Raw genomic sequence first — 71,895 nt, 5'->3', positions numbered from 1 at the left:
GCAAACCACTAGGCTGATTCTTGGAAAAAGCAGATGCCTAAAAAAAGAGAAATTTGTTTCTTCAAGTACTGCCAAGGCAGCTATGAAATTTCAGTGGACCTTGCTGGTAATAGGTACTCAACTGTTGTTTTCTCCTAATTCAGCCCAATAATTCCAATTGCAGTTGTGGAATTGTACTGTAGATTCGGACTTGACTTGATTTAGGTTAAACTTCTTGCAGACTCAGAACAAGAAAAGGATTGGCATGGGAGAGTATTAGTCTGGCATTTCTGGCTATATAATATAAATAGTGATATGAAATTCGAATCTTTGGGAAAGAGGGCCCGTTGTATTCTATCATGATGTAAATTGACATACATATATTTTATTTGCCTTTCCAAAGTTACTCTAGGCTGCAGTCATCAGACATTATGGTCGGTAGGTGATTGGCCTATGCTGCAGGTTTTAAAGGCAGTCTTTGTAGTGAGCAGCTTTTTGCATAGGTTCCAGTGCATGGTCCTCCATCGCTGGTGCCTAAGGACAGGAGAAGGTGCTGCTTTTGTAGTGGAGGCATCTGTTTCAGTGATAAGGAGCTAGGGCAGGAAGAGTAGGCTAGGGTGTAGGTAGAAGTGACTAGATCAAGTCTTAAATTTTTGAAAGGCTAGTGTTCTGGCTAAGATCTAAACAAAATGCATTTCTTCCTTGAAATGGTTTGATAGTGGAGCAGTGACTTTAGAGAAGCGATGTGTGATCTGCTAATAACTACAAACCCCTGGATGTCTTTGATGGACTTGAAGGCTTGCCATTCACGGGTATCGGATACCTTACTGGGTATCACCAAAAACGTCTGATAAGATATGACTCAGAAATTTGATTTGCAAATATGTATTTCTTAGGTTTCACCCTTCTTCCAGATGGCCCAGCATGACCTAACCAGGGGCTTCCATGCCTAACCTTTGTTTTTAAAATGTCCACCTACACACTGAGTAAATAAGTATTCCTATTAAATATAATTTCTCTGCCTATCTTCCCTCTTTCTTAACCTAAATCCTTCATATAAGCTTCCCTTGTATCTACTTTGGGGCCTCTTTTTCTTACCTAGCTCTAGGCAATTGATGTAATAATTTCTCACTTCTTGCCTCTGTTCTGTACAATGGATTAAACCAAATTTGTAAAATCCCATTTACATTTATTTGCTTGTTTATATATTTACATATTTTTAAGGCAGACCTCTAAGTAAATCATGCAGCTGGGTCTTTGGGACAATAGGCACTTCAGGATTTTGCAAACTTTTCAGAAAATTAATATATCATTTCTATGAAACTTTTTATATATTTGTACAAAGCAGAAAGCAATTATAAAACATTCTATAACATCATTTTGGGAGGAAAATTTTGTTACAAACTAAAATTAAAGCAGCTTTAAACCTCGCTCATACTTAAATCACAGTACTTTGTTTCAAAGACATGGGGATTCATTTCAGAAGAGACTATTTTCTTGGGGGAAAAAGGAGAAGATTACATCTCCAATTTCAGTACTTCCTAAAGTCCATTTTCTTAGTTAAATCACCTTTATAACCTAGCTAAAAATTGGTAACCATATTATTTCAATGATGAAATTTGAGACTTCTTCTAACTAAATGTTTTATGCTTTTCTGTAGAGGATCTCTGTCGAGAAGGCCTTACAGACCAGGAATAATTTGTGCTCGATGCAGCAGATTTGACAGATGCACAGATCTTCTATGCAGTAAGATAAAGAAAATAACTTAAACATAAAAAAATCCGTAACACATTGGATGACAAGAAAAATGAAGTGTTGAACACTAGTTTTTCATTGTCATGTTAATATTGTTCTTTTGATCAGAGTGGTGTTATTATATTAACAAAGGAGGGTTGAAACTGTATCATCTTTAGAATTTTCTAGACCTCATGGCCTTTTTTGCTCTCTCTTACCCCTGTTCCTGCCCTAGAGACCTACCACAGTGTCTGAAAGAAGGAATGGGAAGGAACAGTTCTCTCCTAAAGAAGCATGCCAGTTAATTCCTGAAATAGCAGCCTGTTTGAGAATGACTGCTCTAAAGGATAGGATATTCTAAAATATTTATAAAGAGAAAAGAAGTAAAGTAGCACACATTTAACAGCCTTTTCTTTTAGTTTTTTTTCCTCCAAAATATTCAAAAAATAAAAGAAAATATGTTTGGTTTAATTTCTTTTAGTTTTTCCAAACATAAGCGCATGTAATCCGAAAGTACAACCACACCTGGAACATATGATGCTTAGAAGAATGTGTTAGGGGACAAATTGAGACAGTGAGGGCACACTGTGATTTTGTGATAAAGAAGTTAATGGACAATTTCATCATAATGCCACTGCTGATGTGAATCTACCCTAACATTCTTGCCCTTGCTTCACTTGAATCAAGATGCAAAATTTTGCTCTTCCTCTTCCCATTTTCTTTCTCCTCCTAAAAAAATTCAATCCTAAAATCAGTAAGTAGGTCAGAACGAGGTAGGCATCCACACAGAGGTCCACAAGATGTGACATATTAGAGCCTAAGCGAATGACAAGGGATTTATACATAGTGCAGTAGACATGAGGAGGCAGCCTAAGCAGGGTGAGGACAGTGTCCACATGGGGGTATGGTCTTATATAGGAGGTTAGAGCCTCTATCAAGTGAAATGGGTATCCATGAATGAGGTCAGACTTGGAATATCAGAGACATACCAGGATGAGGGGATCTCCATACCAAGAGCTCTCAGTATGTGGTATCTGAGCCCTAAGTATGAGGAGAAGGGCATCAACATGGTTTGGGAGTGAGAAGCCCACCTTATAGTATCAGAGACTGAGCAGGTAAGGACTACATCCATAGAGGGATGGTTCAGCACTGGCTGCTGGAGCCCAAGCAGACTGTGGAAAGGATTCACATATAGGGATGGCCTGGTAAGAGGTATTAAAATCTATACAGATAAGGGGGCATCCATGTTTAGAAGCAATTTCACATGAGGAATCAGAGTCCAAACTAGGTGAGGAAAGCTTTGATGTGGGGGAGGTGGCCTGGCATTGGAGGGATCAGAGCCCTAGTGGATAAGGAAGGAATCTACATTGGAGAAGCTCAAAGCTGGGTTTCATAGTCTGAGCAGGATGGGAGGGGATCCAGGTGGAGGATCAGCCTATAGGTTGCCAGATTAAATACAGGATGCCCAGTTAAATTTGGACTTCAAGTAAACAACAACAACAAAAAACTTTTAATATAAGTATATTCCAAATATTTCATGGGATATACTTGTCTAAGAAATTCTTTGTTGTTTTCTGCAATTTGAATTCAACTAGGCATCCTATATATTTTTTAAATTTTATTGAAATTACAGTTATTTAACATACAGTGTAATATTAGTTTCAGGTGTACAATGTAGTGATTCAGTGCTTCATTCAACACCCAGTGCTCATCACAACCAGTGCATTCCTTAATCCCCATCACCTGTTTAACCCGTCCCCCACACACCTCCCTTCTGGTAACCATCAGTTTGTTCTCTGTAGCTAAGAGTCTGTTTCTTGCTTTGCTTCTCTCTCTTGTTTCCCCTTTGCTCATCTGTTTTCTTAAATTCCACATATGAGTGAAGTCATATGGTATGAGTGAAATCATATGGTATTTGTCTTTCTCTGACTTATTTCACTTAGCATACTCTCTAATTCCATCCATGTCGTTGCAAATGGCAACACCCTATATTTTTATTTGTTGAATCTGGCAACTCTACAGCCTGGTGTGGGGTTTTTAAAGTCCAAGCAGGATGAGGAAGGCACCCATGTAGGGGAGAGAGTAGAGGCAGTAATGAAAAGTAGAAACATACCGGGGATTGATCAAAGAAACAAATAGATTAAGGATAATGGAAGCCAGTTTTCTCACTATCAGAGAATACAGTATAAATATGTAAAAGAAGAAAACAAACATGGATCTTGTTATTAATTGAAATCAGAGGTATTGGAACTTAAGGGTTTTGATAAATATAAATAACATAGATGTAAATATTTGTATATGTATGTATCTATATACATATACTCCTTAGCTCTGAGATGATTTTGGAGCAGTGGCCTCCCACCCCCAAAGGAATGAGCACAACTAGCACCCACATCTTGGTTTCCAAATTCTAGCCTGCAGTAAAAGAAATGAGGGCTCATTGGAGAAAGGTCCCAGGGCTGGGACAGGGAAAATATAAGATAAACCCAGACTATTTTTTTATACCCAAAATCAAAGAAGTGCTCAAAGAGTGATGGGGACAGGGCGCCTGGGTAGCGCAGTCTTTAGGCGTCTGCCTTTGGCTCAGGGCGTGATCCCGGCGTTCCGGGATCGAGTCCCACATCGGGCTCCTCCGCTGGGAGCCTGCTTCTTCCTCTCCCACTCCCCCTGCTTGTGTTCCCTCTCTTGCTGGCTGTCTATCTCTGTCAAATAAATAAATAAATAATCTTAAAAAAAAAAAAAGAGTGATGGGGACATGTAGCAAAATGGACACACAGGACACAGAAGACATCTTAAAGGACTCTCAGTGATCAAATCTGGGACAATTTGAGTACTGAAATAAAAATAGTAATTGATTATAATGCATTGGACACAACAGGAATCTGATTCATGCTGATATAAATTAGTAAATGAATAAATTAGAAGTTTGATGAGGAACAGTGTATTACATAGTTCCAAAGTTACTCCCCATAAAAATATTTAATTACTAATAGGAAAAGAGTGATTGCACAATGGAGCAGACTGGCAGACACCACCCTAATAAAGCGATCCATGTGAACATCATCAGCAATGGGCAAAATCAAAACCAAACCCTTCACCACCTGAGTGGATGCAGTGAGAATAACACAGCATCGCTTCTGTGATACTCTTGCCGAAGATGCACAACCAAGGCCAATCACAGGAAGTGTCAAATAAGCCCAAATTTTTTGTTTTTAAAAAATTAAAGATTTGTCTGCTAGATAACCAGCCTGTTATCTTCAAAATATGTCAAGATCATGAATGTCAAAGACTGAAGCACTGTCCCAGACAGAAAACAATTAAGGGACAAAGGATACTATTAGCACAGCTGGCAAAAAATGGAATGAGGTCCAAAGATTAGAAGTCAGTAAAGTAACAATGTTAATTTCCTGATTTTGTTGGTCGTATTACAGTCACATAGAAAAATATCCTTGTTTGTAGGAAATACTAAGTACTCCCAGATGATAAAGTATCAGATTGGCCACTGCATTAAAATGGTTCAAAATAAAAGTTATTTGTACTGTATTGCAACTTTTTTCTAAATAAGGAATTTTTTTGAATTAAAAAAAATTTTTGTTAATGCAAAATCTAAGGAAAGCAAATCAATTTGAAGTTTGTTTGTTTGTTTGTTTAATAGTCCAAAGGAGAGATGAGGTTCATCCTGGAGTATTTGTAAGAGGAATAGAGATGATGAGACAAATTTGATTAATATTTATGGAGCAAAATTAGCAAGTCTTAGAGACTAATTTGATATGGTGATGAGAAAGGGAGTCTTATATAAATATCAGATTTGGTGCAATTGATTGAGATATGAATTATGTGAAGAGGGGAAGCTATGGAAAATAGATGATGGGTTTTGATCATTATTAACTTTAAATACCTGTTTAATATCTGAGTAGATAAGACTGATAAGCTTAGGGTACAGATCAGGGCTCTATTTCAAAATCATAAGCATATAGGCAAGTCTAAAAATATAAAAAAGGAAGAACTCATCCGGGTACAACACACAGAGAAAGACGATTAGTATACTAAAAATAGGATCCTGGGGGGGGGAAATGAGAAATACTGAAAGAGAATGAGGGAAACAGTGGAAGAGGGACAAGGAGAGGAGGATACCCCAGTGTTCCCTTTCATTAAAGTGTGCTTATTGAATTGGCATATGGGAGAACATTAAATCTGGGTTTCAAAGTCTGAGCCGGGTTGCGGGGGGGGGGGGGGGGGCAGGGAGTCCAAGTGGAGGATCAGCCTGTAGGTTGTCAGATCAAATACAGGGTGCCCAGTTAAATTTGAATTTCAGGTAAGCAAAAATATTTTTAGTATATCTCAAATATACTAATAAAGAACTGAAAATCACATTGAAAACAGCACAAGGAACCAAAAACACTGGAAAACACAGCAAGGGATATGGAGGTCAAGTCTAAGAAATGCAAGCAAGAAATTTAAAAGATTAAAGAGAAAATTATAAATAAGCACTGATAAATCAGATTCGATATGTGAATAATTGGAGCCCTTGAGGAACAGAACAAAAATAATAGAACAGAAAACAAAGCAGTAGATAGATATACAAATATTTAAAGAAATAATTTAAAAATCCCAGAAATAGAAATTCTTAAATCTAAACATTGAATACCTTCTATGGAATGTAAACTGGAAAAAAATAAGAGGTTCCTCAAAAAATTAAAAATGGACCACATGATCCAGTAATTTCACTTCTGGGTATTTATTTGAAGAAAATAAGAAAACACTAACTCAAAAAGTATATGCACTCACATGTTCATTGCAGCATTATTTACAATAGCCAAAATATGGAAAGAATCTAAGGATCCACTAATGGATGAATGGGTAAAGAAAATGTGTTATATCTATCTATCTATCTACACACACACACACACACACACACACACACACACACACAATGGAATACTATTCAGCCATATAAAAGAATGAAATTTTGCCATTTGTGACAACATGAATGGACCTTGAGGGCATTTTGCTAAATGAAATGTCAGAGAAAGAAAGATACCATATGATCTCACCTATATGTAAAACCAAAAAACCAACAAACACAAAAATCAAGTTTAATAGAGTGGTGGTTGCCAGAGGTGGAGGTGGGCAGTGGGCAAAGTGGGTAACGAGGGTCAAAGGTAGAAACTTCAACTTCTAGTTATAAAATAAATAAGTCATGGGGGTGTAATGTACAGCATAGTGACTATAGTTAATAACACTGTATTGCATATTTGAAAGTTACTAAGAGTAGAACTTAAAAGTTCTCATCATAAGAAGAAACATTTGTAACTATGCATGATGACATGTTCACGAGATTTACTGTGGTGACCATTTCACAATAAATGCAAATATCAAATCATTACGTCGTAACCCAAAACTAATATTATGTTATATGTCAACTGTATATATTGAAAATTGAAAATAAATAAATAAATAAAATAAAAACAATCACATAAAGATAAAAAAGAAAGAAAATGCATAATATGTGCCAGGAAAAAGTGATGCACAATAGTCTCCTTTTAGACCCTGACTAGTAAATTAGAGGAAAATAAGGACTCCTTTAAGCATCCAAACCAAAATGTAAAATAATTCATTAAAGTTTAATAGTCTGGGTTGAGTCAGGAAAACAGCCACTTTAAATATTCTTTTTTTTTTTTCACTTTAAATATTCTGACAATACAGTGTTTAACATAGAAAATAGAGCTTACGTGAATGGTGTAAACTCTAGGGGAGCAAAGATCACGGAAGTTGCTATGAAAAGGCAGAGAAACTGTAGTTAAAAGGTCAAAGAAGCAGAAACAGAAGCCTTCTTAGCCTGAAGCACCAAAATAGGTGGTTCCCAAAAGCTTACAGGAAAGTTGCTGCTAATTCTCAAGAATCTTTGGGAAAGCTCCCACCGAACTGTCTCCGTGTTTGACCGCAAAGCAGGTAGTTTTCCGCTCTACCAAGCAGCCACTGTGAATCTCACACCTGTTCATGTGTCTGGCAAACAACCACCCCTGAAGAATAACGGTTTCCACTTCTCTTCCAAATTTCACTTGCATTCTTGTCATGGGCAAACTCTCACTTGAAGCTCTGCAGAGGAAGGAATTCACAGAAAGGTAGTTAGTTCCCGATTTCAGGTCTGCAACACAGGGTCGACTTCATACCAGTGTGGTAGAATGCTGCGTTGGCAATTGACAATCCTGCGCATTTTGGCTGGTGTCAACCTTTTCTACAATAACAGTCAATGCCAAGAGACAGTGGAATAATCCCTATATTGTCCTTAATGTTGTACATAAATTCAGCTAAACCTATTATTCAAGTACAAGCAGATAGAAAAATCTTGCGGGAGCACGAAGGAATTTGTGGTAGAAAGTTCTCACAAGCACTTTCTCAATAAAACCCTAGAAGATGGCTTTCACCAAAAGGAAGAGATGAATGGAAAATGAAAAGCTGCACTGGAAAAACTATCTATAAGCATTGAGACTTCATCAATAGACAAAGACTAAATTCTGAAGGCTATAATTATAAAACAAAATGTAAGTATAATAAATGTTGGCAATATACAAATGATATAACTAATAAAACTTGGGAGAAGAAGAGGGAAATAGAAAAATGTGCTTAATTTCCTCATCTTTTATAGCAGGGGGCCAAAAGATACTATTTAAACCTGATAAACAATAGAGATGTAAGTAGATTTAAATGTATTTAAATATTCAATCAAGTGCAAAAGTAAAAGAAGAATGTTATCAATGGAAAATAGTGATGACAAATGAAGGAAAATACAAATAAGAAATATGCTAATTTGGGGCGCCTGGGTGGCACAGCGGTTAAGTGTCTGCCTTCGGCTCAGGGCGTGATCCCGGTGTTGTGGGATCGAGCCCCACATCAGGCTCCTCTGCTATGAGCCTGCTTCTCCCTCTCCCACTCCCCCTGCTTGTGTTCCCTCTCTCGCTGGCTGTCTCTATCTCTGTCGAATAAATAAATAAAATCTTAAAAAAAAAAGAAATATGCTGATTACATCATTGCTCAAACTGAGTGATCAATAGATACACATACACAGAATGAAGTAGAGAAAATATAGACTATGTGGTAAAAGATTTTTTTTAAAGGAGTGCTTAAATAGAAATCATTGCATAAAATATGAAGTAAAATAAGACCTAGCACAAAAGGCTAAAATAGCCTCAAAGATCCAATAGGTCAGTTCATCTCTAGGATTGTCTGAAAAGTGATTTCTAAATTTTCTTGTAAGGATAGTGTCAATTGCAAGACAAAGCCTCTGGTTGCCATTGGGTTCTCTGTGTGGGAGAACTCATTGATCCTCTCACTCTCCTTCCTAATGGAATCTGGGAATGATTTTCTGATCTCCTCTGCCCCAGTCAGCAGAAGAAAGGAAATTTATTTCCTGAAAAGTATTACGATAGCATTGGGCTAGATAGCAGGAACAATGAATACCAGGCTATAGAGTTAACTTTGCCATCTAGGAAATGAAGAGCAACTAAAATCTCCAGAAAATAAGAATTAAATGAGGAAAGTGAGTAGATTCAGAAGATTAATTTGGAATGATTGGGGGAAGAAAGAGAGATGCAAGTAAGATATAAAATCCTAGAATGGTGAACCTGGAAAAATCTTTAGAGGACAGAGGTGAAGTGATTCATACAAGGTGATGATGATTTATAGACAGAACTAGTAATAGAGTCCACATGTCCTCATTCCTATACTTCTGTGTTCTCTCTAGCAGACTAAGCTGACTTTTACTAAAAGAGAATACGTTGTATTTTATGATGGGCTACTGGTTGGAGGAGGCACATCAAAGATGGCAGCATGATGCCTGAGGACTAAGAGAATAATGTCATTACTTTTAGAAAAAGTATCTTATTTCTAGAGAAAGAAGAAATTTTATGTAATTCTTTATTGACTTTCTTTTTCTTTTTAGGTAATGCAGATCGTGACCAATCCGTATGTATGTATTGTTGTCCTTTATTTCTTGGACAATTTAACTACTTTATGCAAAATCCAGCTTTCAATTTTGCTTCTTTATTTACAGATTACCGATTTTGGTATCCCAGATGGGAAGTTCCCCGGCCAATTGTGTGTGATCCACTGTGCTTATTTATTTTCTTTCTGAGAATGCTATGTTTTTCAATATGTATCACGGTTGTTTTGCTAATACAGTCTCGGTTTCCAAATATATTATTGGAAGAAGAGATGGTATTTACCCCTGAAGTAACTGAGGTAGAGCCAGAAAAGTTACAGGAAAAGGAAGAGGAGATAAAGGAAGAAGACAGGGAAAAGGAAGAGGAGGAAGCGGAGGAAGAGGAAGGAGATAAAGAAAAGGACGAGGGGGAGGAAGGGGGTGAGGAGGAGGAAGGGGAGGGAGGGGGTGAAGAGGAGGAAGGGGAAGGGGAGGCAGTGGAGGGCTAAGATTTACCACCATCATAGGACAAAAGTATAAGACATAAATAAATAAATAAGCACAAAAAATAGAACACTGAGCTTTCACAAAAAAGAATATGTACAAACCACGACTGCAATACCTTTTATTCTCTTCTCTTTCTTATACATATTCAACAAATTTAAATTTGAAAAACACAGAAACAAACCAAAAACATGTATTTTATAGTAAGTGTTGTAAGGCAAGCTCTTGGACACTAAGAGTAGGTAAAAATGTGATGATAGAAATACTAAAAAAGATTTGGCCAGTCTAATAAGTTTTAAGATTTTACTGTGTTATCCTTAAAAAGGAAAGAATTGCCATTTTCTAAATATGTTCCTATCTGTGTTTTAAATATTTCTTAAATGGGTTAATAAGTTTCTCAAGTATTAAGATTATACATGTAAGGTGCTTAGGATCATTCCAACTCAAGATAACCATTTAATAATCTTTGGTTTTGTTATTTTTATCATTACTATTATACTTGTTATTTTTTATTTTATTTAAAATCAGTTAATTACTATTCTAATTGTTATTGATAGTGGTGATGATGGTGGTGATGATATTGACCATGTGATATCAAGGCTTAAATATCATTATGTACGTTTGTATTGTGTATGTTTGAAATAGTTTAAGTGGTACTTGCACATGCTGTTAGCAGACAAATTTTTATTTCTACTTCATGTTTAATATTTCACTAAAGCCTTGTTGTAATTCTTTTTTAGGCTGTATAGTTTGTTGCCACTAAGGGCAAATAAATGTCAAAAGTTTAATTATTTGTGATTGAGCAATTTGGCTGCTTCCAAATTTATGTGATAAAATAAAATAAAAATTTAAAAAGTTATTTACTTGTAGTTATTTAATATGTACAGTAAAAGTTCATAAATTAATAATATAAATTAACCACTTCTATTTATAGTGCTAATAAATGATCTGAATAAAAATACCCAACATAGCACACATCAAATGGTATAAACTCCATATTTATTAACTTTATTATATTAAAAGCCTATTCTTAAATGTAGCAAGATGAGAATTATGCAAAAACAACCCTGCATATATCCAATTTCTGTGTCATTAGCCTCTTTTCTAACTAGCTTCCTGAGAAAAAGCCTTAGGTAGAGAAAAGGGCTGGTTCTCTACAGTGCTTTTATTTATTAGTATTTTCTGATACTTATATACTACTTCATAACTTCCAAAGTGCTTTCATGTAATTCTTTAATTCCCAAAACCACTCTGTGGAGTTGGTATTGCTTCCATTTTTAAAATGAGAAGACTGACTTTGGATTTGTGAAGTGTTACAACCTAGGACAAAACAAATTAATTTCTGGACACTTATGCATTTATAAGTATAAATTCTTCATGATACCACATTCCGTTCCCACTATGACTAACTTATATATCTGTATATCTAATGTACTTTACTCTTTACTCTTCAACATATTCTCCAGGTAATTTCATGGAATATGATCGCTATAAGCCAGTGGTTCTCAACTGGGGGCAATTTTGCCACCTCCCTTCCAGGGACATTTGGCAAAATCTGGAAACATTATTGAAGTTGTGACCAGGAAGGTGCTACTGGTATCTAGCGGGAAGAGGCCAGGAATGCTGGTAACAATCTTGCAATGCCTAGGACAGCCCCCACAACAAAGAATTATCCTGTCCAAAATATCACCAGTGCCAAGGTTGAGAAATTCTGCCGTTGGCTTATTTCCACCCTGGACATGTGTAAATTATGGATGTATTGTACATATTATTGTATTTCCTTAATTTCTCATTTTTCTAAAAAATTGTTCTCATTTTTTTCCCTACCCTTCTTCCCTCACCTTTTTATATCCACAAGTTACCATGGGAACAGTCATTTTGTTTTTGTGATTCTGTCTCCTTATTTTGGAGATGGTCTGCTCACCACAGGTGGGTGCAATCATAGTTTTTGGCTTAGAGATCCAGACAGACATTCAAGACAGGTTCTCCTTGATGGCAAAAGTTTTAATATGAAAAGCTCTGAGGCTGTTTAGCAGATTGCATGGAAAGAAAGAATGAATACAAACAGAGAAGCAGTGAAAAGACTGTTATCCCTGACGCCTAGTTTTATCCCAACCTTTCACATATATCAGTTCTTTTTCCAGAATATAACCTATTTCCATCCAGTAAGTTTGCCTTAGGTTATTTTGAGTTGAATTCTGTAACTGACTCAATTGACAAGACATTCTTAATCTAAAGATATTTTCATTAAAATGTCCATTATTGGGCACGTGGGTGGCTTAGTCAGTTAAGTGTCTGCCTTTGGCTCAGGTCATGATTCCAGGGTCCTGAGATGGAGTCCCACATCAGGCTCCCTGCTCAGTGGGGAGCCTGCTTCTCCCTCTCCCTCTGCCTGTCACTCCCCCCTGCTTGTGTGCGCTCTCTGTCTTTCAAATAAATAAATAAAATCTTTTAAAAAATAAATAATAGATAAATAATAAATGAACAAATATAATGTCCATTATTCTGAAGCAGCATTAACAATAATGGCACTAAAATTCAATACGTAGAGATCCTTCATAGCATCATGTGGTCAAAGGAATAGAGTGTCTTTTTAAGTTTTATTTCCTAAGTGTTGGTTCTTGGTATCATCTCCATCTCTCCCAGAACCACACACCCTATGTGCTTAGAATACTTACTTTTATCTTTATTACACAAGTTACAGGTTGACTCTCTGCATACGGGATCATTAGTGTGAATCCCAGAGGTGTCAGGGAAAATTACTCTTTTTCAGTTTCCGTGGCACTGAGTTTCAGGAATATACTTTGACCAGGATGTTCTGACCCAAATGGTCTCGAGTGGTGAATGAGCATTTGGTTCATTCCTGAAAGTACTGTATATTCTATTCTGCGTTGTGAAACTCTAAGACTGTTGAAATGTTCCTGGCCCTAGTAAGGTAATCTCGAACAAGTGTCTCTACTACATTACGTGTAGTATATACTTGCCCTTAGTTTAGCTAAGGGCTTGAGAAAGTGCCAAAGAGTCCGTACACTTAGTCAATAAATATTAACAAAATATTAGGGATCCAATGCTGTCTTGAGTCCTTCATTTAAATGGTCAAGGATCAAGTATGTTATTCCTTAAAACCAGATACAGGTAAAGATTGTTGGGTTTTCTATAGGTTCCTCAACTCCCCATAGCAATGAACTATAGCGCTGGATGGTAACAGACACTACACAACGGGAGTCTAGGGAAGAACAAGAATGAACACAGAATGTTCACGAGGAACAACACACAGCAATGGGGAAGGAACCAGATAGAGTCATAAGGGTTCGGTGACTCTAGAGGGGGTAGGAGGACTTGAAATTATTTAGCATAGCCATAAACCCCTTCCACAACATTCAACATAATGTTGCTGGGAAACCAGGTTGGCCAGAAGTGGTGGGCTGGGGCAGAGTGGAGGGCATTGGACCTTTTCTTTCCCTTCCTAGCAAAAGGAATTGCCAAAAACACATGCCTACTCAAATTCAAAGTACCGCCTGAGTGAGGGAAATTGATTATGGGCAGTGTTAGACAAGATCTCTAAAAATATTTAAAAATCTGAGGAATATTATTGGTATTCCTGTTATTAAACAGATTTGATAGATGTCATCATTGGAGTGAGACATCTGATGGGATGCTAGCTTGTGTAGTGTTCTATTCCTGTGGATCAGGTACTCAGGAAACCCACGAATGGCAGTGTTAGCTGAGACTCTGAGGGCAGGAAAGTCACACCCATACCCAGAGAAGGTGTCAGAATAGGTGTCTATTTCAGTGAGAATGAACCACTGGCTTTTCCAGGGTGGAAGGAGTCCAACATAGTCAACTTGTCACCAAGTGCCAGTTGGTCTCCTCAAACAATAGTGCCATGTTAGGGACCCAGAATTCATCTCCATTGTTGGTGGATTCTATATACGGAGGTATCTGGACCAACACTGATAAATGAAAGTCTATGCAACTGTATCTATACGTGGCATCCATGCATTCCATTTGTCTGCCCATCATGCTAATTCTGGGTAGGCAAAGGAGAAAGTCTAGCTAATGTCAACTGATGAATTATTTCATCTACTTTGTCATTTGATGCAACTGGTGGGCAATAATCTGTAAAAAAAAAAAAAAAAAAAAAATTCTGCGTGCCATTCCCTCTTCCTTATTTCCATTCACATGCCTCTGCGCCAGACCCTCTTATTTCTGACCTTTAAATCCTTTTTCTTCCAAACTTCTAACCTATGGCTAGACATTTGCTACAGTTCATGCATCCATATTGATTCCCATCTCAAGCCACTTGCACTTCCATACAAAGTGGATAGTCAGGTGTACCACTCAAAGCTCCACCCTGAAGATTTTCTCTTACTGCTGCCTTTCAAGGCTATAATGCAGTCATTGTCCATTTCCTGCTTGCACCCACATTTTGGGCCAACTGATTGATAAATTAACATTTGGCTTTTAAAAATTACCTTTACCTAGAGGTACAGGACCCCCCCTCAATATAGTCACAAGTGTGAACTGAGATGGGGTGCTGGTGTGACAGTGGTGGGTGAGATAGAGGTCTAGGTTGTCTGCTCATGTGGCTTACTCATGCCCTGTGGTTCCACTTGGATTTGATCCCATGATGATGCTTTGGTTCTATGCCAACTCAGATCATGTGTCCAACAGTTTCCTAAATGTGTGGATGTTCCCCCTTTCAAATATATATTCATTCAAGTAAATGTTCATAGGTTCCTTTTGGAAAATACTTGGAAAATCTTTAAAGTGCATACTAGTGGCCTCCTAGGAACTCAGCCACCTCCTCAGTGGTTTCCCATGTAAAAACTGGCTCAGTTCCAGTAACTAAGCAAGCCATCATGATTTCTTATCACTTGCTTCATTGGATCACTACTGAAAGCAGCTGTGCCAGTCAGATCCTCCTGAAGCCAATGTCAAAACAGAATTAGAAGCATAAGGGGTTTATTAGTTGATGCTTGTAAAACTTGAGGTATCAAAGCATGCAGTGTGGGAAAGAGGGAAAAAAAGAGTAACTGGCAGCCATATGATCAAGGTCAATATCAACAGTGGTAGGCCATGTTAATAGCATGTATCCTTGACGCGATATGGTGAAAGTGGAATTTTACCTCTGTGGTCTTCTTCCTCAAAATAATGGAATCCCAGTCAAATCATGAGAAAAACATCAGACAAATCCCAATTAAGGGACATTCTATAAAATACCAGTACTTCTAAAAACTTTCAGAACTTTCCTTATTTCAAAAAAACAAATCAAAACTTTCCTTAATTCATCAAAAATAAGGAAAACCTGAGAAACCATCAGAACCAAGAAGAGTCTAAACCCAGACGCAAGACTACTAAATATAAGATGGTGTCCTGAATAATGGGATCCTGGGACATAAAAAGGGACAAAAAAAGCTAAGAAAATCTTAACAAGTATGTGCGTTAGCTAAGGAACACGTACCAATATTGGTTCATTAATTGTGACAAATGTACGGTAAGATGTTATTAATAGGGGAAAGTGGGTGTGAGGTATATGGGAACTCTGTACTGTCTTCACAATTTCTCTGTAAATCTAAAATTGTTCTAAAATAATTTTTAGCAAAATTTTAAAAATTATGGGACATGAAAATTACATAAAATTCAAATTTCAGTGTCCATAAATAAAGTTTTATTACAATACAGAAACATGCACAAAGGGCTGGGAGAGAGCATTAGTAGATAGGGAAAGCCCTCAGACTGTAATGCAGATCTGACACCTGTAAAATTCAGTCAGAAAAAGGCTCAGACCACAGTGCAACTCAGAAAAATCTCAGCCCACACAAGGCGGGTACTGTGGTGCAAAAATCCCCAATAGAGATCGTTCGTGCTGGGAGAAGTATGTGTTGGGCAGTGTTGTCAGAATTTCAAATAAAATTAAGCCAGAGGGGAAAAACGAAGAAATAAAATCAAACCAGAGGATACAAAATAGGAAATCTCATGCATGTCCCCTCAGGAGCACAAAACTTAAGGACTGAGAGACTGATTTCCCCAAAATGGCTGATTTACAGAAAACTGATATTATTGGAATTTTTTTTTAATGATACAGAGTTGGTCAGGGTTTGCCTCATATCAACCTTGGGAAGTTTTGCTTATAGTTGCCAGAAGAAAAATGACCTCAGTCTGTTGGTCTTGGAAAATAAGCTGAATTGAGTTTTGATCGTATGACCGGATGGGTTTTGTCTGCTCAGGGAATTTTCAAAACTGGTCTCTTGTTTTTTATTTTAACAAACTCTAAGTGGACTTTCTCCTCTTTACATTCTCTGCCCATAAATACAGACTACCCCAACCCCTCAACAGACTCGCCCGCCGTGGCTGGCTACCGTTTGCACGTTCCGAATTGCAACTCCTTCGTGAATTCCCAGATCACCCAGTCTTTCTGGCTGCCTCGGTTCGCCTCTATCGCTGGCGGCTGCCGTCCTGCGTCGCGGACTGCGGTTACCCAGGAAAGCGGAGCCGCGGCGGGGACGCCGTAGCAAACCCCCCGGCGCTGCAGCTAACCGCGCTCTTCGGGACGGTTTCTGTCCTGAGAGATCTGAGAGCGGAGCCTGTGCGTGGCCACCGTGGGTAAAAAAGGATTTGCCTACGGTGGCTAACACTTCCCATGGGTCAAAGCAGATACTCAGCATACCTCGCAGCTTTTAAGATTTCAAAAGAAGAGATAACGGGGAACTAATTGTAAAAAAAAAAAAAAAAAAGTGGGGAGGCAATTCTGATTAGAGTGTGAGATTAAAATCTCCTCCATGAGGGAAATAATTCCTGGAGTATGATATGAAAATTCCAATTGACAGGCAGGCTAGGAGGGTCTGAAGCTGTGTGATGAGCTCACAGTATAATGACCTGAAGATCAGTCACAGAACTTTCCTGGGCTTCTGGGTACTAGGCTCAATGTGCAATGTAACTCAGATCCTAGGGCACGAACCGGAAATCAATATGGAGGGGACAGAAGGACGCAGTGGCACGAGTGAAAGGTGTTAGGCTAGCAAATTCTGGTAGGAGGATACCAGAGCTCATCGATGGTGAGAATGGTGGGAGCGAGTAGGAACACCGGGGCTGCCACTGAGCAAGGAGGATGGGCTCTTTCCGTGGGAGCCTTGGAGTCATCAAAGCTGGAAGGCATGCATGAGCTTAACGACTCGGACCCTGAGGGACACAGCAGGAAATTGTACTTCTGGCAGAAGACTGAAGGAGGGCTACAGGAAAGAACATTGCACTTCTTGAATTAATGATACTTAATCCAGTTATTCGCCATTTTCCCCTTGAAAGGCAATCATATGCATTCTCTTAGGTTGAATGCTTTGGTTGAGACTTTATTAACAAGAGACTCCAATAATTTTAAGATCAAAGATTCCAGTAAGAACCTCGGCATTGTCAGAGAAGCATTTAAATAAAACACAAGCAGCTCATCAAAATGACCTGATTAAATGGAAGTGATATATGCAGATACCTGTTTGTAAATAAGGGGAAGCCATCTCTCTGGAGCCAAGACTGTCGCTAGAAGATGATTTACTTCTAACACTGAAGGCTCGTTCCCCACTATATGAGTTTCTGTTTTCGGAAAGAAAACACAAGGTGAAACTTGATTTGTGGATGGCAATGCTAGACTGATGGAGGAGATTTGTTTTTGAAAGAATGCCAGCTAACAGAAGATTTCTAGTAAAAGAAAAAAAGGTGTGTAATTGGGACACCTGGGTAGCTCATTTGGTTAAGCATCTGCCTTCGGCTCAGGTCATGATCTCAGGGTCCTGGGATCAAGCCCCTTGTCGGGCTCCCTGCTCAGCGGGGAGCCTGCTTCTCCCTCTCCCTTTGCCTGCCACTCGCCCTGTTTGTGCTCCCCCTCCTTGCCTCTATGAAATAAATAAAATCTTAAAAAAAAATGTGCGTAATCAACAGTACAGACAGTTGTATACAGTATATCTAACACAAACCTTTTACTGAGATAAGTAGATGGGATAGATAGATAGATAGATAGATAGATGGATAGATAGATAGATACATAGATGAGTAATGATTCAGTCGATGACCAGTGGTCTAACCATTTGTTTTGGCAAGTGGGACACAGGGAACCAGACTTAAAAATACCATCATTTAGGGGCACCTGGGTGGCACAGCGGTTAGGCGTCTGCCTTCGGCTCAGGGCATGATCCCGGCATTATGGGATCGAGCCCCACATCAGGCTCCTCCGCTATGAGCCTGCTTCTTCCTCTCCCACTCCCCCTGCTTGTGTTCCTCTCTCGCTGGCTGTCTCTAACTCTGTCAAATAAATAAATAAAATCTTAAAAAAAAAATACCATCATTTGGATGCTGGACTTAAAGAAAAGCCCATGAGCTTTTTATCTTAAAATATGGATTAGTCAAAAAAGTATATGGATGAGTCATGTTGATGTCCATCAGTCACACTCAGAGAAGAGAAGTGCTAGTGATTGAGAAAACAAGGTACGGTGATTTGTGCAAGCTGTGACAGGGTTAGGCCCTTGAGATGAGTGTGCATGAGGTTGTAAGCCAGGTCTCAATAGACCCATTTCCAGAAATTGCTCTTGTTTCATGTCCAGCTTGTAATTTACTAAAGACATGTTTACATTTTAGTCCATAAACCGGTCCCAAAGTTACATGGCTCATCACCCATGAGAGTAATAAGTTACAACTAGGTTTTCTCTGCTATTGACAGTTTTGGGGGGTTTAGTTTTGTGACCGAGGCCTTGACAAATACAAAAAAGGCTAAAAGACAAGACTATCCACATACACAGATCCAAACTTAGATATCAACAGACCAGGGAATAATAGCATTTTACAGCACAAACAGTGTAAGATACGAAGGAGCAAGAAATGTAATATGAAGTGATCCTCTCAATAATTCCTATCAACCACAAAGCAAAGGAATAAATGAAAATTAAAATGGGCACTTTAAGTCATTGTAGCCTCCTCGATCTTCATCACTGACATGGTGACCTTTAGCAGGTGTTCTTTATTTTATATGATTGATTTACTAACCTTCCTTTCATATCCACAAATCTTATTTTTTTTTTCCGGAAGAAGAATTGAAAGCCCTTGCACATCACAGAACAGGAATTGCACAACACAGAAAGCCTCTTTCACTGAAGGCTGTAAATAGGCACCACGTAATCTCCACGGAATGAGGAAATGTCGCAGGCCACTGCACCCCCTCACTGATGAACCACGCCCTGTCCCTTTAAAACCCTCTTGGCGAGGCAGAAAGCGAGGCGTGGGCTTTTGGACAAGAGTCGGCCTTCACCCCAGGTAGCCAGCCTCCTGAATAAAGCTCATATTCCTTTTCAATCAACCCTGGTCTCTTGAGTATCGAGCACCGGGCAGAACTTGGGTTTCGGTAACACAATTACCCGGCAGGGGAATAGAGCATTAAGGAGTAACATTCCAGGTTAAAAGAATGTGTTTCGACTCACGTTGCAGGGTGATAAAGGTAGATCACTAGTTGAACTGTTTCTAAGAAAAGGAGTTGGCAATGAGAGGGGAGAAGCAAAAGATGCAGCTTTCTGAACAACTTCTCCAGCAGCAACTTATTTTTCTGCCCCCTACACAAAGGAGAAGCTAGCTGTCTCCACTGTGTCCCCAGTCTGAAACAGACACCATCTGCCCTCCTTCTCCTTCTTCTTTGTACTTGGAGTGTGGACACGAAGCCATAGATGGAGCAGTAGTCCTGTGACCATGAAATAAGCATGAGTGGAAAAGCCACATGCTAAGGCTGGTGGGACCAGAAAACAGAAAGTGCTGGAAATAATAGCATCGTGTTGTTACTGCAGCAGCCCTGTATTCCCCACCTTTGGACTTCTTGTGATTTTAGAAAAATCATACCCCATTGTAGTTAAGTCAGTGTGGATGAGTTGTGCAACTATCCCTCCCTTCAAAAAACAAGCTCAGGGGGCGCCTGGGGGGCTCAATCGGTTAAGCGTCCAACTCTCAATTTTGGCTCAGGTCCTGATCTCAGGGTTGTGAGATCGAGCGCTGCGTGGGGTTCCGTGCTGAGTGGGGAGCCTGCTTGAGATTCTCCCTCACGCTTTGCCCTTCACCCTACACCCCACTTGCATATGCGCTCCCTGTCTCTCTCTAACAAAACAAAACAAAACAAAAACCTCAAAACAGTGAAATTTGAAATGCAGACGACTGTTAAATGGACTGCTTGCTTGGGCCTACGGGCTCATGCAAACTAGTGAGACTCAAGCATGATTTCATACCTGCATATCTTAGCAGCTCAACACCGAAAGATAATGTTTTTCTTCAAATAACAAATAATACATATTTTAGTTCTAAGTTTCTTGTTTTTTTTTGTTTTAAACTAAAGTGTGACCTACATTTTCACACCTACTAGGGAAGTTGCAATTTGCCGTCTCATTGGTCACAACTGTCCTCCTCACAAAAGGGCTCTCGGAACAAACTCACTTGTTCACGGGTGTGCTTTTGTTTTGCTTTGTCTTGGCTGACTTCGGTTTTAGATATCAAATGACCTCAGACACAGCCCATTGGCAGAGTTCCCATTTGTTTTTTGATGTAGCCTGCTATTTCTCAATCCTTTCTCTCTGCCTGCAGAGGCTTTCTTAACACTGACTTTGGCCTAAGCACTTAGCCCTTCTTACAACTGGCAGCCCTGTGGAATCCTGGCCGAGCCTACCTATATTGGGTTAATAAAAATAACTCCCTAGCAAGACTGGTCATGAAAAAAAAAGAGAGGAAACAAAAATTGCCAATATCAGAAATAAAACAAGGGGCACTACTAGAGATCTGGGAGGAGAAATTAGAAGAAGAATAAATGAAAATAATGAATAACTTTTTGTCAGTAGATTCAATGATTTAGTTGGAATGAGCAAATTCTTAATGAATCCTCTTTCAAAACCAGCATGAGAATAAAGAAAAAATCTAAGTAGCCTCCCATAAAAAAAAAAAAAAACTATGAAAAGTCTGAGACTGTATGTTGCTTGCAAACTAATGAGTTAGTCAACCACAGTTTCAAGGATTCTGAGAGAAAATACAGGACTTCTGGGTCAGAGATGAAGGACAGTATTTTACAGCAATGGTAGATGAATTACTAATACTAATGATAATGAACTAAAGCTTTTAAAAAACATTTTTGTTTCTTTTTTTTTTTAAAGATTTTATTTATTTATTTGACAGAGAGAGACAGCCAGCGAGAGAGGGAACACAAGCAGGGGGAGTGGGAGAGGAAGAAGCAGGCTCATAGCGGAGGAGCCTGATGTGGGGCTCAATCCCAGGACTCTGGGATCACACCCTGAGTCGCAGGCAGACGCTTAATGACTGAGCCACCCAGGTGCCCCCAAAACATTTTTGTTTCTTAAATTGTATTTATATTTAAGAAAGCAAATAGTCCTATACGGCCTGTAGTAAAAATATAGTTGCCCCTGGAACCACAACCAGAACATGCTAAAGATGCTTTAGCAAAGATACTGCAAAAAGAAAACAACGGGGGTAAAAAGCTAAAAACTAGGACATTGAAAGGAAACAGCAAAATTCTTGTTGAAACCACCTCTTCCTTTGAGTTGATCAAGGTCAAAATCATTTCCTTCTCCAAAGTGAGAAATTAACTAGGCTGAAAGTGTGTAGCTACTTGAATAGTGTAAACGTTAATTAGGTAAGTCTCAATATTGTGATTATATTGGCTACATTATCTCTTTGACCATTTATATCTTGTGTTCGTACCTGGAAACACTTGGGTTATGTTCAGATACCTAACAAGGTTCAGATACATGACAAGCTTCCCTCATGAATGATTAAATGTAGCAGCATTATACAACATTATGTCAGTTCATAAACACAAGCATTAATTTATTAATATTTATTTTTTTGCCTGTGTATGGATTTAGAAAGTATATTTATCCTTTCTGTATTTATAATAATTTTTAAAGTTTAGCCATCACAATTATCTTAAGATAAATTGCTTTCAGAAAAGGACTGTTTTGGGGCGCCTGGGTGGCACAGCGGTTAAGCGTCTGCCTTCGGCTCAGGGCATGATCCCGGCGTTATGGGATCGAGCCCCACATCAGGCTCCTCTGCTGGAAGCCTGCTTCTTCCTCTCCCACTCCCCTGCTGTGTTCCCTCTCTCGCTGGCTGTCTCTCTCTCTCTCTCTCTCTGTCAAATAAATAAATAAAATCTTAAAAAAAAAAAAAAGAAAAGGACTGTTTTTTAAAAAAAAATTTTTAAAGATCTATTAACTTATTTTAGAGAGAGAGAAAGAGAGAGCACACACACAGGTGCATGTGCAGGCAAGGTGGTGGGTAGAGGGAGAGAATCCTGAAGCAGACTCCCCTCTGAGTGTTCAGGGGGCTCTTACTCCTTGGAGGCCATGTGGACCACAAGGTCGACCACCTGGTTGCTGTAGCCAGATTCACTGCCGTACCAGGAAATGAGCTTGACAACATGGTCACTGAGAGCAATGCCAGCCCCATCATTGAAGGTGGAAGAGTGGGTGTCACTGTGAAAGTTGTAAGAGACAACCTGGTCCTTGGTGGATCGCCGTATGCCCTTGAAGGGATCCTCTGATGCCTGTTTCACCAGCTTCTTGATGTCATCAGATTTGGCAGCTTTCTCCAGGTGGCAGGTCAGATCTACCACTGACATATTGGGGGCGGGGACACAGAAGGCCATGCCAGTAAGCTTCCCATTCAGCTCAGGGATGACCTTGCCTATAGCTCTGGTAGTGCCAGTAGAAGCAGGGATGATGTCCTGGGCAGCCTTTGACCATCATGCCATAGCTTCCCAGAGGGACTGTCCATGGTCTTCTGGGTGGTAGTGATGGCCTGGACTATGGTCATGAGTCCCTCCACAATGCTGAAGTTGTCATGAATGACCTTGGCCAGAGGGGCCAAGTGGTTGATGGTGCAGGAGGCACTGCTGACAGTCTTGAGGGAGTTGTCCTACTTCTCATGGTTCACACCCACCACAGACACGGGGGCCTCAGCAGAAGGGGCAGAAATGATGACCCTCTTGGCCGCACCCTTCAAGTGAGCCCCAGCCTTCTCCATGGTAGTGAAGACCTCAGTGGACTCCACAACATACTCAGCACTGGCATCACCCCATTTGATGTTGGCAGGATCTGGCTCCTGGAAGATGGAGGTGGGCTTTCCATTGATGATAAACTTCCCATTCTCAGCCTTGACTGTGCCATGGAATTTGCCATGGGTGGAATCATACATGTGGACCATATAGTTGAGGTCAATGAAGGGGTCACTAATGGTGACAACATCCACTCTGCCAGAGTTAAAAGCAGCCTTGTTGATCAGGTGCCCAATATGGTCAAATCCATTTACTCCAGTCTTCACCATTGTGTCTCAGGGATGTGGTTGGCATTGCACCAGAAGATGCAGCTATCTGTCGAACAGGGAGGAGCAGATAGCCTAGAATCTTCTAATAATGGGGCAAGGTAGCATTGTCACCAACATCTTTCTAATCCTAATCTCATATTGATAAGAAACTTGAATTTACTATATAGTTTGCAGATTTATAAAAAATGGAATATTCTTGTAAGTACAGGTTTGTACACAAAGTTCCTAGTTGAAAATATTCCTAAATTCTATTGGTCCATACTTCTGTGTTAGTCACTATATTCATACTGCATGTCATACATATTTATTTAAAACATCTCTAATAGAGATATAATGCAAGCCACACTGCTATTTTAAATATTTTGTAGCTATGTTAACAAAGTAAAAAGAAGAAGGTAAAGGGGCGTCTGGGTAGCGCAGTTGTTAGGCGTCTGCCTTCAGCTCAGGGCATGATCCTGGCATTCCTGGATCGAGTCCCACATCGGGCTCCTCCGCTGAGAGCCTGCTTCTTCCTCTCCCACTCCCCCTGCTTGTGTTCCCTCTCTCGCTGGCTGTCCATCTCTGTCAAATAAATAAATAAAATCTCTTAAGAAAAAAAAAAGAAGAGGGTGAAATTATTTTTAATAACAGACTTTATTGACCCAACTTATCCAAAGTATTATTATTTCAACTTTCAATCAATATTAAAAGTATTAAAGAGATATTTTACGTCCTTTGTTTCATATTAAGTCTTTAAAATTCAGTGTATATCTTATACTTAGAACACAATTCAATTTAGAATAACTACAGTTCCAGTGCTCAGGAAGCCCCATGTGGCTGGTGGCTGTGACACTAGATAGCACACATTTTAAGACTCAGATCTTGCAATGCCCCAGCCCTAGAGCACATCTTGTCCAATACCCCACCCGGCTTCTGTTTACTTAATACCATTTGAGGTTGGGATTCTGAATTAGAGCTATATTGACTGAAGGTTTGCATCCCCTCCAGATTCGTATGTTGAAGCCCTAACCCCCAATGTGACGGTATTAGCATGTAAGGCCTTTAGGAAGTAATTACGTTTAGGTGAAGTCGTCAAGGTGGAGGCCCCATGAAGGGATTAGTGTCCTTATAAGAAGAGGAAGAAACCAGAGCTCTCTCTTTCTCTCATTCTCTCCACTATGTGATGACGGAGCGAGAAGACAGCCCTCTACAAGCCAGAGAGGCCCTCTCCACGAACTGAATCAGCCTGAACACAGATGGTGGGATGTCCCTGTCTCCAGAACTGTGAGAAATCAAGTTCTGTGGTATAAGCCACCCAGTCTATATAATAGTTATAACAGCCTGAGAGGATTAAGGCAGAGGGAAAGATAGTAAGAGGTAATAAAATGAAGACAGACTACTTCTGCCTCATAGTTTGGTGGAAAAGGAAGACATGTATGTAAAAGGAATAAGGGAACACAGAGGAAAGGAGAGTCAGAAAATGCAACAGAGAATGGGCAATGTTTGAGTTGGGCCTTATGAGATGAATAGGAGTTTGACGAAGAAAGAAGTAAGAAAATGACACGCGGGTCGAAAGGAACAGAAACACTGATTCAGAGCGGAACCTGTCATGTGGTGCCTGCCGGGAAGCTTAAGGGAGCTGAATTACAGGAGACCAGCTCCTCAGGGTGGGTCGGCGGCTTAGGGATTGCAAAAGGTTTGGATACACTCCTGCGCCAAATAAAAAGTGTATCTGGTTTAAAATGCTGAGGAACAAAAAACTGTGATGATGACCATCACCGTGGTTTTGCTACTTTCTGTAGTTCTACTTAGTAAAAATTAAAGCAACACACATTCTTTGATCAAGGGTCGGCTGAGCAAGCTCACAGGGAGATTCTGAAAACGACCGGTGTGAACATGCTCGTGGTCCCCGGTCATTGGTACCTAGACCAGATAGTGAAAAGGAACAGACAGGTTGGAGGCAGGGGGCATGATGGGTGAGAGAATAAGATAAGAAGCTTCTGAGTCATCAAAAGCATAGACGGGGGCGCCTGGGTGGCTCAGTCGTTAAACGCCTGCCTTCAGCTCAGGTCATGATCCCAGCGTTCTGGGATCGCGCCACATCAGGCTCCCTGCTCTGCTGGGAGCCTGCTTCTCCCTCTCCCTCTCCCACTCCCCCTACTTGTGTTCCCTCTCTTGCTGCCTCTCTCTCTGTGTGTCAAATAAATAAATAAAATCTTAAAAAAAAAAAAAAAAAAAAAACATAGACACAGATTTAGTAGCAGGGACTGTGCCAGAACTTGGGAGGTGGGAGGCAGAAGACTACAAGAGTTTGGAAGTAGAGTAATTCGAGTTGGAGTTTGGAAGGAGAACAACTCTAGCTGACAAGTCCATGAGAACGATTTGTTAAAATCAGTGGATTAGAGAGGGCTAAAAAGTTTGTGCAGGGTGTTAGATATCCAAATGGAAACAACAGTGATAGGCCATGGCCCACGTCCTCAAGGACTATAGCAGAGGTCTGAGGAGGATGAGGGTAAGAATGGAATTCAGTGCAAATGGATGCCGTGCACTCACAACATCTTACTGAGGAAAGCTTGTGTAGCAATGGAGGCAGCAGTAGAAAGCTGGAAGAATTTTGGTCCCAACATGCTAAGATACAGGGAATGAGAGTGAATGAGTGCCTTCAGCCTAAGTACTTTGCCAGAGGTAAGCTGTCATTACGTCAAAGAGAAGCCACGTGGTTTAAATAGTGGTTCTCAAACTTTGGCTATATCCCAGAAACACTGGGGAGAGCTGGTTAGAGGCACTGACGAATTGTCATGATGTGGACCGTCAAACGCACAAGGTGTATGAGTCATTGGTATAGAGAAGAGAGATGAGGGGCGCCTGGGTGGCTCCGTAGGTTAAGTGTCTGCCTTTGGCTTAGGTCATGATCTCAGGGTCCTGGGATCGAGTCCCACATGGAGCTCCCTCCTCAGGGCAGAGTCTGCTTCTCCCTCTCCCTCTGCCCCTCCCCCCCCAAGCTCTCCCTCTTTCTAGCTCTCTCTCTCTCAAATAAATAAATAAAATCTTTAATAAAAAAAAATAAAGAAGAGAAATGACCCTTAGTTTAATTCCCTTCTTTCATTTACTGTGAACTCGAGCAAAGTACTTAACACTGGGCCTCAATTTCCTCATCAAAAATTTAGCTACATAATACACACTTTCCAGGATCCTAATGAGGTAAACATGGGCCACACTATAGTGGAAAGTATAAAATCATGGTCTCTGTCCTGTGAAGGGCCCATGGGGAGCTGGCAGAAGAGAGCCACCCTCTTCGTGGTCCAGTGGTCCTCTGTACTTTGTAGTCCAGAACACTTGGCTTCCCAGTGTTGGGCAGGGTAAAAGCAGAATGGCAGAACGGGAAGGCTTGTTGCTATGGTAACTACACACCGGCTCTCTCACCTTCCCCACATGAGAGCTCCTCTTCCTGCACAGTTTGCAGTTCGTACCGAGCTCCCGCTGAGCTTCTGAGGGGCGGGTAGTATAACTGCGGTGGCACGCGGAGCGCTCCCTGGCCACCCCAGTAAGAGGCCCTGAAGGCACCTGATGGAGTGCACAGCAAGAACTTCTCTCTTGCCTTCTCCAGATCAGAACAGCATCGCTCCATAGGGCAACAGAAAAGGGAGCATCAGGCAGATTTTTATGCTAAAACAAATTAACTCCTATTTACTAAGAAATGCAAGAGAGGGTGTGAAGCTTCAGTAAATGTTTTCCTCTGAAACATATGTAGCTAGGGGAAGTTTTCAGAAATGTGTATACATATTTCTTGTGTGTATATATAGGAAGACGAGTGTGGCAGCATTTAAGAGTTTAGAAATGGATGTTACTCAATTCTCATGCTAACATTATCTGTGAGTCCATATTTTCAAAAGTGACCACTCTGTGTAAGGTTGAGCAGAATTGATCCTAGTGCTTACAAATTTTGTTTGGAAGCTGTCTCTCTTGTTACACCAAAGGCAAAATTTAGAAGTTCCACTGTGACTTCCACTTTGGAAAAACTGTTTCATGAGGTCTGTGTGGCCAAGGCTGAAGGCAGGAAGTGTTAAACTGAAATCTGGCGTGCAAAAGGATAGAAAACAGGAAATACTTAAATATGTATGTTACCAAGCTGCTCTCCTTGATGGGACTTCAGTCGGACTCCTCTAAGTCCTGTTCTTGACTGGGCCTCAAGCTTGCCCTCCACCCCCATCCTTGCCAGAGCTGCATAGCCCAGCTTTATCAACAATCCTATCAGTTGAGAGTATCGGGGAGCAAGAAGTCCCATCCCCTTCAAGGTCCTTCTAGCTGTACTGAGAATCAGAGTGGCCTGAGACAGACTAACAGGAGAAGATAAAATTGAACAACGTATGTACAGGGAACCCACACAGACATGGAAATTCCAAAGGCAGTCAAGCAAAATGAGGTATACATGTCATCTTGAATGAAGGAGAAGCTGGTAGATGTCTCGGACTTCAGGGGAAAGGAATGTACCTCACAGGATGATAAGGAGAGCAGATGTTTGGCAACTAGATGTTTACCCTGACATACAGATGGGTCACTCAGATAAAATTTTTCTCTGCTAATAACCCTTGTTCTGGGAAAGACCCCCAGTCTAGATTCTTCTATTCAGTTAAGGGAGGGGCAAAAGTTCCTCTTGAGTTCACAGGGTCTCGATTACCTTCAGCTCAAAATAATCATCAGCTTCAAAATAATCTCAAAATAATCCTCCGAAGTGGGCCCACCTTGAGGCGGCCTTCCCTTGGCCCCTATAAGAGAAAATCTCCCTCTCCCTTGATATATGATTATCCTCAATATCTAATCAAATTCCTCATGATATTCAGTCTGGACTGCTCTTTATAATTTTCCATCCACCAACGCCCCTCCCCCCAACCCTGCGTCTTGGCTGTAGGTCCTGAGTTGTCTTTATTGTATTCAGAATGGAGCCCAGTTCTATCCTGGGGGCTCTTTTCCCCTATTGCAATAGTTTCTGAATAAAATCTATCTTTACTGCTTCAACTAGCGTCTAACTCTGGTTCTTTTAGACAATATGCAGAACCAAGTTCATATACATACATTATTCCAACATTTAGGATAATATATGATCTCAAAACGCACAGGATGGTGTTTGAAGCATAAATTAACACAAGTTCTAAGAGGGTAATTGGACACTCTGTATTTGAAATCTTTTAAACATTCATACCTCATTACCCAGTCATTCAATTTCAAGAAATCAATTCTACTAAATTTGGAATAGGCCTTATATATAAATATAATCATAGCAGCATTATTTATGATAAAGAAAACCTGAAGGCAATCTAAATATCCAACGATAATTTGTTACCTACAGTACAATGCATTAATTTGAGGAAACATTGTACGGCCCTCAAAATGTTCATGAAAAGTTGCAACAGCCAAAAACATACTTATAAAGTGATGATAAGTAGAGAAATATCAGCAAAATACAAAATCACACAAAATTATGTCCTCATTTAACAAATAAATCTCTGCATGTATATTATATATGTATATATTAAAAACAGACATATGTATATGAAACGTTGAAAGTGCACCAAAATGTTAAAAAAGGGAACCTTCTGATAGGTTTTTTTCCTCCTCAAAAAGTTGGGATTCTTAGTTGCAAACAAAAGAAGTCATTCTGGCAAAATTAAGCAGAAAAGGCACTTATTAAAAGAAATTAGCTGACAGGGTGATTGAGGGGACCGGAAACAGCCTCCAGGCTGTACATCTTAGAGCGACGCCCAGGTCCGGCTGATAAGAAAACCATCACCACTGTTGCTGCCGAGTAACGCCACCAGCAGGATTCCTCTACAACTGGTGGCTGCCAGCAACTCTAGAAAGCTACCACCTTTTAAATCACAACCTCCAGACGCTGTTGTTGTCAGTTGTCACTCACTCAGCAAAAAACGGAAACAGTGTGGGGGCTATTTCTTCACGTTGCTCATCTCCAAATCAAAGTCTTGGAGGGTTTTGAGCAAAGGAGTGACATAACTGACTTCTATTACAGAGGGGATACTTCTAACTGCTGGCAGGAGAATATAAGGTGGGGGCAGAGGAGGAAGCAAGGAGGCTACTTAGGAAGGTAATGCAATAATCCAGATTGGAGGTGAAGACAGGCTGATAGAAAAGGGAGTGGTGAGAAGTGGCTGAGTTCCAGATATATTTCAATCAGATTTGCTAATGGATTACATGTAATGTGTGAAACAAAAATCAAGGGGGACTCCAAGATTTTGGCCCGAGAATTTGGAAGACCGAGAATGAGTGAGGGACAGGCGGGGCTACATAAGGAGAGATAGGTAGGCGGCTATGGGATCAGGCTAACAAAACCCATAAAAATGTAGAGGTGTAGGGAAACTAGAGATAAGGGAACAAACCAGACCACCCTGCCCTAGGCATGGGGGGGGCGGTCTTTTTTATGATAGTCACCTGTGATCAACAAAGGATAACTAGACCCTAAGAAAAGAAGTAAGCCATTAATGATGTTATCACCAGTCCTCACTTAAGCCAAGACATCACAAGAATGATATGGCCACAAGCTCCCTGGTCAGTGCTAAATAAGACTGTCAGTGGAGGCCCTCGTTGGCAACTCTGTCAGCACCCCTCTCGTTCCTGAGAGCTTTTTCTGTATCCTTGCTTAATAAACTTCTATCGCTTTACTCACTCTCCTTTGTCTGCGAGATTCATTCTTCAACTCTGTGAGACAAGAACCTAGCTCTCCTGCTTCAAGATGGGAAAGATACTGTATGGAGATGACAAGTAGCAGCTGAATACATGACAGGAGCTCAAGGTTGAAGATAGAAATAAAGAAAATGCTTTGCATAGTGGCTAGGACAGTGGGTAGGGATTTCCTGTTTGGGTCTAAGTACAATTCTGGGCATACCTGGGTTTGTTTGATCAAAATCCTATTTTCATAAAGACTAAGAAGCCTCCTAGAGGGAACTCAGGTTGAGTTTGAACCAACAGAAAATTCTTTAGACCTTGATAGTGAGAAAAGATTCTGAACAGCATGGGGACTATCACTTGGATTTACCTCTTAATCCATACCCCATAAGGACACAGAGAGGGGTATAAGTAAAAACTAAAAAGCACCTGAGCGTGGAGCACTGCTTTGAGACCCACCCTTAAGGCCTGGCTCCTTTATGGAATAGTGATCCTGCAAGAGAAAAGACCAGAAAAGTAGCATATGCCTAGAAAAGTAGCATAAGCTATTGGTGGATATGGGTTTATCAAGCCAGCTAATGTAAAACAAATCCTTGGACACCCTCTTATGGATGGTTTTGCAAGGCTTTGTGGTCCTACGTTAGGCAGTGAGGGCAAGAAACAGTGGAGTGTATGTTACTATCTTAACTTGATGTGGTTGGCTCTGCTTGGGAAGAAAACTCTGGGTAGGGTATGTATTTTCACTAAGGAAGAGTTGAAGACAATGAAGGGATTCAGAACAAATCTCTCCAAAATATGCCACTTTGGCTTGTGGACTCTTTTGAACTGAAGGCAATCAAGATTCTGTGGGCTCAGGGGAATCTTTGCTCCTCCCTTAACTGCCTAGAAGAATCTAAATGGGGAGTCTTTCTTAGAATAAGGGTTATTATCAGAGGGGTAACCGACTGGCTCAGCCGGTAGAGCATGCAACTCTAGATCTCAGAGTTGGAAGTTCCAGCCCCAAGCTGGGTAGAGAGATTACTTAAAAATAAAATCATTTTTTTAAAAAAGAATAAAAGTTATTACCAGAGATAAATTTTATCTGAGCGATTCACATGTGTGACAGGACAAACATCTAATTATCAAACATCTCCTATTTTTATGGCCCTGAGAATTGCCCTCCTTTTCTTTGAAGCCACTGGCCTTTACCCCATTCCTTGGCTCAGGATGAGCGCATAGACCTCATTTTACCTCTCTGTCTTTGAATCCCTTATGTATGTGTGGTTCCCATACACATGAAATTAAATTTTATTTTCTCCTGTTAATCTGTTTCCTGTCAGTTTAATTCTTAGACCAGCCAGAGGAACTTTCGAAGGGTAGAGGAAAACTTTACCTCTCCAATAAAAGGAAAGTAGTAGGAGTACAAAAGACTGGATTATTTCTTCCCTTAGATTTAAAAACTTGAAAAGATACCACATGACAGAATCCTTAGTAATGAAGGGGAGAAAAATTTGCCACCCCAAAATATGTCTCTTTGGCGTAAGGATTATCTTGAGCTGGTTATGCTTCAGAAATTGCAGAATAAAAAAGCTCTGAAAACGGAGTAGTTATTATCCTGTTGTAGGAAACATTTACCTCTACAAGGGAAGTCTCCATTTGTTAGCCTCTCCCCGTCTCTGTGCCCCCACCCACCACAAGAAGAGAAGGATGCTCCTTAATTTCTGGAAACTCTTATAAATGGAGAGGGCAATGATTTAAATCAGTATAACAGCCATAGGCTTTTTCACTGTGCCTTTCCCGTTAACCTTCCATAACTGACTTTCCCCTCCCCCCAACATCTTCCATCTTTCTGTATTTAAAGCAGTGGCTTGGGCCATTTCAGGGAGGTACTCAGTTTTCCTGGGTATCTTTCACGTATGCAGGAGGTATACATGTTATTAACTTCTGCTTATTTTCCGGTGCTGTCTTTTTTGTTATAGGTGGTGTCTCAGCCAAGAATCTAGAAGGGTAGTGGGGAAATAATTTTTCCTCCTCCACGGTTACAAGAAAAGATTCAAGATAGTTATGCTTGAATACACAAACATAATTAACCCCATCCTGAGAACTACATAGAACCGCAAGCTCCCAGTCACCCGAGCTAGACAAGACATGAAAGTAAAAATAAACTTTATAAAGTTACACGTCTTAAGAAGGCAATTGTTTTTTGAAAATGCTTCAATTGTTGAGTAGAGAAAATAAGTGCATTAAAAAGAGAGAGAAAAGAAATGTGCAATACAGCTAAAAACTTCAAAACATGAAAGCAGGAAAGTATTTCAGTCTAACAAATGAAAAAGCCAATATTTCTGCTTTTTATATGATCTTAGAAGAAATGAGTGTATTCATTAGTAGGGGCACGTCTCTAGCCCAATGTGTTTGTGGGAGAAGGACCTTTAAATAAAAAGTGGCATTTGCCTACCATTTTCAATTTAATCTCCAAAGATGTTTAAAAACTAATTATAAAATATCATTATGGGTAATTGAGTCCATCCATTTCTAAAATTAGGAAAATAAATAATTTAGATTATCCAAATGAATATGAAATGCATTGGCATAAAAAAATCACAATATAAAGAATTCATTATGAAACAAATCTAACACCATTCTGAATAATTTGCATCAAAATGCACTGTGAATCTATCACAATAATTGTTACTGTCAAGATATATTTTTTTCTAACAATTAACTTATCTAAATGTAATGCCATAAAGTATGAAAATGTTGTAGGTTAAAATTACTCTCATTTGTACCTATGAGATGCACATACACATACCTAGGTTATTAAAGGGAAGTAATAATAAGAGTTAACAGAGGCAGTATTTATGTGTTTTGCACGCACTGCACTTTTTTTTTTTTACAAATAATTTCTTATCAATTCAAGGAAGTGGATGTTATTACTATCCAATTTTTAAAGATAGAGAAGCCAAGGCACAGAGAAGTAAAATGCTCAGTTCTACAGCCAGTACATAGGACTGATTCGAACCTAGATAGTTTAAAGAACTTGTGCTTGGGGACAACTGGGTGGCTCAGTCAGTTAAGCGTCTGCCTTCGGCTCAGGTCATGATCCCAGGGTCCTGGGATAGAGTTCGCATCAGGCTCCTTGTTCACTGGGGAGCCTGCTTCTCCCTCTTCCTGCCCTTCTCTCTTTCTCTGACAGATAAATAAATTAAACGAAAAAAAAAAATACCTTGTGCTCTTAACTGCAAACAGGATTTGCAATCAGGCAGACCCTGTATTGCCATCTCAGTAGTACCATGCTCTTGGTCAAGGTGTTCAACTTCTTTATGTCTCAAAATGTGAAAAAGAAGGACAGTAATGTATATCTCACCGAGCTATTGTGAAAGTACCGCGAGATCATGAATACGAGCGAGCTCAGCCTGGTGCCTGCCATGCCTGCTGCACCTGGCCTAAACCCACGTGGTTTCAAATGGCAGGTTCTTTCCGTAAACGGGTGTAACCTCATGCCGTGGGAGCCAGGTTGGACGAAGGCTATTTTCCTCATCCCAGTCTCAATATTTGATGCTGTGCCACTAGCGAAGCAAGTCTTAGACAAATTCTGCTAAATGTCTAAGCATTCATTAGCAAGCAGTTACAAAAACAGTTCTGCACTGTCCCGAGACACTGCAATCGTTCACTTGTATGAGAGGCTCGCCCAACACCCGTTCTCAAGTTGGGATCCTTCTTCAGGTGAGGGCAGGGGACTGCGGCCTCTGTAAGGGAGTGTGCTTGGCTCTTTCTCTTCTGCCTGCTTCATGCAACGGCAGGAGGGCATGTTCAATCTTCCTACACACCATCCATTTAGAACAATGTTCATTTTGCCAATGGAAATTGTTAACATCCTTATCCTAATTAACGAACTCTCCGGTGTCAGTTTTCGTAACTGTACGTGAAGTGCTGCGAGCACCTTTGGAGTGTGGATTCCTGATCAGTGTCCTTCCGTGCTAACTAATGGTCCCTAGGATATGGATTAGAGTTAACTTGTACACACCCGCATCCATGCAACTGGCTTATACCAAGTTATTATTGTGTGAGGTATTATCACACAGACGATATAACCCGTCGTGTTTGTGTTAGGTTCATAAATATTATAGTCCTTCCCCCTTTCTGGACCCTTTCCCTTTGTCCATCCACACCCACCCCATCCTCAGTGTAGTAGGTGACTAGAGCCTCTTGAAACCGAAATAGTTACAGAATCTAATTAGGGACATATAGGGATATAGGGAATTCTACACTATTTCTCCCCAAGAAATAAGAAAGTTCATCATGGATCTAAAAAGAAAAAAAGTGTCAAGAACACCACAGCAAGGGTGAGATCTTTCCCATAATATATACAGTTATCTCCAGCTATCCAAACTGTTGTGTTTTTTTAGAAGGTACCTGAGTAAAGCATGCTGGGATAGAGATCCCTACCTCATCATTCACTGACAAGCCTTTCGTCTTTTATCTATGCATGGGTTTATCAGCAGTGTGCACGTGGTAATTTGTGTATGATTATAAAGACCCCGTGGTTCTCCAAAGTAAAAATGTTTTAGTTTCTCTTTCTGATTAAAAAAGATATTATATGCTCACTGTAAAAACATTTCCATAATACAGAAAAGAATAAGGAAAAAAATCTAAACTGCCACCATTCAGAGATAAACACTGAAAAATCTCTTTTTAACACACATACATACTTTTCAAGGAGACCATGGAAAAGACCCAGTAAAGACAGGAAAGACAGCAAAGTTGTAAGCCTTCTTGAAAAGAAGTGGAGGCTTGTATTTGCTCCTAACTCAAGTTCCTGTTCTGAGTAAACCACTTCTGTGGGCTTTTGCTGTGGAAATGTTTTTGTTGTGAAAATTAGGAACTTTGAAAGGTTTAGCTCCGAGGAGCTAATCTACTCTGCATAATAATGCAAAAATAGTCTCAGTAATGGCAGACTTTCCCTTTTGCTTGTTATTTTCAAGAAATTAGAGAAAAAATTGATTGAATTAGTTCATTACAATACCAAGATAATATGGCTTACTCTTGGAAGTTGCACGTATACAACGGGGATTGTACGGCAATCATAAAATGTCTCTGAATTTCCTTGTTTGCAAAGTTTTATTTTTCTAGTTCTGGTGCTCAAAATTCAGACAATCCAGCTCACAGACTCACAAGAAGGTGGGAAGCAGCACCAGGCCTGCCTCCCACCTCCAGCTGCAGGAAGGTCTCGCTGTTGACTATCAATCACTACCTTGATCAAAAGATTGCCTCTGAGCCCTAGACCGGGGCTCTGAGGTGAATAGAATGGAAAGGGACGCTCGTACAAATTAGGCAGCCCGGACACGACTGAGGTTTTACAGTACGTTGTGGGGCTATGGGTGGGGGCGGGGCAATAACTCCACGTTAGAGTTCCGTAATGTCTCCTTTTAAGAATTTCCTTTAAAGGGATGCCTGGGGGGCTCAGTCGGTTAAGCGTCAGCCCTTGGCTACCTCATAATCCCAGCCTCCTGGGATGGAGTCCCACATCGGGCTCGTTGCTCATTGAAGAGCCTGCCTCTCCCTCTGCCTGCTGCTCCCCCTGCTTGTGCTCTCTCTTTCTCACCCTGACAAATAAATAAATAAAATCTTAGAAAAGAAAAAAAAAAGGAAAAGAAAAAGAAAAAAATAATTTCCATTGAAAGTAATCCCCCCCAAGCCTAGTGCATTCACCGTATCTCTTGATTTTCTAAAACACTGGTGTGTTCTAAAACCAGATCACACCCCAACTACAGCTAAAAAACCCTTCTATAACTTTCCATTCAGTTTGTGATAAAATCCAAATCACTGGCAGAATCCAGAAGTTCTCCCCGATCTGACTCTTACCTCTCTCCCTGTCATGAAAATCCCACTTGGATTCTAAATTCCATGAGATGGGGTCCCATGTTTCCTACCAGCCATTCTTGAAGACCATCTCTATAGAAAGAGACAACGTGCAGTGCTCTTTCTCTATTCTAGCCATGACTTCATGTTTTCAACTTCACAGCTGGATATGAAACAGGGAAACTGAAGGGATCCCATGGTGTGGCTGGGGGGCGGGGGGGGGACTGTTTTTTTCCAGCTTCTATTGTTGCTAGGACCAGACCCCCTCCCCACTCTACACATGCTTTGTAATGCAAATAACATATGTCCTCCTTAATTATTATTATTTTTTAAGTAGGTTCCATGCTCAATGTGGGGCTTGAACTCACAATCTCGAGATCAAGAGTTGGCATATGCTGAGCCAGCCCATCCTCTACATATGTCCTTGTAAGGGACAAAGAGATGGGGCACTTGGGTGCTCAGTCGGTTAAGCGCCTGCCTTCGGCTCAGGGATGTATGTATGTATGTATATATATATATATATATATATATATCTTCAATAAACTCTACTTTCACCTCCTGCTGGCTCATGTCTGATTTCCATCCTTCTTTAAGCCAAGGACCTCTTGGCTGGTCCTCTGAAACCCTCTCTGGGTACCTGGACCTGGCCTGCTTGCATTAGATATGTGATCCCTGTCCCCCCCAGTTCTCTTCACCTCCTTACCTTTTTTTCACTTGATCAACACCAGTCTGATTCCAGCTCAGCAAAGGCCCCACTGCTGTTGCTGGAAGCCATTTCGACCCTTCCAAGAATGGATTAAGCATCCTCTGTGCATCCTTAGCCCTGAGTGCCGCCTTCTACCTAAACCTTCAATTGTCCCTGTCCTTGTCACCACCATCTCACAGCTCCTACTTCTCTGAACTCCTGGAGGGCGGTGTTTATCTCATATTACGAAACTGAATACCCGCGGCAGAAATTTAATATGTGTTAATATAGCAGCTAGTTCATTGGATTCTCCCAAATCCTCTCTGATTAAGGGGCTAGAAAAAGGTTGATTTGCCTCATTCAGGAAACAGGCAGCTGAGGATGACAGCTTGGTAACTTGTCCAAGGTCTTACAGCCAGGGAGGACCAGAACTTAAACTAAAATGTGAAATGGAGGTGAGTGGTCTCTCTCCCATTTCTCTCTCTCTGCCCTCTGTTTCCCTTGGTCACACACACACACACACACACACACACACCATCCTGAAAGAATTCTGTCAAGTTAAGATGTTAGCCAGATATTCCAACTGATACGACTCTTAAAAAGCTTTTGAAAAGCATTTTGCAAGACGCTTAGGGAAGTAAGAAATACGTTACTGAGAACCACTGCAAAGACGGGGTTAAAAGCCCCAAAGTGGCGGCAAACCATATATGGAGAAACCCATTTCTTTAAACTTGTGATGAACTCATGGTCTGCTTTTCTTTTTTTTTTTTCTCTCGAGACTGAAGTCAGGAAAACTGAGAGCGGCACACACGTCAGGAGCAGCGGTGGCTCTGGCGTCCAGCCCCCCGGGGCTCCATGCCAGGCACACCCAGCATGCGAGTCACACTTGCTATGACAGCTTGGATCGTTTCTGTAGTTCCCAGTCAGGAATATAGAGCAAACAGTTTGCCAGATGTCGAAAATGAAGATTTCATCAAAGACTGTGTTCGAATTCATAACAAGTTCCGGTCAGAGGTGACTCCAACGGCCAGTGCTATGCTGTACATGGTAAGGAAAAGGGCAGTATTCATGGCATAAGTAAGTAAAAACCAACGAATGTGTACTGACCTGGGCGGTAAGTCCTTGCTAATCCGGAACGCTCTTTTTTCATCGTGAGTAACGTGTACAGTAAATTCGTGATCTGTGATGAAAGCAAATCCGGTGTATCTGTTGACTCATCTCTAGCAAGGAAGCTTGGCAAGTACCTTTTACTTTTCTTTTTAGATACTTCTTCTCCTCTGGTCATAGATAGATTTTACATTGTTTTTGCCACTTTCTTCCCTGTTAATTTCTGAAGGTTTTTTTTGTTTATTTTGTCTCTAAGTTGTTGGGTTTTGTTTTGGTTTTGGGGGGGGGTTGGTCTTTTGTTTTTTGTTTTTGGTTTTCTTTTTTGGCTGCTGGCAAAGTATTGGCTTTCTCGAGGAAGGCAGCACGGCATCTCAGGAGAGGATACGATTTTGAATCAGTCGGGCTTGGGTTGGAGTCCCAGCTTGGCTGTGAGCTGGATTTTAACATTCCTGGGCTCCTTAGGGTGGGGCCTATTGTGTTTATTAAATTATATAAAGTACATGAAACAAAGCATACAATATTCTGCACGTAATCGGCCCACAGTGAAATGTTGATCTTGTTGCCGAATTCCAGAAGTTTCCCACCGGCCCTCTGCTGTAGCGAAGACCCCACTTAGCTGAGGACCCCCGTGCAGTGGTTCCTTCTCTAGTTCCCTCATCACCCTCATCACGCCTCATGCCCCTTTCAAATTCTCACTCTGCTCACTCCAGTGACATTGTTTGGTAACAGTTTTCATTCCTCTTGAATGCGAAGGAATAGGAGCTTTATTCAGGAGGCTGGCCAACTGGGGAGGAGGCAGACTGTGGTCCAAAAGCCAGCCCCACGCTCTCTGCCCCGCCAGGAGAGTTTTAAAGGGCCAGGGTGCGGTTCATCAGTGAGGGGGGTGCAGTGGCCTGCAACATTTCCTGATTCTCTGCAGATTTGGTGATGCCAACTTACAGCCTTCAGGGCTTGAGAGTTGTGCAAGAGGTATAATTCGTACTCTACGACGTGCGAGGGCTTTCCGTTCTCTCGTTAACTGTAGGAGGCTGAGGAACCCTCTGATCATCAGCTTTCTCATCTTCCAGTGTCTACGTGGATCCCTCTTCAACTCTCTTTCCTCGCTGTCGTTGGAAGATCTTTCCAAAATCCAATTTTCATTCCTGACCCTCTTATTGTATAATGTTTCTTTTGGCAGACTTGGGACCCCGCACTAGCCCGAATTGCAAAAGCATGGGCAAAAAACTGTCGGTTTGCCCACAATGGACAGCTGGGATCGAACAAGCTGCACCCAAATTTCACTTCAGTGGGAGAAAACATCTGGACTGGATCTTTATCCATATTCTCTGTGTCTTCAGCCATCACAAACTGGCACAGTGAAATTCAGTACTATGACTTCGAGACTCAGAGATGCAGCAAGGTCTGTGGCCATTACACTCAGGTAAGTGTCTTCCCTATATTCTCGTGAAACCCTCTTTTCAAGGGTAAAAAAGAAAACTGGAATCTGGTGCTAAGAAAGTATATAGTAAGCCGGTGCACCTGTAAATATGAAAGAGTAGGGGTTGCAAGCTTCCTTTAAAAATAAATAAATGGAGCAAACTTCCATAGCAGGGGAGGTAGTGCCTGAAGAGGTCAGTTATGTGAGTCAACCTAAAAGTGAGGCTCAGCGATCTGGACAGACTTCGGATGTTCGACAACAGCAACCCCCCTGGGGGACTTTACTCCATGTGTGAGCCATCAGAGGATGTGATGAGTGAATGGATTTTCAGGGATGAGTCCTCTAGGGAATTGGAGGCCCTTGATTTGGGACTCTAAAATTGGGAGAAATCAGCATCTCCAACAGAAGCTTCAATTCCATATCCTCCCATTCCTCCAAGCGCGGGTGGAGAGCCTACGATGTGTCCCACGAGGACGACAAGAGAAACAACAGAGGAGAGGCCAGCATGTAAGCTTGTATAAATTCCCCTCTCCCCCAAAGTACCATATTTAGTCCCAGTGGCCACATTCAGAGGGTCCCACTGAGATTTTTTTTTTTAAAACATGTTTGCAACATGTGGAAACAAACCCCTCGGGAAGCATCATCTATGGTCTACTTATCTGCTGCCTCCCTGCCCCGGCCACATTTCATTTATTTACTTTTGTTTCCTGGCAGTCTTTGTCAAGCCAATAACTAAAGGTGCTGACCCCATGTCTGACTGGTTCTAATGTACAAAAATGTGTTGAAATGAGGGATGAGGGCAAAAACATTTCTAACAAGGTAGTTAATGTGGACTACTAGGTGTTTTTAAAGAGCAAAATGTTGGGAAAACTCTGTGCCGTTCAGCCTTATAGAGCCTCTGGTCTCACTGGTGTGGTTATAGGTAAAACAAGGCCGACATCGCTATGTATTATTATGATGTGACAGGAAGGGCAGATTTCAGTGACATTTTCACCTCAGGATTATTATCAACAAGGAGGAGTTATGAAACCACCAGTAGCAATGGTCTCTTTCTTGAAAATATAATTAAGGTTTCCCCTAGACTTATCCCATAAACCATTCATCTTGGCTTATGTTCACAGAAAATTGTAACCAGAAAATCGATTCCACCAGAATCCCACAAGTCCTCAAGGGCCAGAAAGCTAACTTCAGGTTGTCTACAAGTGGTAGCTGGAACCATTAAACGTTACACTGTTTAAATCTCCAAAAATAATGGTCAGTTTGAGGGGACGGACTCCCATTCAGTCTGTGCGTAAGCTTCTACGCTGCACGAAGCACTATTGTAAGGCACTCCCTGGTCCTATATCTTCGTACAGATTCCTGCCAAACAGAGCCTGGGCCAACAGCTTATGTCCTACCATATTATTGAGGAGTACAATCGCCAAGAAGTTAAAATGAGGGGCGCCTGGGTAGCGCAGTCGTTAAGCGTCTGCCTTCGGCTCAGGGTGTGATCCTGGCGCTCTGGGATCGAGCCCCACATCGGGCTTCTCTGCTGGGAGCCTGCTTCTTCCTCTCCCACTCCCCTATGTTCCCTCTCTCCCTGGCTGTCTCTCTGTCACATAAATAAATAAAATCTTAAAAAAAAAAAAAGGTAAAATGAGGAGAAATGCTGCATGGGGTAGGGAATGAGGGACACAGATGGCAATGGCCCCTGACCCTTAGGAGGTGACCTTTTTTGGGGAGAGACGTGTGTGTAAGCAGATGTAATACGGTGCATGGTTGGTGAAATGTGGAGAAACTGACGAGGTGCCACGTGGGTAAAGAGGACACAGCAACGTATCTGGCCAAGGGGAGGTACGGAGAAATAGGAGTTGTCCACACAGCAGGAGGCTTATCAGTTGGTTCTTGGAAACTAAGTGAGAGTTTATCAAATGGAAAGGAAAAGGAAGAGAACTCCAGGCAAAATTAACGAGGTGTCCAGTGGATACAAATGAGCTTTGTACTTCGGAAGAATGGCTAGTAGCTCGCCACTCGCCACACCAGGGATTTGAAGATCAAAGGACTGTTAAATTGACCACAGACTCCTAAATCATGGAAGTCAACACACTCCATGTCCGCCATTCCGGGGACTAAAAACACGGAAGGAAAGTTGATTTTAAGTCTTCTAGACGTGAGATTTCAGAGATGGCCCTCCCCAAAGTAGCTGAGCTTACTTGTACATTTTCCCCTTATAGCTAGGACAAAAAAAGCAGGGCTCACATTTTGGACAGGAGAAAACACATTTCTTTGCATCCAGGTGTCCCAGCTCATGCGGAGTGATCCTAGCCTGTTCTCTCTGAGACCACTACATGCTACCCCCAATTCTGAAGAGCAAGCCTTATCCTGGAGAGGAAGTCCAGGGACCCCCCCTGGGTGCGATATCGCGGCAGCAGCAACCACTTCTAAGTGAGCCTGGCACCTCTCTGTCGTTTAAGATCTCACTGGAATCTCACCACAAAGCCGTCAGAGCCGCAGTCATCCACAGATGAGTCAACGGGCCTCAGGGAGACGAAGAAGCGGTTTTCCTAGATTTGCGTCCTCGCCCGTGTGCACCCAGTCTCAGCGGGTGTGCGGGAGAGCCCCCGAGCGCCAGCCCCAGTCCCGCCGCAGGGTCCCATTTCGGCTCCAGCGAGAGGAAAGAAAATAGCGCGAACCAGGAGAAGCGCACGCGCCCTGCTGGGGAGGGAGCTGCCCACCGAAAGAAGGGGGCGCAGGGAACGGCTGCCGCAGAGGATCATGAACTTCGGGTCTCCTTGAAGTTAGGGGCAAACAATATCTCCGGCTTGAAGAAGTGACTATGTTCACAAACCAAGGAGCCGTGATCCACTTTCACACCCCAAAGGTTCGGGCATCCCTGGCAGCGAACACTTTCGCCCTCACGCGCCGAGCGGAGACAGAGCCAGGGGACAGCAATGCTCCCCAGCGGCTTCAACCCACCTGGTGCCCACAGGCCGCCTGTTCCGGAGACTGGCTGACGCTCTGCCCGCACCGTCTAGGAGCAGGAGGAGGAAGTTCCAGATCTTGTGGATTTTTGTTTTAAGATTTGATTTATTCATCTGACAGAGAAAGAGAGAGCAGGAGCAGGGGGAGAGGGAGAGGGAGAAGCAGACTCCGCACTGAGCTGGAGCCCAATGGGGGGCTCGATCCCAGCACCCTGCAGATCATGACCGGAGTGGAAGGCAGACGCTTAACCATGGGCCACCCAGGCGCCCCTGGGTCTTGTGGAATTTTGATGAAGTTTCCAAGAATGAAGCAAACTGACCTGAGTCATCTTCTGAAGAAGATAAAACTTAAAGTTACTGGGAGCTGCTGTTGTATGACTGTTTTTTAAAAATTTGTTCATGGACCTGATGAAATATTTTTTCATCATTTCATCCTTTTTTCATGGCTCTGTAATATTTTTTAAGCCCAAGCCTCTTGGACACTGTAGCTCTTTTCAGTTTTTGCTTAGATTCAATTCATTCTTTGCAGCTAATTAAGGGGAAGAAGCCTCAGAATTAAGTTTGAAAGAAGGTGAATAAAGTTCTTTGCCTACTAAAAAAAAAAAAAAAAAAAAAAAAAAGCTGTTTTCCCAGTGTCACATAGCTAGTAAGAAGAAGAGCTGGGATCCTGATTATCAGGTATGTGGTGAGGATTAAATAATAGGATTTATATAAATTATCTAGTAAAGTGCTGGTACTTAGTAGGCATTAAACAAAGGTTAGATCTCCTTCATGAGCTGGGATTTTTTTTGTTTTTGTTTTTGTTTTTTTTACCAATTATATTGAAAGAAGATTTTGACAGCCTGGTTAAAGATGACTTTACTTTAAAATACAATGTTTTCATCTTGTAAGAAATCTCACCTGGAGATTCAAGACTACTCAGTTGCCATTTTAAGTTCTTGCTGGAAATTACCTCAAGTGGATATTATAACCTCCCACTTATCCTCATCTTCTATTAATAAAAAGCAAGTTATTTTCAGATTTTGGCTGGTGAAACAGTGGTTGTACAGAGTAAAGACAATAGATTTAGATCCAATTACTAACTCATAAAGATGTGGTATTTCTTGACACATTAGGTCAACACTTTAGCTCGGTCTTCACTAGAGAGAGATTTGCACTAAGAATTGTGGTATATTAATATGGGAGATTAGATATTTTGTTGCCGGCAGTTCGCCTTTATAAAACTTGGGAATAGTTTGACTTCAATATATACGCGGGGCAGCGGCTTAGGTTTGGTAGTGCTGAGAATGCCCACTAGATGGCACCATACATCTCAGTTTTGGTTTTAATCCCTGCCGGACTGCCACCCTCCCCAAATCGTTGTTTTTACACTTCTACTGAACCAATGAAAGTGGGACATGTTTCACAGTTTCTCTACGTGGTTTTATATATGTTGCTGTATTACCATACTCTTGATAATAGTGCCTGATAATGAGTCAGAAGGACTCATACTGAGACTGGAAAGAAGATGGTGGGAAGGGGGCAGAAGCTCCAAAGGAGAGACGTGCGTGCCCCCAGTAGGTTCCCCGGATGCAGTGTTTTTTTAGAAAGGTATAGAGAACGTTATCCTCACCAAATAGTGAAGGAAGCTAAGGCCATGGCCACAGAGTGAGTAGCTGAGCTGGAGTATGAACTCCGTCTTTGTAGTCCCAGAGCCCACATGTTGAACCCAGAACCTGAATGCCCATAAAGCTTTTAGAAGAGACCAGCTTGAATGGAGACTAAACTGTGGGACGTCCGTGCAGTAAAGAAGTGAGCCCAACAGTACAAATGGGTCTCAAATGCTTAGGCTTCGTGCAAGAAGCCAGAGTGGAAAAACTATATTTAAACTGATCCCATTTATATAACATTCTGGAAAAAGCAAAATGATAGGGACAAAAAACAGACTAGTGATTGTCAGGGGCCAGGGGATGGGGGGAAGAGCCAACCACAAAAGAGCACAAGGGAACTTTTGGGGGCAATGGAAATGTTCTAGGTCGTGAATATGGTGGTAACTACACAATTGTGTTTGTCAGAATTCATGGGACTGTCCACCTAAAAAGGATGGGTTTCACTGTGTGTTAATTACAACCTGACTTTAAAAAAGAGAGAGAGACCAATTAAAACAAAGTGAACGGTAATTAACATTGCACACCCTTGGAAACAAAGAGACCAGAAAAGTAAAAGACAGTAGAACAAAAGAAAGAGCATAAAGCATTAAAGATGTGTGGGAAGCCCAAAGATGAAGAATACCTGAGATGAAACAACACCTGAAGAAAGTGCTCAGAGACCAAAGAATAAAAAATATAAAACGATTTTACTAAGGTGATAGTAAAAGGAGAACACAGACAACGTCGCACCCAGTTAGCGTGCATAATAATCACCTGAGGAACTTGGTAACATATACGTTTGATTCTTTTTTCTTTTTTATGGCTGAATAATATTCCTATATCTGTAACACATTTTCCTGAAGAAGAAATTCTGCCATTTGCAACAACATGGATGGACCTGGAGGGTACTATGCTAAGTGAACGAAGTCAGGCCCTAAAAAGACAAATACCTTCTTAAATGTGGAATCTACACAAAAACAATCTCTTAGAAACAGAGAATAGACTGGTGGTTGCTAGGGTGGGGGTGGGGGCCAAAATGGGTGAATGTGGTCGAAGGCTCAAACTTACAGTTATAAAAATAACTAAGCCCGGGGATGGAATGGACAGCATGCTGACTGGCCACAGTTAACAATACTGCAGTATTTATTTGAAAGGTGCTGAGAGAGTAAATCTTAAAAGTTCTCATCACAAGAAAAAAAAATTGTAACTACATGGTGATGGATGTGTTAAATAACAAAAATTCATCTAAGTAATGTGTTAAAGATCTAATTGGCTTTATTAACTAATTCACGAATCAGGCAGCATCCCAGCCAGCAGGTAGAGGGGAGCTCCAAAGGGCTACAGAAAGGGAAAGGTTTTTAAAGGCAGAACAAAAAGTCAGAAACAGAAAAAAGGATTATTTCGAATGATGTCATCTTCCTTTGGGGAGAAGGGGGTCTTATTAGACAGTTTACCTCATCTTCCTTCGGGGCTTGGAGAGGTCCCTGTGACAGATTAGCTTATTGGTACTGACCAGAAAGTCCCTGACTGCATTTCGGGGACAGGTTGAAAGTGCAATTAGGTGAGGCCTTAGGCCCCAGTTCGGTGACAATGGCCTAGCATAAGTGATGCCATTTCAGGCCTGTGATTTTCTTTCTGGCACATGTTAACTAGATTTATTATGGTGATCATTTCGCAGTGTATAAAAATATTGAATCATTATGTCATATACCTGAAACTCGTGTAATGTTATGTATCAATGATAGCTCAATTTAAAAAATACAGATTTCAAGGACAATCCCAGTGACTCACATTCAGCAGGACTGAGAGGGGCCCAGAAACCTGCATTTTAATGTAAGCTTCCCAGGTGAAATCGCCTTGAGATACGGTGAAGAGAAATGTAAAACTTTGTAAATGAATGCAAAAATGATGGAAAATGCAAGTACAAGGGTCAAACCTGAGGATTCACGGCCATAAAGCCAGGCTCTCTCTCCCTGAGCTAAAGGTCTCAGTTCCCTGCAGGGGATTCCTGTGTGATGAGAAAGGGAAACCCCCCTACGTTGATCAGGGCGAGAACCCGGTCCCTTGCTGAAGGAGAGCGCTCCTCCCCTGGGGGAGCAGTAGCTGCCTTCCCACAGTTGCCAAACCGGAGGACAGAATGCAGAGAGCTGCAGCCCTCCCCCGCTTGTTTTGACCCCGTCCCTCCTGCCCCATGAGCCTCCCTAGCCACTCCCCCCCACACAAGCCCACCTTTAAGCCTTGGAGAAGCACAGACTCTGATCCACATCTCCCCTCCCTCTATACTCTCTCCCCAAGGAGTGGTTTTCATTGATTTTGTTTTTTATTTATGTGACAGAGAGACAGCCAGCGAGAGAGGGAACACAGCAGGGGGAGTGGGAGAGGAAGAAGCAGGCTCCTAGCGGAGGAGCCTGATGTGGGACTCGATCCCAGAACGCCGGGATCACGCCCTGAGCCGAATGCAGACGCTTAACGACTGTGCCACCCAGGCGCCCCTGATTTTTTTTTTTAAAGCAAACTTGAACTTTTTCTGATGTTCATAATGATTCTGACCCAAGACACCAGCCGTGTCTCAGTTCTGTGAGCCTTTCCCATCTTGGGTTAGCTGCTCTCTCTGGAAGAATTCTGACGCTACGACAGCTCACTGGGCTTCGGCTAACCTCACTAGGTCAGAGCAGGCTCCCACCGGACACTCGGTAGCCCCCTCTGCTCCCCCCGCACCACAGTCACACCCCTGCGTAAAGGCCCCATGGCAGCTTTTCTCTACGTTTTGTAAAGGCGCCCACCGGCTCCCGCTCATTCCCTCTGTATCCCCCGTATTTGGCACAGGTCTTGTCACAAAATTGCTTTCGAAAAAAATGAGTAAGTAATTTAACATGCAGTTTGGTCTCACTGTAAAAACAGTGCATTTAACTGCTGGCTTATCTCCAGACACTAGCTCTTAAAAATATTTTTTTTCTTTAGGCTTCTGTGACATCAAACACTCTTGGTTAAGATGAGCTCTACAATTTGTGGAGCTTCATGAAAAATGAAACGTCCCTTGTTCAAAAATCGGGGAAAATGCCACTAAATGTGGGAAAATACGTGACAGTGTTGAACTAAACCAAGTACGGAACTCTTCCGACCGTGGGGTCCGGTGCCACAGCACAGGACCCTCTCCCTGACCTGCCTCTGTCCTTGGTTTCCCTCCTATGCCACTCAGCACTCCTTTTTAATCTGCTTTGCTGGTTGATTTTCTTTTCCTCTTTACCCCATGCTCTCATTTACTTGTTGATCTATCATCTTTGCCTATGATCTAGTCCCGTGTCTTCCAGATTTCTATCTCTAGCCTCGCTCTGTCCCCTGAACTATAGATGGTCATTTTCAGCAGCAAAGTCACTCTGCACTTGGATGTCTCATAGGCATCTCAAAGGTTACTGGGCCTGAACAGAACCCCTGTCCATGCTCCCACCCACCCTCTTCCTTCCCTGGTTTTCCTCATCTTGGAAGTGTTGCTCAGGCCCCAAATTCCCACTTCCGCCACACTCAAAGCAAAAGCAAATCCTTTCGGCTTTAGCTGAAGCTGATGGATTCCCAGGAACATGCCACCACCACCCAAGTGTGGGCCACCATCTTGTCCATGTTGTACCACTGAACCAGCCTCCCAGATGCCCTCCCTCTTTCTTCCTTTGCTCTTCTCAGTCCATTGACTTCATAGCAACCAAAGAGATCTTTCTGAGATGGGAAAAAGAGTCTATGCTCACTCGCCTACCAGATTCCCTGTGACCTGCCCCTCTGCCTCTTACCTCAGTGCGAACGATTCTCCCTGTTACCTGGATCCCAGCTCTGCTGGCCTGCTCTCTGCCACTCCAGCAGCCAAGCCGGTTCCACCGCGGGGCCTCTGGGCCTCTGCTCCCTGGGCACAGAAGGCTCTCCCTCCCACGTTTAAGTCTCCTGCGCACTCATCCCCAGTGCTGCCTCCGCCTCCACGGCCCCTTCTCTGGACACCCAGGCTCAGCCCCTCCTCCCCAGCACTATTTTATTTCAAGTGCCAAAAATTATCTTAATATCGTGTATATGTTTATTTCACAGGCTCCCACCCCGATAATAACAATTCCAAGTCTTGTTTGCAACTGAATTCTGAGCACCTGCGTGCTCCCTGGTAGCAATGGCTCTACCTACTAGGGTGAATACACCTCACTGTGTTTATGAATCACACTCGAATGTTCGCTTTATTGTCTCCCTCCCGCTACAAACCCTTATTTTCTTTCAGGTGGTCTGGGCAGACAGTTACAAAGTTGGCTGTGCAGTGCAGCATTGTTCCACAGTGGCTGGCCTGGAACATTTTACCGACGTAGCCCATTTCATATGCAACTATGGACCAGGGTAAGTACCAAATCAGCCTCTTTCTACATTTTTTTTTTTTTAAAGATTTTATTTATTTATTTGACAGAGATAGAGACAGCCAGTGAGAGAGGGAACACAAGCAGGGGGAGTGGGAGAGGAAGAAGCAGGCTCACAGCGGAGGAGCCTGATGTGGGGCTCGATCCCAGAACTCCGGGATCACGCCCTGAGCCGAAGGCAGACGCTTAACCGCTGTGCCACCCAGGCGCCCCTCTTTCTACATTTTTTAAAACGCTCCTTAGAAGTATTTATCTTCATTATAGAAAATTGGGATAATAAAGAAAGCGTAAAAAAGAAAATTAATATTACCATTAATTCCTCTACCCAGAGATCTACTCCATTAACACGTGGTACTTTTTTTTTTTAAATATATGTGTGTGTCTGTGTGCAGACCTGTTTTGCACAATTTTTAAAACAGAAATAACTCGGAATTAAATTTCTCAATTTATGTAATTTATTTCATTTACTTTTGAACATTTTGGTTTTGAAATGGATACAATTTTTCTTCCTTTGGAAAACAAGGTAGACCCATGACATGCCCCCCACCTTTCTTTAAACATATATGTGTGTTTATGCATCATACACATTATTGAGAAAATGGAGATCATACCGGAAATGCAGGTTATTTTTCACGTAAAATTATACCATGAACATTTTCTGTGTCATTAAATTTTTAAATATGATACGAATAATTAGAAAAATAATGAAAGTACCCTTTCACAAAGATGGTGTTGAATTTCACCTAGGAAGCCTCTGCCCCTCTCAAAGCCAAAGCCAAGGCTTTGAAGGCCAAGAAGGCGGTGCTGAAAGGTGTCCACAGTCACCAAAAAAAAAAAAAAAAAAGATCCACACATCACTTACTTTCCAATGGTCCAAGACACTGTGTCTCCCAAGGCAGCGCAAATATCTTCAAAAGAGCACCCCCAGGGGAAACAAGCTTGACCACTATGACACATCAAGTTCCCCCTGACTTAGCAAGTCAGCCATGAAGAAAGCAGAAGACAACAACACACTTGTGTTCACTGTGGTTGTCAAGGCCAACAAACACCGGATCAAACAGGCTGTGAATAAGCTCTACGACATGGATGTGGCCAAGGTCAACATCCTGATCACACTCGATGGAGAGAAGAAGGCACGTGTTTCAGTGGCTCCTGACTATGATGCTTTGGATGTCGCCAACAAAATTGGGTACATCTAGGGTACCTGGGTGGCTCAGTCGGTTAAGCGTCTGCCTTCAGCACAGGTCATGATCCCGGGACCCTGAGATGGAGCCTTGCTTGGGGCTCCCTGCTCAGCAGGGAGTCTGCTTCTCCCTCTGTCACTCCTGTTTGTGCTCTCTGGCACGTGTGCTCTCTCTCAAATAAATAAAATCTTTAAAAAAAAAAAAATTGGTATCATCTAACTGAGCCCAGCTGGTTAAATCAAAACATACCTTTTTTCACCATAAAAAAATAGAGTAATACTTATAAAATGCTTACTATATGCTAAGCACTTTTTTAAAGATTTTATTTATTTATTTGAGAGAGAGAGAGAGAGTTTGCTTGAGCTGGGTGGGTGGGGCAGAGGGAGAGAATCTCAAGCAGACTCCATGCTGAGCACAGAGCCCCACGTGGGGCTCCGTTCTGCGACCCATGAGATCAAGACCTGAGTTGAAACCAGACTCAGACACTTAACTTTCTGAGCCACCCAGGCGTCCCACTAAGCACTTTTTGAAGTGCTTCACACATATTAACTTATTTAATTTTCATGAAAGGTCTTGAGATGGGTCCTCTTACTATCCCTGTTTAGCAGATACGAAAACTGAGGTACTGATGGGGTGAGTAGCCTGCCCAGGGTTTCACCATTGGTGACACTATTTCTTACGTCACTGTGTCACAGCTGACTGTGACCCGAGCTGTCTGGCCTCTGAGTCTGTGCTCCACATGGACACAACAGCTCATCCTACTGAAGGACTTAGATTGTTCTCTGCATTTTAGCATCTGATGCACAACCTTATATGGAAGTCTTGGGTCCCATCGATTTCCCTACAATTCCTAGAAATAGTGAACATCTTAAGTTTTTAAAAATGCATATGGCCAAATAATCCCCTACTATTATTTACACCAATTTATACTCCTTCCTTAGGATTGGGTATTATCATTTTTTATATTTTCTAATTTGATATGAAGTGTTATCTCATATTTTCTTTTGCATCTCTTTGACTACTAGTGATTATAAAATTTCACCTGATTGCCTATTTACATTCCTCCTTTTGTGAAGCATATGGTCTGCTCATTTTTCTATTAGAGTGGTTTTCTTAATGATTTATGGTGGCTTGTATTTTAAAACTTTTAACTCTCTGTCATATATATAACTTTTTTTAAAGATCTTATTTATTTATTTGACGGAGAGAGAGAGCACGCACAAGCAGGGGGAGTAACAGGCAGCAGAGAGAAAGAAGCAGGCCCTCCGCCGAGCAGGGAGCCTGATGCGGGGCTCGATCCTAGGACCCTGGGATCATGACCTGAGCCAAAGGCAGACGCTAAGCCAACTTAGCCACTCAGGCACCCCAACGTTTTTTTTTAAATTTGTTGCCCTTGAATTTTGTTTGGATTTTTCCAATCTTTGGGATTCCAAAAGATTTGTTAGAAGCCTCTCTCTCTTTCCCTGAAGTAATGTTCAGAAGAATGTTTGATAGTTTGAGTGTAGGTGGAAGTGAAAGGACTAAAATCAGGCGTCATTCATTCAGAAGAGAACAACTTTGACTTAAAATCCCAAAGTCAGAAAATCGGGAAAACCCAGGAAATACCAGCCAAAGCCATTAAGTCAATCAGTGGTGACTTTTCATGACATTTATATAGCTTAATGGTTAAGATATGGGGTCTTGAGACCTACCACCTTGGTTCACTTACTGTGTGACCTTGGACAAGTTACTTAATCTCTCTGAACCTTAGTTTCCTCTGCAAAAGATCAGGATAATAAAAGCACTGACTACTTATCAAGTAGCTATGAAAATTACATGAGAAAGCTAGGCAAAACACCAGGTATATGTAATACCCGGCAATGGTGATTATTTGAGAAGTACTCACAGTTATCGTTATGATGAGGCCCAAATGCCGTCTCCTCACTTATAAACTCACTTTACTTGCCTTTTGAGTTCTAAATAATAAGTTGTGAAACTTATAACCAGTTATAATGCTTCTGTAGAGTAACATTCATTTATTCATACAAATAATTCATAAATTCAATTATTCAATAAATATTTGTTTACTGAGCTTCAAAGGAGAACCAGCCACAGTCCCCGCTCCCATGGAATTTGTATTTGTAGGGCAGAGAGACAATAAAAATACAAATAAAATAGCCACATGATGATAGGAGTAATGAAGGAAATACCAGTGATACCGTAATCAACTCTATCAATAGGCAAGACCGTATTTGGAAAAAATGATGTATGTACTCGAGCGTAGGCATGAAGAATAGAGGAACCAGACATGTGAAGAACTTCACAAACGGATCTGCCGCAGAAAACACCTGCAAAGATTTTGTGGCGAGGATTCAAGAATGGACAGAAGAGCAGAGTGCGTGGACCACTGAATGAGAGGCAACTGGGGGAAGGAGGCAGCTCAGAGTTTGTAGGGCCATGTAGGCCATGGCAAATTTAACCTGCATTCACATCACGAAAAGAATCCTCCAAGGATAAGCAAGGGAGAGACAAGACCTGTTTAAATTGGGGGGATCATTCTGTATGAGATGTGGAAAATGGACTGGAGGGCATGGGGTAGGGGGAGCACAGAGACCGGTTAGGGATGTCCTCATTTTCTACTGCCTTCTGAGCTGGTTTTTCTCCTCATAGGCCCCCATTCCACATAATATCCTCCCCATATTTCTGAGATTTCCAAAGAGTGGGGTGGAGGGTGCTTAATTCTCCCGTCACCTGTAACTCAAGCTCTGGAGTCAGTCATTGCCCAGAACAGTTTTGACCCCTTCTCCTGGCTGCTTCAGGTCATTCTGATCCTCATTTTTCAAACACGAACACAAATCTCCCTTCATTACCCTGGATGCCTCAGAGCCAGGCTATCTCGTGATTACTGAAGAGAGGATTACAGCATGGAAGAGAAAATGACAACCCTGACCATCGATACTACAGGACCTAGTGTACCCTGCCTTAAGGACCCTTACTCATATTTATCTTTTTCTTTAAAGATCTGTCTTTACTCAGGGCACCTCTCTGGCTAGGTCAGTAAAGCCTGCGACTCTTGGTCTCGGGGTTGTGAGTTTGAGCCCCAGCTGGACACAGAAATTACTTTAAAAAAACAAACAAACAGACAGACCTGTTTTTTCTCTTCCTCAGTCCCAGGGTCCTGATTCTCTCAGGCTACCAGAGGAACACTAAAATTTCCTGCTTCTTTATGGACAGAATACTTTAGGGCCCTGGGTCTCAATTGTTCCTATCCAGACAAATGCAGGCCTTTCCAGTAGCATATTTCTCCCGGGCTGAATTCTGCCATTTCCCTAGAATTCACAACTGTCTTGTCTTTAGCCTGGTTTTGAAGTAGTAATTTCTTCTTCTTTATAGTTTGGAATACACAATTCAACAAAGAATGAAACAGCACAAACAACCTTATTAAAAATATTCTAGAACTTGACCACTCAATGAGTATTGCGCTAACAATGCATGATATCTCCATGACTAATGTGTATTTTGGAGGTCTTTTGTAATTGTTATCAGAATATTCCTTTGACTATTTTCCACAGTGTAAACTAAGCATGAGGATAAACTTAGTTTCTGAAACAACCTAGATTAATTTGGAGCCAAACAAGATTAGAACATATATTTGGTGTTGGAAACACTGTGTTAATAAAAAGTAATGTCTCCTTAACTTTGGAGGTAAAGCTATAGTGTTAGGGGAGGGAAGTCGAGTCCATGAACTTGGATTAGAAAAAGCTAAATCTTTATTTTCACTAACCTCTACTGAAAATAACATTTCATTATGTGTAGAGACAACGCTTCCGTCATATCAGCAGTAATGTGCCTCTGTGTTGGTACTTCTTCGTAAATCAGCACATTCCACTTGCTGCAGAGATCTCAAAATATGGTTGTAATCTATCATTAAAGGTACTATCATCATTAGACCTCTTGCTAGACCTTATTTAATATTTAACAGAAAAGCACATATTGCTCTATCAAAAATATTTTTAACATTTTGATAACTATTTGAACTTACTTGGTTTCCTTTAAAATCTTAAAATTTTATTTTATGCACTTATTTTTTTTTTATAAAGATTTATTTGACAGAGAGAGAGACAGCCAGCGAGAGAGGGAACACAAGCAGGGGGAGTGGGAGAGGAAGAAGCAGGCCCATAGCGGAGGAGCCTGATGTGGAACTCGATCCCGTAACGCCGGGATCACGCCCTGAGCCGAAGGCAGACGCTTAACGACTGTGCTACCCAGGCGCCCCTGAACTCTGTAAATATTAACAGGCTTCCACTTCCCGTTCTTAGAATCTGTAGACTTCCATCCTACAGATTTAGTCAAAGATTCACAGTAAATTTTACCAGGAAAAAAAACCTCTCCCCTAATGGACAGCTTTGTTCTACTTTATAGACAAACCTACCAAAGGCCATACAGAAAAGGATCTACTTGCACGGCCTGCCCCAAAGATGACAAATGTTTGGATAATCTCTGCGGTGAGTAAAAGGAAAATATTCTTTTGAATAATACACTGTGTTTGAAATTAGAAAACCTTCTCTGCAGAGTTAAGAATGTAAATGTTTGCTCTACCCTAATAGCTATTTTCAGGGAAGTTGGCGTCAGGTAGCAATCAAACTGATGGCTTACTGTCCGAGGAATGAACATCCATTTAAGGTAAATTTAAGGAAGGAAATAATATCTTTCTTATTTAGCTCTAATTAGTACAACCAAAAATGACTATGAGGATAGAAACTGGAGACCCAAGATCTGCTAATCTCAGCAAGATCAAAAAAACTCCTGATTCGTAAACACTCATTTCTCATCTTCATTCCAGGTACAGCCATACCTTTTTGATCAGCTCTCTGAGCCAGCCATCTCTCCCCTGCTTCAAGCACTCACTTCACTCACAGCAGTTTTGTTAAAAGAACTCAGTAGCACGTACCCACTATGTAACAAATCTCTTCTTGTAGTATCAATTTATTAACGGAATTTTTCCTTTCATGTTGCTGCAACACTATAAACCTTACTTTTTTTTCTTTTTTTCCAAGTTAGGCAGTGTAACATAGGAGTTAAAGCCACACATTTTTCAAACAGTATGCCCGGGTTCAATTTCCAGTTCCACCACTGTGACCTTGGGCAACTGTCTGAACAGATTTGCTCAACAATAAAATGTAGATGGCAGTATCTCTTCACAGGTTTGATGAAAACAGATCAAGGAAAAAAGAAAAAGAAATATTTATATTTAGAACAAAAACCTGGCACACAGTAGCACTCAGTAAATATTACAAATATTACCTATTATCCACAAATTCATCCTTCCTGTACTCCCAAATGTTGAGTTTACTCTTGGTGTTTTCTTCGTGCCCAAAATTTCACATTTTTATGACCATGAACAAACCCCATGCTGCTTCTTTAAAATCTGTGGTGAAAACTGAGAGAATTATTTTTGAATTATTTAAGGAGTAATTTAATTAATGCCACTGGTTAAATATCTTTCCCACTGGATTCTAAATTCCAAACAGGTAGGAATTATGCCTAATTCACTTATACCCTAGTCTGGCTGGCAAATAAGCACTAACTTGAATGCATGTTTCCTTAAAAAATATTCCTTCTTTTTAAAAATCTAGACAATTAGTAACAACTTCACAATGACAACAATAAAGTTCCTGGAGTTTTAGCTTTTGATCTTGGCCTCTAAATCTTTTGGGATAAAAATTCAGAAAATGAAGCCTGTGATCCAATAACGAAAAGCCTCTGGGCCCTTAAGAAAAATAAAGGTCAAACATACTAATGTGCATGAGGATAGAGCTTTTAACAGATTCCATCTCCGACGAATTATGACAAATATTGCAGGAAAAAAACTCCTTTCTGGCACTTTAGGTACTGTTGGCAGGTTCAATAAATACCCACGGAGGCCAAATCAGATGGTTTTGCATAATGTGCTGGGTATGTTAATGATACATGGGATGATTTTAGCTGGTACATGAATGTACATTTGTTTCAATATTCAAGAGCTGAATATTTAACATTTAAAAAATGTGTATGTAAGAAAAAGTGTAACTAGCACAGGAACTATTTCCAGGAAAATATTTTAATAAATTGCTCACGCTGACTGTTACTAATTATTATTTTTAAATTCTAATAGTTTGTTATTTTAATTGTATTTATCTGCTAGTTATGGTATGTAAAATTATTTTCCACTTATAGTAATAGTATATAAAAAGTTTATATATAAGGTCAATTTAAAAATGTCAAGTTAGTATAGTTAGTACAAAAAATCTTTAAAAACCAACGTTTGAAAAACACTGTAAGAAAGTGAAAGTAACGCTTAATGGTCATAATTAGAGACTTGGCTTTTTAAAGTAAAATAAAGCCTCACCAGTACGTATTTTTTTCTTTCTTCTGACTTTACAGCTAACCCAAAGCGAGACAAAGTCACACGTATGTACATAAATCTTTCATTGTTCCATTAAGATCTATGTGAATTATATTATTGCATTCTGAGAAACCACATTTAAGAGGATATTTTATGTTTGTTTCACAGGTTACTACTCTATTGTGTATCCTGACTGGCCAGTGTCTTCACGCAACAGATACCTATCTCTCTTTCTCATTGTTAGTTCACCAGTCCTAATACTGAGCGCTATAATGGCCATTTGGGTCAAGCATAAATACCCTCATTTAGTTATTTTGAACTAATATAATCCACAAAAAACCACAATTCGTTCATATATGGGTTTTTTTTTAAATTAATAGTTGGGTATTATTTCTTATTTCTAATTTTAGAACATTTCAGAAAAAAAATATGTTGTTGCAGTAAACCACCCTTAATAAAAAGAAAAAACTGTTTAACTTCCTATCTCTAGAATAAACTCATTTTTACTTTCCACTTTTCTACAAATAAGCGTTGTTTTCAGGCTGCCACAGCTGTGACTTTCAGTAAGTAACCCAGCTTCTGTGTGTCTCAGCTTCTAAAACTACAAAATTAATGTGCTTGATTTAGGTGATTCTAAATCACTCCACTGGCCCTCATTAGTAAAAACATTTCTACATAACTTGTTGCATGCTGCTTCAATTCTAAACATCTGGTTCCCCCCCACCCCGCCCCGCCTTTGCAATCTGAGGTCTTTGGCTTACCATTTTCCCAGACTCAGAATAGTAATTAAGGGATTTAAGAGGCCTTGTGTTTTTTGCTTATGGGTTGTTTAATCTTAAACATGATGTAAAATGAGATTATAAAAAGAAATAAGCCTAACTGTTTACTCGCTAACATTAGAGAGAGCACTGCAAAATCTGCATTTATTTTGCTCAAAACCAAATGGTGGGACATGATTATATTTAAAGACTAAGCAGTGGCATCAAACACTGGATTTGATGGATAATTACAATGACCACATTCCAAAAATCTTTATATAATAAATAAACAACCTAAAAATTACACCTAAAATCATGCTTAGGCAAAACATGCCAAAACACATTAGGTGCAATATATACAAAGATATATCTACCACTTTCTAGCATGACGTTTTTCAAAAAACACAGAGAATACAATAATTTACATTTATAAAGAACAACTGTTTATATAAACACTGTTTTGAAGAATGACACAAACTCAGAAAAATGTGATCAGAGTATTCCTTCTCACACATAGGCTACTAAAAAGCCCTAGTATCTCAAAATCCTTTACAAAAGGAGATAGCTTAAACAGTTCTCATCCAGGGTTTTTTTTTAATGTTATTTTTTCTTCTTTTTTTTTTCATCTGCTTCCATTTTAAGCTTAACTTCTTCAGCTGAAAGAGCTCCCAGTTTCTTATTCTTTGCTTTTTTAACCTTCTCCTTGATGGCGGCCACATCAATTTTATTTTCAGTAGAAGCTAGACAAATTAAAAATGATGTATGTAATTTTTCACATTTTCCCATATAAAACATAAAGAATATGTATTTGGTATAATAATTTCAGAGTACTGTGAAAGGTCATGCTGTAAAATATAAAATACCTGCTAAAATATAAAAAAAGTGCCTAAAGGAAGTTAGACATTTAAGAGAAAACAAATCATAAAGTACTTTAAAAATACATTAGTGAAAATACACATGAAAATGGCTTTATAGTTTATTAGTTTTTTAAACTACTGAATTTTTTTTTTAAGGATTTTATTTATTTACTTGACAGAGATGGAGACAGCCAGCGAGAGAGGGAACACAAGCAGGGGAAGTGGGAGAGGAAGAAGCAGGCTCCCAGCAGAGGTGCATCATGATGCAGGGCTCGATCCCAGAACCCTGGGATCACGCCCTGGGCCAAAGGCAGACGCTTAACGACTGAGCTACCCAGGCTAAATTACTGAATTTAACAATATTAAAACTTCATTTTTCCCCTTAAATTGTACTTGAGATTAGTTTTACTTATATACTTTCCCATATTTTAGAACTGCAGAGTACTCATTAATATGTCAATTTTCCATTCTGCACATTAAAATAACTTAAAATTACATTTCATGAAGAATATTAACAAGTAGCCCTTCTAGCTTCCATAATTTTAATTAAGTAATCATTAAGCTTTAGATCAAAATCTACTTCATCTAATACCACACATGAAAATTTAAAAACAGGGACACATGGGTAGCTCAGTTGATTAGATGTCTGCCTTCAGCTTGGGTCATGATCCCAGGGTCCTGGTACTGAGACCCGCATCAGGCTCTCCGCTCAGTAGGGAGTCTGCCTCTCCCTCTGCCCCTCCCCTGTTCATGCTCTCTCTCTCAAATGAATAAAATCTTTAAAAAAAAAAAAAAAAAAAAAAGAAAATTTAAAAATAAAGTTTTCCAAATATTAGTTGAATGAATGACTAGTAGTACTTTATTTAGCAAGGTTTTGGTAATAAAGATAATGCTCTGAGTATATGGACATCTCCTAACAGAACCCAACCATGGAATCAATGCCAAAAGCTTGAACAACAAAGAGAAAGAAGGAGAAAAAAATGTAGGTTTTTCTCACCATTTAAAGAGCAGTATTCAGAGCATAGGAGAATCACAAGATAAAACATCATCAGACAAACTTCCCAGCAACTTGAATAGAAATGTAAAGCCTTCACTATCATGAAATAGCTACATTTTTAATCATTATAAACGGAGATTAAAGTGGCTACTAAGGGGCGCCTGGGTGGCACAGCGGTTAAGCGTCTGCCTTCGGCTCAGGGCGTGATCCCGGCGTTCTGGGATCGAGCCCCACATCAGGCTCCTCCGCTGGGAGCCTGCTTCTTCCTCTCCCACTCCCCCTGCTTGTGTTCCCTCTCTCACTGGCTGTCTCTATCTCTGTTGAATAAATAAATAAAATCTTTAAAAAAAAATAAAAAAATAAAAAATAAAATGGCTACTAAATGGCCTTGAAAGTAAAACTCACAGGCTGAGCAAACTGGAAATTATACTGCTTATGACATTTTTAATTTTTACATAACCAATGATCTACATAGAAAAATACAGTATTTTTAGAGCTGTTAACACTGAGTAATTAATATAGGATATTAAAATAGTAATGTTATGTCTGGTTTTGACCAACAAGTCAGGTACAATGATGCCAGTGATGACTTCCCTCCCTCACTGTGTCACTGGCTACTCTGGAAAATTACTTCGGGAAGAGTTCTGTTACTGGTGGGAAAGAAAATGCAGAAAAGGAAAGGGTGGATCAAATGAGGCTAGGAATAGGAAAGACAAGACACAAAACTTTTCTCTGTCTTTTTTTCATCTTAGAGCACGCAAGGAGGGAGGGGCAGAAGGAGAGAGAAAATACTCTAGTGGACTCCCCGCTGAGCACAAAGCCTGACGTGGGGGTTGTTCCCAGAACCCTGAGATCATGGCCTGAGCCAAAACTAAGAGCCGGCCGCTTAACCAGCTGAGCCAACTAGGTGCCCCACGTAGACTGTCTTTTTAATAGCTCCTAAGATCTTCTTGTTATTTTGATGGTGTCCTTTAGCCCAAGGTGATCAGAAATCCATCATAACAATATAGGAATTAAACTTTAAGCCACAGATCACATAAGTGAAGAGAAGAAAAGCATAACCTCTGATAAGCTCTGAGAGGCATGATAACACAACTCGGGGATCTCACTGCTTTAGTTACTTTTAAATCTACAGAAGATTCACTGCTCTAGTTTATAGCTTTCACAACAAAGAGTTCTTCTCCAGCACAATCAGAGGTCAGGAGAAGGCTGTCAATCTAGGACACTCTTAAATAGGCATTAGCTGCTAATAAATTACGTAACACCTCCCGGGGTCTCATCCCTAGGATTAGTGAGTAATGAAATGTCAACAGAATTGATGAAAGATATAGTTATGTCTTTAGTTAACACTCAAAGAGATTCAGACAAATTCCCTTATGGGTTTACCTCTCAGCAAACAGACTTTAACATCAAACCAATAATTGGAAAACAAGCATTTACCTTCCTTTGGTTTCACAACTGGTTTTTCTTTAGGTGGAATAAAAGCTTTGTTTCTTTCCTCTTGTCTCTTACTAAGAGCTTCTGCTTGTTTAGCCTGCATTATTAATAAGAAATACGTTAATAATACAATTTATTGTTAGGTAGGAATTCAAGTTTCTATGAACTGTGCTATCGATGTTGTGAGCTAGGCAGTCTTACCTTTATGGCTTCCATTTTCTGTCGCTTCTTTTGACTTGCTTTCAGAAAATATTCACCACTGGCCAATTCTTTATCAATCTGTTGAAATCAGTATTTACAATTACATCAGAAATAAGGTAAATGAGAAGTCATTCCCTAAGAAAGGCACAATGTCCTTGAGGTAAAGACACTGAGGTCAAAACTCTATGACCGATTCATAAAGGCACTGACATTAAAAGGAGACGGGCTCTAAGCTGAAGGGAATACAAGCAAAAAGCACGGAGGTAGGAAAGAAGGTGATACGTTCATGAAACGCATAGCAGGCGGTTTTAGATGGGACAGGGGGTCAATGATGCAGGAAGGTGTGAGGAAACTGGAAAGAGAATCTGGGGTAAGCCTGAAGAAACCTGAATGCCAGGTGAAGAGTGTGGGCTATGATTTAGAAATGACTGCAGGTTTCTGAGAGAAATAAAGAGACCAAAGCAGCATTTAAAAGGTACAGAAGAGGGGTGCCTGGGTGGCTCAATTAAGTGACTGCCTTCGGCTCGGGTCATGATCCCAGGGTCCTGGGATGGAGTCACACATCGGGCTCCCTGCTCCGCTGGGAGCCTGCTTCTTCCTCCCCCTTGCCCCTCCCCCTGCTCATGCTCTATCTCTGTCTCTCTCTCTCTTTCAAATAATAAATCTTTAAAGAAAATAAGATAAAAGGTACAGAAGAAAGAAGAGATAAACGCTTGCAATAAAGTAGTGGCATGCAAAATGAAAAGCAAGAATTGTTAGGATTTGGTGACTAATTCAATACTAATCAGAGAAAGCACTAGCTTATTCATTCAATATATAATTGACTTATCTCACACACAGCATTATTATATCTAAGGTAATGTTTTAAACTCTTAATATTAAGTTACTAAGCTCTCTACAATTACTGATCATTTAATCCTCATTAATAATCCTTTGAAAAAGATGTTTTATTATCTCCATTTTATGTACAGGGAAACTGAGGCATGGATGGGTTAAATAAATTGCCAGTCATGAAGCAAGTAAGTGGCCGAATAAATCAACTGACACATCACTGTTTTAAGAAGCTTAATCATAGGGAAGAAAGATAAGACAATTACTAACTACAGGACAGGGCCAGAAGAAGTATAGCAGGTGTTACGGAATGACGGTTGCGTAAATAAGATCACTCTACTTTCCCCCAACAAACAGTCCCTTTGTTTGCTTCCTTTTACAGAAGAGACCTCATTAACCAACACTTCCGTTGTTTTATCACCATGATCATTATTTCTTTTTCCTCTCTGACCTTTCGTCAAACCCCTGAAATTCAAACTCCAAAAAAGGGCTGTGGAGAAGACAAGACAGTGCATCTGTTTACATGCTTAGAACAAAGCACTATTAGAAAGGAAAGACTTTCAGACACAACCAAGGGAGGGAATCATGAAGTAAGATCCCTCAGGAGAAAGGCAAAGATAGAACTCAAAGAACAGGTTAAAGAAAGGACTGGTTCAGATGGAAAAAGAAAAAATTATAGGTGAGAGAAAAGGAAGTTGAAGGAATTCTCACTTTATGGTCTTAAATATTTCTGTAAAATAAAATGCAATGTCATCTGCCAGGAGTGAGAGGGTGCTTCAAGAATTAAGAGGACGGGGTGCCTGAGTGGCTGAGTGGGTTAAGCATCTGCCTTCCACTCAGGTCATGATCCCAGGACCCTAGGATCGAGCCCCACATTGGGATCCCGGCTGAGCAGGGAGTTTCTCCCTCTCCCTGCAGCTCCCCCTGCTTTTGTGCTCTCCGTCAAATAAATACAATCTTAAAAAAAAGAGAGAGAGAGGGGCGCCTGGGTGGCATAGCGGTTAAGCGTCTGCCTTCGGCTCAGGGCGTGATCCTGGCATTATGGGATCGAGCCCCACGTCAGGCTCCTCCGCTGGGAGCCTGCTTCTTCCTCTCCCACTCCCCCTGCTTCTGTTCCCTCTCTCGCTGGCTGTCTCTATCTCTGTCAAATAAATAAATAAAATCTTTAAAAAAAAAAAAAAGAGAGAGAGAGAGAGAATTTAGAGGACACACAGAATTACCAAACAATAGTAGGAAACGTGAAATTATAGTGGATTTAGTCCAAAGATAAGACTTTCTCCAGCTATGCTGAGAAGCCACATTATGGGAAAGAAGTCAAATTTTAGGACTGATCAAGTTTTAGAGTTTTGCTGACAGGTATGAAAACAAGGAAAAGGCAGCATACAAGAAACAGAGATGGACAAGAGAGAAAAGGAAATTCGGGGGGAAAAAACGAAGCCAGAAAACAGGTAATAAAATGAGAAGCATTCATAACTTAAAAGAAGAATGGATGTGAGAATTTACGATTTCAAAACTGGAGCGGTCATATAGCACATGGTTACAGGAAAGATGCTAAAGCAGAGTGAGAGCATGAAGGGTTAAACTGTTATTATTATTTGTAATCCGTGGAACAGGTATTGTGGCTACAGGGGCACAAGTGACAGCAACCACCTAGACAGTTTACACTCCTACTGTGAAGCCCCCACTCTCCACGGGCAGGCACTTAGCTCAAAATAAGCCTATTTACATTTAACTTTAGTTTCTCATACCTGTACACACACACAGTCTACCTAAATTACTCTCCACACTTCTGATGAAATAGATTAAAATGGTTTCCCCCTCCAGTAAAGAAATTCAGCATTTAATACTGACCTGACTTTCTGGCTGTGGTGGTGGGAAAGGTGTATACTCTTTCTTGACAGTTTTTTTCTTTGGTTCCTTACGTTTATTCACATTCTTGTGCTTGAATTGCGGCAAAAATCTTTCCCAACTTTGTGATCTTAACTCAGAATCTTTTGCCAACTCTCGTTTAATCATTAAGGTCTTTAGTCATGGAGATACATGAACAAAGTAAGAATTTTTAATTTTATAATTCATACATTTGTCAAACTAAGATATTATAAATATTGTTCCTATAAATAATGCAATTAAAAAGAGTAGTTCCTGGGGCGCCTGGCTCAGTCAGTCAGTTAAGTGCCTGCCTTCAGTTCAGGTCATGATCCCAGGGTTCTGAGATCGAGCCCTGCATTGGGCTCCCTGCTCAGCGGGAAGCCTGCTTCTCCCTCTGCCTGAAGCTCCCCCTGCTTGTTCTCCCTCTCTGTCAAATAAATAAATAAAATCTTTAAAACAAAAACAAAAGCAAAAAAAAAACAAAAAAAAAAAACAAGTAGTTCTTAATCTCCTCAGTAGGAGCAAAACAATTCCATAAAAAAAAGTAATCTCAAACCAAGCATCGGAAAACCATTAGAAATTTAGATTAAATGCAGAACTGTTAGGTGCCTGGGTGGCTCAGTCAGTTAAGTGTCTGCCTTCGGCTCAGATCATGATCCGAGGACCCTGGGATCGAGCCCCCAGTTGGGCTCCCTACTCAGCAGGGAGCCTGCTTCTCCCCCTGCTCACCCATGCGTGTGCGTGTGCAATATCTCTCTCTCAAAAAAAAAATTAAAAAAAAAAAGAAATGCAGAAATGTTCAAATAAATTGAGATGAGAACTGAGATGAGACATTCAGCTTTTCAACCATTAGTTCATTAAAACCTTTAAAATTCAATGTCATAGGAACAGGAGAGTTCTTAATTAGCAATGTTCCCTGAAAGCAGGAAGTTTTTGGCAGTACTTTAATTATCACAGGGAAAGAAAACAGTAAACTTTCTCTTGATCAGATAAACACACACTTCCCCCGCTCCATCTGAGGTCTGCACACATTGGAGCATCAAAGGACGCAGAGCAGCCATCAGATACAAGACGAGCTCTATCTTTAATGTCCCACGGCAAGTCAAAGTCATTCTTCTACCCCAGTCTAAGAGTGACTCCATAACTTCATCAAATTTAAGGGCACTGCTTAACAAATACCCCTCACAAAATAGCTCATTACAGCATGGTTACATTTCAAAGTGTAATCATGCATGCTGTGCACAAAGGGATGTAACAGATCTCTCTCAAAGAGTTTATAATTTGAGCATTAAATTAAAAAAAAAAAGTTTCAATACAATCTGAAATAGTCCAGACTCTGTTTAATAGAAAAAGGCAGAATTTTGAAAGATCACATCTTTAAATATAAGTAATAGGCCCATCATCCAAGAAAACTCAATTGTTATCATCTATGACCAACTCTATGAAGCTTATTTCCTTTGTATTAGAACTATGTCATACATTACAGGATCCCGCTTCAACAGTTATCAGACTGCACACCACAGAGACCTAAGTCTTCACGGATGTAACTACAGGACTCAGGCGGAGTTGAGTGGGCTGAATGCTACTTCTAATTGACCCTAAATACTTCTGCTTTATCTGTTTTGTGCATTAGGCTTCCGTAAAAGATTTAATTTCAAGAAAGGTTTCTGTAGCTAAAAGAAGTCTGACAACCACTGTTATAGTAATATATAATTAACTCACTTTAATGTTATAAATTGGATGAATATTCTTCATAGTATCTAGAACTACTTTTCGAACCTGAAATTTGCAAAGAAAAATGAATTAGTCACTTACAAAGACTTTAATGAACTAAGTGGAAGGGGATTAATATATGAACCAGGCAATGACTACCAAATTGACCTTCAACTGCTGAGCGACTTTTAGATCTTTCCTAATAGTCAACCTCTCTTGGGCACAATGAAGTTTCTCAACTTTACTGCTAAAACATAACATACAGAACCAATACAAAATTTTGGAACTGTGGAAATTAGAGAGAAGGCAGCTACATTTAGAGTGAGAAAATACGTGTTCAATAATGGGAATGCCACATCATAAGGGAAAGTCACTTAATTGTTCTGTTCTAGCTTTCTCATTTGTAGTATGGAAATAAAGCTACCTTAAGGCTCTGCTGTGAAAATTAAGTAAGATAATATATTTAGACTCTACAAAACTTTAGGGTATTCGATATATTTAAGTTATTATTGCCACATGAGAAAAGGGCACATAACTTACGAGAAAGCAGTCCAACAAAACTGCTATTATAGGTCCCGGAAAGGGAACAAGACCTCACAGCCAGATGCAGACAACCAAAGCAATTAACAGAAACTGTAACTGCTCCACAGATTTTCTCACAACATTAAATTTGACAGTTAAAAAAGTTCATCAGTACATTAAATAAACATTCCACTAAAATTCAGACCAAAAAAATATATTTTAAAGGAAAGAAGTTTTCAGAATCTGACCTCTACTGGTTTATATAGGTTACTGCAAACAATAATAATCACCATTTAATTCTCTAATCACTTGAGCATATGTAATCACACATTTTCCACATGTGTTACAGACTAAAATCTTTAATAGCCGTTTAAAATTTGTAGGGGAAACAAGGATGATGTGCAGACCTTCTAATTTGGAAATGGATACCTCTTTAGTTGCCAAAGGTTGGCCATAATATGTTAGGCCCTCAAATAACATGAAGCACAAAGTATTTACCAAGGAGAAATCAAACAAAGCACATTCTAAAAAAAATAGCAATTGTAAAACAGTATATTATTCAATGAACTATTATAACCAAATTACTTTGTTCTCTGCTGAAAATTAACGGAAGATAGTAAAGAGTTCTCACCTCTTTTAAGCCACTAAAAGGTCCAATGACTGAAACTGTGTTTCCCTGAACCATAATGTAACAGTTTGTTAAGAGTTCCAAAGCCTACATCAAAAGAACAATAAGTTGAAATTCAGTACACTGAAAAACTAATGACAGAAGAAGACACTTAAGTTTTCCGCTAATAAAAAGTACCTTCAATGTAGATCCTTTGGGACCAATGAGACGTTGTCTTCTTTTTACAAATCTTTCTTTATTTCTTACTAACGACCCTATTTTAATGATGTCACATGCAACATCATCCTGAAGAATTCGTACTGCCTTTTGGAAAAATGAAGAAAATATTCCATCAATATTCTTTACAAATTCATTTATTTTCAAGGCCCAGGCTAGTGAAATCGAAGCAGAAAAATGAAAACGGTAAGAGGGAGGGATGCAGTGTTATGTTATCTCTAACGTTGATGCAAATAAAGCAAGTTTTTGTAATTCTGAATTTACCTGCTCAAATGAAACACTCCTTGCTAAAAGTTTTATCAGGTCTCTGGCCCTAATGATGACATATGGATCAAAAGTCTTCTTTGTCGTACACACAGTCATACTGCCCTCGATCAGGTCCAGGGTTGCATTGATGTGCTGCAAAAAGGAAAGAGCAAATACACAACTGTCTAAAAATCAATGCAATTTTAGGTAATTGTAGAGCCTATCCTAATCAGACTACTAATTACTGTAAATTAAGCTCTAATTCTATCAACTCCCTCCCTGAAGAAGCTAAGTAGTTCATATAAATAATGAACACCTGATTACTTTCATATTTCAAAGACTGTAAGAAACACAGGCAACTGAAACCATTTATACTTACTTTAGAATACTTTGTTATTTATTGGAATAAAGATTACTTTTAGTGTAAAAAATATATATCAATGCAAATGAGGCCATACTTAAGACCTAGGGTAAAAATATAAAGCTACTATATAGCTCCCCTATCCTGGACCCAGCTCTGATTTGCCATGTGCTCCTTAGGGTGAGAATGGACTTAACCTTTCAAACTTTTTCTAATTGGTTTGTATTAGCTAAATACAAAATAAAAACAAATTCTCACAGGTTCAAAAAGAAGCAATAACTGAAAAATTATGCGTTAACTCTTAATAGGAAGAACCAGATTTCAACAAAGCAAAATGTCATTTTGACTGAGAGCATACTCTGAGAAATATTTCAATGTAATGAGTGATGAACAATTCAACATAAGGTTGGGTCTCTATGAGTTTATAAGAGTCCAATCTCAGATACAGACAGGTAAAACAGCTTGCAGTTTGCTGAACCACCCTAATACCTAGCGGGCACAAACAACTCCGGAGCAGTCACACAGCTGAGAAATACATTTTATATCACTACCTAGTGTGTGCACATGTGCCCACACACACACACACACACACACACATAAATGAACCAGAAGTTTCATAAGATGAAACTTATCCTTACCATATGCGATACATTATTTTTTCTTTTTACTTATTACTTTTTGGGTACATTCTTTTTTTTAAAGGCTCATTATATTCACTAAATGGACTTCTTGCTCCACTAACAAGTTTCAATCCACAGTTTGAAAAACAAAAACAAATATACTGCTCTAGGGAAACAGCAGCAGCAACATATACAGGGGAAAGTTGGCCACATCCCAATCTTCCACTTAAAATGAAAATTAAGAAATCACCCAGGAACATGCCTCAACTCAAACTATACAGAAACATGGCAATATCACAGTATAGAATAGGCATCCTGAAACCCTGAGTTCACAGGTGAGTTTCAGAAGTCCATGAGATCCCTAAAATTTTAAAGGCATGTGAATTTTTCAAAGTAATCTATTACTCACAAAATTAAAAACAAGTGGAATATAAGAATAAAGCTTCAGGCGCCTGTGTGGCTCAGTGGGTTAAGTGTCTGCCTTTGGCTCAGGTCATGATCCCAGGGTCCTGTATCAAGCCCCTTATCTGGCTGCCTGCTCAGTGGGGAGCCGGCTTCTCCCTCTCCCTCTTGCAGCTCCCCCTGCCTGTGCTCTCTTGATCTGTCAAATAAATAAACAAAATCTTTAAAAAAAGAACAAAGCTTATATCTAGGCTGTTTAAAATACCAAGGGAACCAGGGGCGTCTGACTCTTGATTTCAGCTCAGGTCATGACCTCAGGGTTGTGAGATCAAGTGCCATGTAGGGCTCCAAGTTCAGCACAGAGTCGGCTTGGGATTAACTCCCTCCCTCTTCCTCTGCACCTCCCCCCAATCACACATGTGCACAGGCACTCTCTCTAAAGATTTTTCTTTAAAAAGAAAAGGAAACAAACATAAAACAAAGGAACCAAATTAACCAGTTATGCTAGCACCTTTAAAAAAAAAAAAATCCATCAGTGTACATACTTATTTAAAAGTAAAAGCGTAAGAGCAAAATCTCAAAGAAATATTTAAAATGTGCATACATGTTCATTCAAGGCTTTCTGTACCAATGGCCAGCACTCTTTCAAGTAAGCCTCCCTGTATTTTGGGAACAAAGTTGCAAAACTGCTCTCTTCCAAGAGTCCTCTGGGATTGTCCTCTTTGGAAAAAGCCGGTTCCTTCCAACCATCAGGAACAGTGAGGAGTTCTGATTCATCTAAAGAGGGGAAGAAACTTATACATAAGATTTTACCCTTCTTCTGGACACTTTTTTGAACACTTATATGCATACATTTACATGCTTCCCAATACTCTCTCCTTGTAGTTCCTGCTCCCATGCGCTTTAGATTACTGAACAAAGAACATGCCCCTGTCATTATTATCAACACACTAGTAAAATTGACTGTATATACTTCAGCCTCCTAAGACGAAGTTCCTTAAGGGCAGGGATCCTCCTTGGATCCATAGTAATTAGCATATGCCTGACAGACAGTGGGGTACTCCAGAAACTTCTACTGCACTACATTATTAGAGTTAAAGATCCAAATACCACTTTGTTTACATGACTATTTTCAATATAACCTTTTAGACTTTCCTGAATTGCAGCCTGTGTGTGTATATATATGCATATAGATATTTGTGTTTTTGAGTGTGCACACACACACAAAGCTTAAAAACTGATAATCTGGTGTATACTTTCAGTTACTAATCACTGGTATAGGGTTTTAGACTTTCCAAAGAGTTTTCATATGCCTTATTTCTGTATACACTTTCATGACAGCTGTGAAAGGTAGTAGGAAGAACCAGCATTATTTTCCCCATTTTATAAAAGACGTTCAGTCCAAAAAGATTAGTGACTTGTTGAAGGGGACACAAAGGTGATTCAGTCTAGGTCTCCCTTCAATAAAACGAAATGTCTCCTAAGGCCATAAATGATCTCCCACATCATTTATTAAAACTCCTGGTCCTGGATTTTAGGATTCTCTTAAATCTAACAGCTATGCTTTAATTCAGTACTCCTCAAAGGTATGACCCACAGGCCTGCAGGAGTTAGTCAGAAATGCAATTCTTGGGCTCCAACTCAGACCTACCAAATCTGAATCTTCGGGATGAGCCCCGAGAATCTGTGTTTTTATAATCTCATCAGGAGATCTTATGTACACTAAGTCTGAGAAAAAGGCCTTTGTAGTTCATGTTATCCACCACAGGTAAACTTGCTTATCTTTCTTAGACTCACGTCTACTCTGTTATTTCTGGTTCAAATCACAGAGAATTAGCTAGTCTTCATACATCACTTACTTCCCAATATTCTTTAAAAAAAACAAACCAAAAATCTCCAATTGTACAACTGTGATTACTTAAAATGTATATTTTACCAAGTCTATATCCAATTTAAACATTTCAATAGCTACAAAAATAAATAAATAAAAAGTAAAAACCTAGCAAAAGAAATACAGGAGTTTCACAATAGAGGAAGTCCAAATAGCCCCCAAAACATGTGAAAAGATGTGCAACCCCATTAGTAATAAGGAGTACAAATTAAAACCCCAACAAGACACCATTTCATACTTATAAAATGACAGAAATTCAAAATGCAGATAATATCACGTACTAGTGTGGATGCAGAGCAATGAGAATTCTCATCCACTGCTAGTGGGAGTGTTAACTGACACAACCCTTGTGGTAGAGATTTAGCATTACCTGCACATACCCCAACTTTCATGGATTCCAATTCCATGGACATAATCTGGAGAAAACTCTTGAACATGCAAGCCAGGAGATACACAAAGATGTTTATAGGAGCACTGCTTATAACAGCAAACAACAGGAACAATCCAAATGTCCACCAACAGTAGAATGAAAATATAAATGGATATTCATAGAAGGAAGTCTCATCAATATCAAATTAAAAGAATAAACTACAGCTACATGTATCTCCTTGGCTCAATAAGAAAAAGTTTAGCCTAAGAAGCCAGAAGAATGTCTACAGCCTTCTTGCATTCATATAAAAGTAAAAAACTGACAAAATCAAACCACTTTGTGCATAGGTGGTAAAATTATGCAGAGAACAGAAGATCAAAACGATTCAGGGTGGTTACCTCATGTCCTGTAAAGGAAAAGAATACGATCTGATGTACTCCGAGGGTGGTAATGCTTTTTCTGCCTACTGGTATTGAGTGCTTCCTTCTCACGTGTTGGGTTTATTCTTCAAGCTGTACATAGACTCTACTCTGCTAAGTTACATAATTAAAAATAACAGAACTCCTTTAATACCACCCTAATGCCTACAGAATGAGAGTTCAAGGTTTTTAACACTTCCAGTAAGACTGGTTGCTCGGGTCTTGGGCTACTTCTCTAGCCTCTCTTCCTGTCATTCATTCTGAAGAAAATGTATAAAACCAGACTACAAAGGAAGACAGCAATTTAAAAGTAGGGCAGTCTAAAATTAGAATATGAGTCGTGTCGTTCGTTTGACGAACAGGAATAATGATAAAATGCCCCAAAATTCACTAACGGACAAAGTAGCGTTAAGAACACGCCGGATACCTCCTTCTCCGTATCTATCTCACTCCTTTATTATAAGCGTTCACTCAATATACATAACGACCTCCTATTCCTACCCCATTCCATCCTTCATTTTGTCAACGACTTCCAGCCACCGCCCCAAGTGTAAAGTCCAGCGACGCCCTCTACAATCAAACTCTGCAACATCTTTACTTTGAAAGGCCTCTAGCAAAAGCAGGAACACGTGGCTGGCACCACACCTGCCAGTCGGTCCCGCAGGCCTGGCCATCATCCCCAATCCTCAACACTGATAGGTACTCAACTTCACACAACAGACTAAGGCAACGCTATACGCCCCCAGCCAGCGAAAGAAAACAATCGTTAACTCAGTATCGAAATATCAGGTTTCAGTTCTTGCTCAACCTTACCTCGGTTCTCGGGCTTCGGCTTCTTGCTACGAAATTCACTTTTCCCGTCGGCAGTGCCGGGCCCGTTTGAGGAGGACGACGCCATCTTCAAATTGCTTCCGGTGTTACCGGAAGTGGAACTGTTCTTAAATCCTACCGGATTTTAGTCCTGAAAATGCCTACTTAAAATGAGTTCCGTAGAACTTAGACGCGATCTGCGCAATCTCCGTGCGTGCGTACGCTAAAGCCCGCGTTATTTGCACAAACTACAAGCGCTTCTCCTGCGTAGCCAATGGAGAGTCGGAGATTTCTTTCCCAGGATGCATGGCAACAACAGAGTTTAGCTGCATGCTGGGAATTGTAGTTCACGACTATGGGCAACGGCGGGCCTGTCTTACCCGTAGTTTTCTCTCGGTTCCCGTATCTAACTTACGACCCCGAACTCCTGGGTTTGGCCACAGAGTGCAATCGGTCTATCCTTGATGTCATTCACTCATTCTTTTGATAATATTTATATGGCTGTCAAATAAGTGCTAGGTCTAAATACAAGGTCTGAATACGAAAATACATGATCTTTGACGGCAGGGAGTGACAGTAATAGCTATCATTTTTTGTGAGACTACTTTGTGCTGGCCCTTTATTTGCATTTCTAACTCTTAAAACATTAAAACAAACAAAACTCTCTAAGATTGATAATTTTTTGTAAGGTAAGTTTTAAAAGTCTGTTTCTGATGGTAATTTCCTAGAGTCTTGCCATTCCTCTTTCTAAGCCAAAAGGATAGTAATTAAGTGACACTTCTGAAGTGTTTCCGCTAGCCTAAGATTTCCCAAATACCTCAAGATGTGAAGTTCATCTCTACTATAAATTTTTACACTTTTAAAAATCTAAAATTTTGTAGACACACTAAAGATGAGAATTCTTTTGATGACTCATCTTACTACTTAACAATTTCTAAAATTTTCTGCAGCACAATTAGGGAAAGTCTTTGATAGGTTCAATTTCTTGCATTAGTGAAACAAGGAATGTTTATTTGAAATCCACCCTTGTGTGTCTTCTA

The 71,895-nt window shown here is 40.5% G+C and overlaps 3 protein-coding genes, 1 long non-coding RNA gene and 1 pseudogene across 4 annotated transcripts in view; 3 read left to right on the top strand and 2 right to left on the bottom strand.

The window, feature by feature from the left end:
• Window positions 1-1,748, top strand: part of LOC113256252 (GLIPR1-like protein 2) — a 17,791-nt gene extending 16,043 nt beyond the window's left edge. The window contains exon 4 of the mRNA XM_026500006.3: window positions 1,640-1,748. Within this exon, the coding sequence (XP_026355791.1) occupies window positions 1,640-1,748 (109 nt within the window). The remainder of the gene's footprint in view (window positions 1-1,639) is intronic.
• A 20,677-nt stretch (window positions 1,749-22,425) lies between these two features.
• Window positions 22,426-23,717, bottom strand: LOC113256249 (glyceraldehyde-3-phosphate dehydrogenase-like; annotated as a pseudogene).
• Window positions 23,718-37,043: 13,326 nt separating this feature from the next.
• GLIPR1 (GLI pathogenesis related 1) lies at window positions 37,044-56,188 on the top strand. The gene is made up of 7 exons (XM_026500005.4): window positions 37,044-37,123; window positions 37,447-37,715; window positions 38,953-39,195; window positions 48,030-48,142; window positions 53,745-53,827; window positions 55,746-55,772; window positions 55,876-56,188. Exons 2-7 carry the CDS (start codon window positions 37,524-37,526, stop codon window positions 56,028-56,030), a joined length of 813 nt encoding a protein of 270 aa, XP_026355790.2. The 5' UTR covers window positions 37,044-37,123; window positions 37,447-37,523; the 3' UTR covers window positions 56,031-56,188.
• LOC130544455 (uncharacterized) lies at window positions 39,203-42,780 on the top strand. The gene is made up of 2 exons (XR_008960744.1): window positions 39,203-40,446; window positions 40,548-42,780. It is a non-coding gene; the product is annotated as an uncharacterized LOC130544455 (long non-coding RNA).
• Window positions 48,597-71,038, bottom strand: KRR1 (KRR1 small subunit processome component homolog). The gene is made up of 10 exons (XM_026500004.4): window positions 70,859-71,038; window positions 67,970-68,142; window positions 66,001-66,135; window positions 65,698-65,823; window positions 65,524-65,607; window positions 64,380-64,436; window positions 62,640-62,810; window positions 59,958-60,035; window positions 59,760-59,853; window positions 48,597-57,205 (listed from the first exon to the last, which is right to left on the bottom strand). Exons 1-10 carry the CDS (start codon window positions 70,941-70,943, stop codon window positions 57,066-57,068), a joined length of 1,143 nt encoding a protein of 380 aa, XP_026355789.1. The 5' UTR covers window positions 70,944-71,038; the 3' UTR covers window positions 48,597-57,065.
• Window positions 71,039-71,895: the final 857 nt, after the last annotated feature.

Source organism: Ursus arctos, unplaced genomic scaffold (genome assembly GCF_023065955.2).
Source record: "Ursus arctos isolate Adak ecotype North America unplaced genomic scaffold, UrsArc2.0 scaffold_21, whole genome shotgun sequence".
Classification (NCBI taxonomy): Eukaryota; Metazoa; Chordata; class Mammalia; order Carnivora; family Ursidae; genus Ursus; species Ursus arctos.
This window is presented reverse-complemented; position numbering and strand designations above follow the sequence as displayed.

Excerpts from the sequence above, each read along its gene's own strand:
- GLIPR1 (XM_026500005.4), top strand. The coding sequence starts at position 37,524 with ATGCCAGGCACACCCAGCATGCGAGTCACACTTGCTATGACAGCTTGG. Across the intron at positions 37,716-38,952 it reads CCAGTGCTATGCTGTACATG|ACTTGGGACCCCGCACTAGC; the intron begins GTAAGGAAAAGG and ends TTCTTTTGGCAG. Across the intron at positions 55,773-55,875 it reads AAAGCGAGACAAAGTCACAC|GTTACTACTCTATTGTGTAT; the intron begins GTATGTACATAA and ends TTTGTTTCACAG.
- KRR1 (XM_026500004.4), bottom strand. The coding sequence starts at position 70,943 with ATGGCGTCGTCCTCCTCAAACGGGCCCGGCACTGCCGACGGGAAAAGT. Across the intron at positions 65,824-66,000 it reads GGAGTGTTTCATTTGAGCAG|GCAGTACGAATTCTTCAGGA; the intron begins GTAAATTCAGAA and ends TTTTTCCAAAAG. Across the intron at positions 65,608-65,697 it reads CCAAAGGATCTACATTGAAG|GCTTTGGAACTCTTAACAAA; the intron begins GTACTTTTTATT and ends CTTTTGATGTAG.